This window comes from Tamandua tetradactyla, chromosome 4 (genome assembly GCF_023851605.1).
Source record: "Tamandua tetradactyla isolate mTamTet1 chromosome 4, mTamTet1.pri, whole genome shotgun sequence".
Lineage (NCBI taxonomy): Eukaryota > Metazoa > Chordata > Mammalia > Pilosa > Myrmecophagidae > Tamandua > Tamandua tetradactyla.
The window spans coordinates 188,683,330-188,755,418 of NC_135330.1; the positions used below are offsets into that span (position 1 = coordinate 188,683,330).

Sequence of the window (72,089 nt, forward strand, 5' to 3'; positions counted from 1 at the left end):
AATCACAGAAGACCTAAATAGATGGAAGAGCATTCCGTGTTCATGGATTGGAAGACTAAATATAGTTAAGATGTCAATCCTACCTAAATTGATTTACAGATTCAATGCAATACCAATCAAAATCCCAACAACTTATTTTTCAGAAATAGAAAAACCAATAAGCAAATTTATCTGGAAGGGCAGGGTGCCCCGAATTGCTAAAAACATCTTGAGGAAAAAAAAACGAAGCTGGAGGTCTCATGCTGCCGGACTTTAAGGCATATTATGAAGCCACAGTGGTCAAAACAGCATGGTATTGGCATAAAGATAGATATATCGACCAATGGAATCGAATAGAGTGCTCAGATATAGACCCTCTCTTCTATGGACATTTGATCTTTGATAAGGCAGTCAAGCCAATTCACCTGGGACAGAACAGTCTCTTCAATAAATGGTGCCTAGAGAACTGGATATCCATATGCAAAAGAATGAAAGAGGACCCGTATCTCACACCCTATACAAAAGTTAACTCAAAATGGATCAAGATCTAAACATTAGGTCTAAGACCATAAAACAGTTAGAGGAATAGTAGGGAGATATCTACGAAACTTACAATTGGAGGAGGTTTTATGGACCTTAAACCTAAAGCAAGAGCACTGAAGAAATAAATAAATAAATGGGAGCTCCTCAAAATTAAACACTTTTGTGCATCAAAGAACTTCATCAAGAAAGTAAAAAGACAGCCTACACAATGGGAGACAATATTTGGAAACGACATATCAGATAAAGGTCTAGTATCCAGAATTTATAAAGAGATTGTTCAACTCAACAACAAAAAGACAGCCAATCTAATTACAAAATGGGAAAAAGACTTGAACAGACACCTCTCAGAAGAGGAAATACAAATGGCCAAAAGGCACATGAAGAGATGCTCAATGTCCCTGGCCATTAGAGAAATGCAAATCAAAACCACAATGAGATATCATCTCACACCCACCAGAATGGCCATTATCAACAAAACAGAAAATGACAAGTGCTGAAGAGGATGCGGAGAAAGAGGCACACTTATCCACTGTTGGTGGGAATGTCAAAGGGTGCAACCACTGTGGAAGGCAGTTTGGCAGTTCCTCAAAAAGCTGAATATAGAATTGCCATACGACCCAGCAATACCATTGCTGTGCATCTACTCAAAGGACTTAAGGGCAAAGACACAAACGGACATTTGCACACCAATGTTTATAGCAGCATTATTTACAATTGCAAAGAGATGGAAACAGCCAAAATGTCCATCAACAGAAGAGTGGCTAAACAAACTGTGGTATATACATACGCTGGAATATTATGCAGCTTTAAGACAGGATAAACTTATGAAGCATGTAATAACATGGATGGACCTAGAGAACATTATGCTGAGTGAGTCTAGCCAAAAACTAAAGGACAAATACTGTATGGTCCCACTGATGTGAACCGACATTAGAGAATAAACTTGGAATATGTCATTGGTAACAGAGACCATCAGGAGTTAGAAACAGGGTAAGATAATGGGTAATTGGAGCTGAAGGGATACAGACTGTGCAACAGGACTAGATACAAAAACTCAAAAATGGACAGCACAATACTACCTAATTGTAATGTAATTATGTTAAAATACTGAATGAAGCTACATCTGAGCTATAATTTTGTTTGTTTGTTTGTTTGTTTATATATATTTTTTTTATTTTTTATTTTTATTTTTTTCTCTATATTATCATTTTATTTCTTTTTCTGTTATCTTGCTATTTCTTTTTCTAAATCAATCAAATGTACTAAGAAATGATGATCATACATCTATGTGATGATATTAAGAATTACTGATTGCATATGTAGAATGGAATGATTTCTAAATGTTGTGTTAGTTAATTTTCTTTTAATTAATAAAAAACCCGATATAATGGTTGTATTTTTTAATGTAAATAATTACAATAGAAATATGTATTAAACTTTTTGCAACAATTAAAACACAAGGAAAATTTTATAAGATAAATTTAAAAGATCTACTGAGGGGCTCACCATTCTCTAAAACTATTTTGGGACTAATCAAGATATGTAGAAACAGAAAGCTTATACTGTTTCACTCGTTCTCGTCACTTATCAAGAATCCACTTGCTTTATGGTTTTATTTTATCTAATAAACACAGCACAGAGTCCATAAGTCATAGCCATTTGTTGGGCATCTACAATATGCCAAGCTCCATGCTAAGATTTTAAGAATCTTTTCTCATTAAACCTCACTTCCACCACAAACAGTCTAATAGTAAAACCCTTATTTAAATAATTCTTTTATTTTTAATCTGCTCCACTCATCTTTCAGAGGCCTCTACTTCCATAGGCAAGTGTTCCTTTCCTCTGTTTCTTATAGCCCTTGCTCCTTTGTTGCATTACAAGGAAGACAGTAATCCCTGCAAAGGGTTAATTAAAAATGGTTTGAACTGCTTAACCTCCAAAGGCATTTTCACCTCAACAGAGAATCAAGAGAGCCCCCAAATCCTCCCCTACTCAGAGTGATAAGGACAGTGCAGGTGAAAAATAGTAGATGTGGCCTGTGATTTCATCTGGAAGGATCAATAATTTTAGATCTAAAATGAGTATCCATGAATATCTCTCACTTTATGATTGAAGTTATCCTGCCTGAGATAATTTGGGACCAGCGCCTCCTACACCCCTTAAATTTCTTTAAAAATTGTTTCTTTCTGTAAGGGTAACTCTGCCAGCATCCATCTATCTTGTGTGTTTTAAAATCTTGGGCAGACAATAGCATCACTGGTTGTGACAATAAGGGTACACCCTTGTAGACATGCAGCTTTCTATCAGGGTCTTACAATTTATAGCATTTATAAAGTGTAGGTTAATATAATTGGCACCAAGAAATGAGGGAGAAGCATGAGGGATTACCTAACAAACTGGAGTTACTGTCTGACCAAAAGACTAGCAGAGTCACTGACTAGAGGCAGAAAGGAGAATTCAAACGGCAAAATTATTTTCAAAACTAGTATTGGCAAGAAATTATTTTAGCTAAATATAGATTTTAAATGGGGCTAGAATCAGGGCATCATTTATTCCTAAACCCTTTCTCACTTGAGAGTCTGCTCTACTTCTTTACTCTATGACTGAACATTTTTTTCCTGAAATGTATGCTTTTGTCATGGTTTGAGGCTGTGTGCACCCACCAAAAGTATGTTATCAAACTAATCCATTCCTGTGGTGTAAACCTATTCTAAACAGGACTTTTTTTAGGTTACTTCCTTTAAGGCATGGCCAAAGCTGGGTCTTTATCCTCTTCCTGGAGTCCTTTACAAGAAAATGAAATTCAGACCGAAAGAGAGAAAGAGCAAGAAGCTGAAAGCAACAAAACCCAGAAAAGAAGGTTGAGAGACCAGCAGACACCAGCATGTACCTTGCCATGTGACAGAAGGGTCCAGAATCATTGGCAGCCAGTCTTTGGGGAGAAAGCATTGCCTGATGATGCCTTGATTTGGACATTTTTCTAAGCCTCAAAACTGTAAGCTAATAATTTCTCATTGCTAAAACCCATTTTATGGTATCTGCCTTCAGCTGCAGCCTAGCAAATTAAACAGTCTTCTTCTCATATTTCAAGGATCTGTGAAAATATAAACTCTTGTTAAAGCCTGCCTTAATCGTCCATTCTATTAAAGTAGCCTCATCCCATGCATAGTTTTCATATCACTTCATTTTCTTCAGAGATGAAAACTTGTTTATTGTCTGTACCGAAGAGTGGGGTCTATGAAGGATGGGTTTTGGTCGGTCTTGTTGAATTGTTTGTCCACAGAGTGTAGCAGTGCCTGGCATAGATGGAATGTGGGTTCAATTAATAATTTAAAAAAAAAAAAAACTCTGAGGCTTCTGCTTCTAGCTACAAGAAAGTAAATGGTACTGGATTTGCACTCATGGAAATCAACCAAAAAAACGGGCAAAATATGAGTTAACATTTTCATGCTTTGTACAACAAGTAACACATGAATGTGATTCTAGAGAAAATGGAACCATATGAGTAAGCCCCAAGATCACCTCGTGGTCACCCAGCTTTCTGTCCGGGGCTATTTCCTTGCTTCTGGAAATAGCATCTAGAGCCAAGCAGAGCAAGAGTCTTTCTGAGCTCATGAGATGTTGATCCAATTCTAGGCTCCAGAAGCAGCTGAAATTTTTTAGGCGGGGTATCTAGGAAGACAGTACTATGCAGAGAGGAGTGTGGGAATTCTGTAGGGGTACACCAGAAGTCCTTCACTGAGGTCTGGGGTGCAAATGCACAGGTTGGTTCCCAGGGGGATCAGCAGAAATTCATGCCAGAATAAGGTGAGTTAAATGATATCAGACCTTGTTCATTATCAAAAGAAAGAGGAGTTTCACCTCAGCAGAGTAAAGAAATCTCACTGACCAACACCCGCATTCAGCTGAGACCCCAGAAAGTCTTTACCTTGAAAGTCAGGACCACGCCACAGAGCAAAGGAGATGCCATAGCATTAATGTTAAAACCAAAAAAGACTTAAACTTACAAAGAATAAAACTAAGCTTGAGAAGACCCAAAGGATGCACCGATGATTTAACTGCTTGGCAGATACAAAATTTAACAACCTCTACTGAGAACTGGTATAATCCAGAGTCCCTGCAACATATAATCCACAATGCCCAACATAAAATAAAACTTGCTAAGTATGCAAAGAAAGACAGGAAATGTGACCCATGGTCACATTATCCCAAATTAGTATTGAGATAACTCATTATGTTGTGATTAACGGAAAAGACTTCACAGCAGCTATTATAAATATGTTAAACTGTTCCAAACAAATGGATAAGAAATCTGAGAATGAAAAGTACGAAAAAAACAAACAACCAAAAAGGGTATCCTAGAGCTGAAAACTACAATATTTGAAATTAAAAATTGACTTGATGGGCTCAGCACAAAACTGAAAAATCCTCAAAATGAAGAGTATGTGAACAGAAATATAGGCTAATAGAAAATATCCAATTGAAGAAAAGAATACAAAATTTTTTTAAATGAACTGAATCTCTGTGACCTGTGTCAAGTAGGCAGTTGAACATATGTTCTTGGTATGCTGAAAGAAAAGTAGAGAGTGAGCATTTTTTAATGGAAGAAATAATGGCTGAAAAATTCCAAAATTTGTTGAAAAATATAAATTTACAGACCCAAGAAGATCAATAGACCCAAAACCAAAGTAATTTAAAGAAAGCACATCTAAAAATATTATCAAATTGCTGAAAAGCAAAGATAAAGTGAAAATATGGAAAGCAGTCAAAGGGGGAGAAATGATACAATACATACATGAGAAAAAAATAATAGATGATTGCTAACTTTCTATATGCATTAAAAAATGACAAAATACTGCCAACCCATAACTCTATATCAAGTAATAACTCTTTCAAAACTGTGGATGAAATAAAGACATTCTCAGATAAATAAATCTAAGAGAAATAAAAGGTGTGCAACTATTTAAAGCAAATAACTCCACTGTGCATAAACAAAAGTAGAATAAAATATACTACTTAAAATTTAAAAGTCTTAAATTCTCCATGATGTAGTAGAAAACTAAATTAAAGTAGTCATAATTAGGTTTAAGATTACATTAAGATTGTACATTGTAATCCCTAGAGAAATCATTAAGATAATTATTCAAAAAGCTATTTTATTAAGATGAATATTGAACAAATTGCCAATCAATTCCAAAGAAGGCAGGAAAAGAACAGAGAAAAAAATGGGTGGGAAACCTAGAAAAAAATCTTGGTAGACCATAATCCAAACATTTCAATCAAACAATTACATAAATGTACACATTTGAACTAAAAGACAGAGATTTCAAGAAAGGGTAAACAGATCCGATTATGTAAGGTCTGCAGGAGAAACATTTAAAAATAAATGCACAGTTATGTCGAAAATAGAGAGGTAGAAAAATGTTCCATGCCATCAGTAAAATGATTACAAAAGATTTTTTTTAATAACATGGCATACAAAACTGTAAGCACAAGAAAGCCAAAGGGATAAAATTAATATCAGAGAAAAACATATAAAATAAGGAGAAGTGCCAGACAAAAGACAGATATCTTAAGACGTAAGAAAAATAAATTCATCAGGAGGATATAACATTCCTACATGTGTATGCCCATAGTAACAGAGCTCTAAATACATCAAGAAAATCTTTCGTAAATAAAGGGAGATAATAGAAAGATCCACAGTGATAGTTTGGGATTGTAGAGTATCTGAATAACATTATCAACCAGTGTGACTGAATAATAGAGTTAGAGAGTACTATATCCAACAACTGCAGAATAAATATTATTTGCAAATGCCCAAATATATATACTGTGTGGTAGACTGAATGAGGCCCCAGCCCATCCATCAAGATGTCCATTCCCTAAACCCCAGAATCTGTGAATACTTTACCTTACATGGTAAAGGGGACTTTGTAGATAGGATTAAGTTAAGAACTTTGAATGGGGACATTTCTTCTGAATCATCCAGACGGGTTGAGTGTAAGAGGGAGGCTGACTGCAGAGGATAAAAGTCTGATGTGGTGAAAGACATTTGCACAGTAGTCTCAAAGTATCTTCCCATAAATGCCATATTAATAACAAAAAGAAAAATTGTAACTCCACACTGGGGAGACCTGACTGAAAATGCCTTCACTAAAGCATCAAAATTAACATCAACCATATTTGTACAAACTGATATTACACGGTTCCTGGTATGATGTACTGAGAACACAGCAATTTTTCTGCAGTATTCTTACCAAAAATTGCTAACTTGAGTAAAAATAATTTTTTTATTTTTAAATAAATAAACCCTAACTCTTCAATAACGTCAAGGTCAAGAAAGAAAAACTGCCTGAAGAATTGTTCCCAGTTAAAGGAAACTAAAATGATGTGCTCCTCAACACAATGCCTGGTCCTGGAGAGGATTCTGGAAGCGGAATAAAATGTTGTTATGAAGGACATTATTTGGACAATTGATGGAATTTGTATATGGACTATTAATCATATAACAGTATTATAACAGTAGTAAATGTCTTGATTTTGATCATTGAAATTTGTTGAAGGTAAAGTTTATGTTCCATTAGAACATGCACCGAAGTACTTAGTCACAAAAGGAGCACAGTGTCTTCAGTGTAATCTGAAATGGTTCAGGGAAAGGACATGTGTATGCTTAGATTACAACTCTTTATGTTGTATCTAGGGAAATAGTAATAGAACAAATAGGGCACTATATATTGTATGTATCTCTTGTACTATTCTTGAATTTTTTCTGTAGTTATGAAATTACATAAAAATAAAATTACCAAAAAAAGAATGCACATTAACAGATGAAAAACGGAAAATGCATGAAAAGTTATATGACAAAAAAAAGTTATATTTCCCTAATATGACAAATTCCCAAATTTGCATAGATGAGAAAGATGTGAATTACTTAACATCATGAGTGGGCAGCACTGGTTACAGACAGCAGAAAACAGAGTTTAGTCTTAACAAATGGGTGGACATTCATTAATAGGGAACAATATCTTAAAGATTCTGATTTACGAGAGGCGTTGAATGTGAAAGAACAAAGCTTTCTCATTTAAAAATGATGGCCATTATAACAAACTTTCTGCATAGTAAAATGGATTTTAAATGTGCAACCATTACACATTTTCATCAGGATCACTCTGGCCCACGGAACCGCTAGATAGCTGCTAGAGCTATGAAAGAATTTACTTCTTATTGTACTTGATAAAATGACTGGAAATAGCAACTTGAAAACAAAATTGCTGTTTTGTTTCAATTTTCAACCCAAGAAAGCCTTTCATTTTCACCCCATGGCTAGAAATGTCTTACAGGCTTGCAAGAAAATGAGTCAAGAATTCACAGTAATACAGTTACAATGTAACCTTTTGACTTACATCTTTTCCCCTATTATATAAAATTCCTGTCATAGGCCATTCACTTGAGCTCTGCTCTGAGTGATAGGATGCCTTTGGCAGCCTGAAGAGGGTAAGATGATGGGCCATAAAATACCAACTCTGGGAAGGACAAGGTTGGGCAAATACTGCTGCTGGGAGATCAAGCCTTAGCTGAACCAGCTGGAGAGGGAGCCAGCCCAGAGCTCAGTCAATACTAGCTACATTCAACAAGACAGGAACGGAAATATGAGGTGAGCATCAAATAGGGAGCAAGCATAAGGTAAGAGAAGGCCTATTCTATTTTTTAACTCATGAGATATATCATTATTCCATAAACAGTGCACAATGTTGGAGATTTAAAACCTCATGGGTCCTCTGTCACAGATGCTTCACTTATTTCTCATAAGCATCTGGAGAAATATGAAGTATTTTACTAGCTCTACCTCTATAAATGTGACAGCAGATTCAGGGAGGTTAAGTACATCACGGAGGCTACATGGTCGATCACTGTGCCGTGGAGTTGGGGTTCAAAACCAGTCACCATTCCGGTACAAAGACCATTTCCAATACCTCTGTCCCACTGCATCCTCCAAGACACAAAGCGATGGTGTTTCCTCTGGGGAAAAGTTTTTAAAAAGAAAAAGATGGTGACACAGCTGCCCACTTTGTTCCCTCCGCAGTCTTGTATTACTCTGAGTTGAAGACAACCATGCACGGTTATGCTGCCCAGGACTCAGAGGAAACCACAAGGCAGTGAGGGTGGTTATGGTCACTGATGAGGTGTCCCCAGCCGCAGGGTACAATGCAGAGCTCCCTAATCTGTGCACATTCCAGCCTGAAATGTTTCCAGTTAGAAAGCCCTAGCCTAACCCAGGAGAGCTAGAATGAAGTACTGATTTTTAGCTTTATATGCAAAGTGATCTTTCCATCTCGGAATAAACACATAGAGCATTTGGGATCGGAGGGTCAAGGGGGAAAACAGAGTTTCCCACTGAGACTTAGAAGTCAGGAAAAGAAAGTTGGTCAATGAGAACGAAACTAGTAAAATCTACACAGAATAGAAGGGAAAATCCATTTTAGGCATAAATTGAGATAGTAATAGTAATCCTAGCTACCATTTCCTGACCACCTACTATGCACCAGTCATAGAACGCAGCATTATATGCATTATCTTATTCAATTCTCATGACAGTTGTATTAGTTTAATTTTATTAATTGTTTCACAGATGAAAATGAGAGTTAGAAAAAGTTAAAATTTAGCCAAATCCCACAGCTAACTGATCAACCGATAAAATTCCAACCTAAGTCAGAACACCAAAATCTTTGCTCTCTGTACTAGGCTATGAATGTGTTACCAAGTAGGCTGGGAGTCCCTCAAATCCTAAATACAGGGGGCAGCCCTGGCATGTGACTGTAATGTATACAGTGGAAACCTAATCAACACTATTGTACCCACAGAAAAAGCTGTGTGAATAGAGAGAGGCTTATCACCCTTTGGCACAGAAAAAACATCCAAAAAGTGAGAAATAAACAGTGCTCACTCAGAACTATTAAAGAAAGAAATTCAGTGACTCATAGAGTGATAAAGATTTCCAGCACCTGAAGAGGTGTTACAGGACCAGATGACATCTTTGGCATTACCACAACCTGTTGAAACAGCTCTTCACTGGATTGACTCATTTGCTCCTCTAATTACATAATCATCAAGCAATATTTGAAATGGCCAAGAAAACATTCTTGAATATGTGTCATTGCATTTTGATGCAAACAAATTATGCAATTCAAAATTGTGCAATCTTTAGAAAGCACACTTCGATTTTAGGCACAAAAGTCAAATATATTGAATCACGTTAAGAGATCAATTATGAAAGAAAAAGAGGCAACTTTTAAGCCATGCTTATGCCATTGCTGTAGCTGCACCACCTTCAGCAGAGGGAAACAACTGCTTCCTGTTCCTTGTTTCTATTGTCAACTTCTTGGTGGTTTTTACATTCTTCAGCACTTCTGGGAGTGATTCAGGGACTTGTGTAGCAGCATTCTCTACGAATGTAATTTAAAATTATTTTATATACTCTAATAATCCAAATTTCCATTAAGTTGTGGTGCCCACATGAATGTGGAAAAACAGATCCCAAAACAATTATTTATATTGAGATAATACAAAAAGGACCCCATATTTGTCATGATAAGCTAGCTGTTAATTTAAAGAATGTCTATTTTTGTTAGAATTCAAATTAAGCTAATGCTCTGAAAATTTATAAAAAGCACTAACCTTCATGTTAGCAAAAATCACTATGTATCAGGCAAGAATAATGAAAAAGTATCAAATTACATGGCTGCAAAATAAACACCAAAGCAATATACACTTACGCTTCATTTCAGTAGATTTTTAATCTGATAGTACATTACACCTACTTTATATTTATTTCTGCATGACAGCTACCCTTGGATTATCCAAGTTTTGAATTGTTCAAGGTCTTCAGGAACGATTCTTTTCATGAAAATTGAACCATCATAATTTGATATGGAGGAAAGTACTGCAAATAGGTGGAAAGTCACTTCAATCATAACAAGAGACTAATCTCCTTTAGAAATTAATTTATATGTGCCCAATTTATAAACCTTTGTGTTGATACCTGATCAACTCAAGGAAACTGAAAAGGCAAATGACCTTGGACAAGGCCACTCTGTTGGGCTCTTGGGTGAAGGTTACCTGAACTGCGCATGCCCTTTGAGATGAGAGTCTATGCCCAAACATGCTAGCGCCACTCCCCCTTAACAGAAAAGGACAAATGACATTTCCTCTCTACTTTAAATTTATACTGGCCAATAAGACTATTGAATCACGGAGAAAGAATAAATTAAAAATAAATAGCCCACATAGGTCTCAATGCACAAACTAAAATCACCTTTCTAGCTGGAATGCAGCATTGCCTTCTCTTGACAAGGTTACCATTCAAATGCACAGTCATGGAGTCATTTCTTCTCTCTGTGTTCTGTCTGCCTGTCTAATTTAGAGTTCAGCTACCAGGAAAGAGCTGCTTCCATCCATTGCAGACTGCACTTACAGCCCTTCAGGAAATTGTCACTTACTATAAAATACCTGAATCAATCATAGAAAAGTCTGCTATCCCTATGACTTAGTTATTACTTTTACCTGAATAGAGTTTCAGTTAATTTAATTTCAGAAATGAAGTTGACAGTGGCTTCATCTAAAAATTGGGGAAGTTAATCGTGAAAGAAACATCTAAAAAGCTCCAAGCTAGAATCATTGGCTCAGCTTCCAGTTAAACATATGGCAGACTCTGTTCTGATCATTTTTCAAACTTTTTTATTGTATAGTGAAACATATACACAAAGCAAAGAAGTAAGAAAGCAATAGTTTTCAAAGCACTCTTCAACAAGCAGTTACAGGACAGATCCCAGAGTTTGTCATGGGCTACCATATGATCCTCTCAGATTTTTCCTTCTAGTTGCTCCAGAACATTGGAGAAATTTCTTTCATTTCTTCAGGGTCTGTGGTAATGCAGCCCTTCTCATTTCTGATCTAGTTATTTGCATCCTCTCTCCTTTTTTCTTTGTCAGTCTTGCTAGTGACCCATCAATTTTATTGATTTTCCTCAAAGAGCCAAATTTTGGGTTTATTAACTCTTTCTATGGTCCTTTTGTTCTCCCATTTATTTAACTCTGCTTTAATCTTTGTTATATCTCTTCTTCTATTTGCTTTTGGGTTAGTTTGCCATCGTTTCTCAATTGCTCCAGGTGAGAAGTTAAGTCCTCAATTTTTGCTTTTTCTTGTTTTTTAATAGAGGTGTTTAGGGCAATAACTTTCCATCTCAGCACAGTCTTTGTCACATCCCATAAGTTCTGATTAGTTTATACTCATTTTCGTTCATCACCAGATAGCTACTGATTTTTCTAGCAATTTCTTCATTGTCCCACTTGTTTAAGAATGTGTTATTTAATCTCCATATATCTGTGAATGTTCTAGTTCTTTGGTGGTTATTGAGATCTGGCTCCATTCCATTCTGTTAACAGAAAGTGGTATATTGAGGTCTCCTATTATTGCTGTTGAAACATCTCTTGCTTCCTTCAATTTTGCCAATGTCTGTCTCATGTACTTTAGAGCTCCTTGATTGAGAGTGTATACCTTTATGTATGATATATATTAATATATGTGTCCTTTTTTGTCTCTTATGATGTCCTTACCCTTAAAGTCTATTTTGTCCAATATTAGTATAACTATTCCCACTTTCTTTCAGTTACAACTTGCGTGGAAAATCTTTTCCTATCCGTTCACTTTCAATCTATTTGTATCCTTTGTCTATGATGAGTCCCTTGTAAAAGCATATAGCTTTTTATTTCTTAATCCATTCTACCCACGTGCATTTTTAATTGGTAAATCTAGTCCGTCAACATTCAAGGTTATTACTGAAAAGGTGTTTCTTGAATCCACGATCATCTTTTTTATTTTATTTGTCAGATCTACATATTATTTTCCCTTTTTCTCTTTTTATCCTTTAAATTAAAGGTATTCTTCAATTCTGTGTCCTCCTCTAGATGTCCCTCTCCTGTCTTTCTTTTGAAATTGGTAGAACTCCCTTTAATATTTCTTGTAGGACCGGTATTTTGTTGATGAATTCTTTCAGGATTTGTTTGTCCGTGAAAATTTTAACCTTTCCCTCAGTTTTGAAGGATAAATTGGCTGGGTACAAAATTCTTTCTCTTTTATGATCTTACATATATCATAACACTGCCTTCTCACCTCCATGGTGCCAGCTGAATAGTGGTGAACTCAGTCTTATTTGGTTTTCCTTGTATGTAGTAGATTGTTTTTCTCTTGCTGCTTACAAAATTTTCTGCTTCTCTTCAAAATTTGACAGACTGATTAATATGTGTCTTGGGGAAGGCCTATTTGGATTTATTTTGTTTGGAGTTCGTTGGGTTTCTTTAACTTATATATTTATGTCCTTTGTAAGGATTGGGAAGTTTTTCCCCATTATGTCCTCAACTACTCTTTCTAGCCCTTTACTCCTCTCTTCTCCTTCTGGGAACCCAGTGATTCTTATACTTGTGCTTATCATTTCCCTGAGATCCAATTCAAATTTTTTCATCTTTTTGCCATTTGCTCTTTTGAGTATTTGAATCAGTTATCCTGTCCTCTATATCACTTATTCTTTCTTCTGTCTCTTCAAATCTGCTGTTGTGTGCCTCTAGTATGTTTTTTATTTGGTCAACAGAGTCTAATCTCTGTGATATCTGCTATTTTTCTTTTTATTCTTTCAAATTCCTCTTTATGCTCTTCAACTGTTTTCTTGATCTCCTTTATGGCATTTGCTATTCCAATTATTTTGTTAGGTAGAGTTATATGAGCATCCTTGATTAGTTGTTGTAATGTCTGTGTCTCCTCTGGTGTTTTGATTTGACCATTAGCCTGGGCTATATCTGTCTGTATTGTGATATGCTTAGTGATATTCTGTTGTTTTCATCGCATGTAAATGTTTTTGATTTGCTTTGGGAGTTGATTTTCTTCAGCAGTCTAAAGCCTTGTGTTTGCGGGGTGGATGTATAGCAGGATGCAAGGTTCAGGGTGGGGAACAACAGTGCAGTAATGCGCTGCAGCACAGGTGTAGGCTCAGGTTGGGGATGTTATGCTGGTGCTTGTGAATGTGGGTGCCTAGCAGCCAGGGAGGATGTAACTGTGCAGGTGCACAGGTCTGGGGGCTTAACCCTGGTGTGTGCTGGTCTAGGGCATGAGGCCCTTTGTGCACATGTGCAGAACTGTGGCAGCAGGTCAGCATTATGCCTTCTGGGCTGGGGGCAGATGTGACCTGTTCTGTGCAGGTCAGAGCTTTCTCAGAGCTAGGAAGCGTGACTGATGCACATGCGCGCATCTAGGAGTGCCATAAACTGATGTTCCCAGAGCTGAGGGCATCACTGGGGGCCGAGTACATGCTTGGGTCTAGGAATGCTGTAAACTGATGCAAAGAGCTTAGGCAGGGGGAGCGGGAGGCTGTGCGACACTATGGGCGATGGGGGGGCGGGCGTACCCTGGGTATGGAGGTTTGTGCCCTCAGCCTTTATGTGCTAGCGACAGCTTGCGGGGAGCAGAAGTAGTGCTCGGGAGGGGAGCAGGACAGGTGGGATGGGCTGCACCTGGGGTGGGGTTGGTGGGGCAGTGATGCTTAGAGGACGGGGAGTGGGGGCAGGTTACAGGGTTCAGGTGCGTGGGGTGTGGGTGAGTCGCGGGTCATGGGGCTATGCTGGCGAGGGTAGTGTGTTATTGTCTCAAGGTTTCCATGGATCAGGAGATCAGGGAAGGTTTAGCTGGATTCTCTGCTCTGGGTATCAGCAGGCCAACATCAGAGAATCAGCTGGAACTGCATTCAGTTCCTCATGGCAGTGGCTGAAGTCACCACCTTCCTGCAAGCTCTCAGCAACCAGACACTGCACTCAGACCCACGCCACACCCTGTCACTGCATAGACGCTCACTTCTCAAGGCCAGCAGGAAAGCATCTACTGCTACTTCTGGTCTCTTTTAAGGCTCACCTGATTAGGTCAGGCTCACCTAGCATAATGGCCCCTTTGATGAACTGAAAGTCAACTATTAGAGACCTTAACTACATCTGGAAAATCCTTTTTGCCATGTAACATAGCACAATCATGAGAGTGGTAGTTTATCCTATTCATCGGCCCCGCCCACCCTCAAAGGGAAGGGATTATACAGATCATATACACCAGGAAGCAGAATAGTGGGGGCCACCTTAGAATTCCACTTCCCACAATGGTGAATAAGATCAATCTCAATGGGTCAGGTTAAGAGCCTGAGATGTTGAATATAAGGTGCTTGAAGTAGTATTGAAGCGCAGTTGATCTCAGCAAATGCTATTTACACCTCTATCATCCAGGCTTCTGGCCTGATTCCCTGTTTTGTATTCCCCATGTCTTAAAGAACCAGAGAGAAGTCTTCTAAAGATGAGACTGCTACACACGTATCAGAGTACTCTTATATGTTGCCAGACATCCCTGATGGCAGAAACATCTAACTCTTCCCCTCCCCCACTCACTTAAACCCATTTTAGAGAATTTCTGTTATGGATTGATCTATATTGCCAAGGCCATGGGTCACATTTCCAATGAGACTCTTTCCCTTATAAAGCTCATCCTTCCTTTTAGCAGCCTGGAAATGTAGACGACTGGGGCTGCTCTCCCACTTGGGAGAGGTCTCAGTTATACATATTTCTGTGGTAATCTCTGCATGTAAATTTATCATATTTTTGGACCCTACATATCTCTACCAGATGCAACATAATATAAGGATTAAGACCTTGGGCTCTGGAACCAGCCAGACTCCTGTTCAAATCTTCTCAGCTGTATACCTCTGGGAAGGTTACACAAAGTCTCTGAGCTTCACTTTTCCTGATTTTAAAAATAATATTGGTGTTCTAGTTTGCTAGCTGCCAGAATGCAATATACCAGAAACGGAATGGCTTTTTAAAAGGGGAGTTTAATAAGTTGCTAGTTTACAGTTCTAAGGCCGAGAAAATGTCCCAATTAAAAGAAGTCTATAGAAATGTCCAATCAAAAGCATCCAGTGAAAGATACCTTGGTTCAAGAAGTCCAGTGAAGTTCAGAGTTTCTCTCTCATCTGGAAAGGCACATGGTGAACATGGTCAGGGTTCTTCTCTAGGCTAGAAGGGCACATGGCAAACACGGTATCATCTGCTGGCTTTCTCTCCTGGCTTCCGGTTTCATGAAGCTCCCCGGGAGGCGTTTTCCTTCTTCATCTCCAAAGGTCACTGGCTTGTGGACTCTCTGCTTTGTGGTGCTGCTCTCTTTGAATCTCCCTCTGAATCTCCTATTCTCCCAAATGGACTTCAATAAGCCAATCAAAACCCAAATGGGTGGAGACATGTCATCACCTATCCAGTTTAACAACCACTCTTGACTAAATCACATCTTCCAGGGAGATGATCTGATCACAGTTTCAAACATACAATATTGAATAGAGATTATTCTACCTTTATGAAAGGGGGTTTTGATTAAAACATGGCTTTTCTAGGGGGCATACTTCCTTTCAAACCAGCACAATTGGTATTTACCTCCAAGCTCATTTTGAGGATTTAAAGCAATAATGCAAATAAAGAGATCAGCAGAGAACTGGATAAGTAGAAAGCATTTAATAAACGTCTGCTGTCCTCATTACCTTTCTCTCCTGCAAGGCCATGAAGGTAAGAGAAGTCTAGAGACCTACCATGGTTTGCTGGTGCAAATCCTGTGCAGTCAACCCAGCTCTGCTCTGGTCATTACAACAAAGGTCTTCTGGCTACTGCATTTGCTTCTCCTTGCTGAACAGCCTTCCTTGACTAATATCGTTTTGCCATAAGAGCAGTAAGAGAACACCATGCCATATTCTTTTCACTGACTGGGACTTATTCTTTTTCTCTGTCTCTGTCTTTTTTGTGTCTCTCTCATCTATCTTTCCTTTCTTTCTTTCCTTCTTTCTCCTTCCTTTCTTTCCTTCCTACTTTCCTTCCTTCCTTTCTCCTTATCTTCCTCCTTCCCTCCCTCCCTTCTTTCCTTCCTTCCTTCCTTCCTTCTTATCTGTCTATCTGTATTTCTATGTTTCTCTATCTCTACTACTCCATAAGATTGTATGCTGGGATAAAAGGTTGATATTAAGGTTTTAGGACACACTTTTTTACCATGAACTTCCTCATATTATATTCCTTAGGTTCTCAGGGATTTGGATAGACCTGATTTAGTTTCTTCCATTGACAACTGGACCTTGTGTATAGGATATACCCAGAAGCCTTAGAGAGATATTGACTTCTCCAGAGCCCAACTCATTTCAGGCACAACATTCTCCTAAAACCTTAATCTAGTTCTCAGAGAGTTAGACTTCTGCCATATTATGGTTCTGGCATTTCAACATGGGCAGTTCCCAAGGTTTCCAGGTTAGAGGAAGAGAGAGTGGGTGGAGTCACACAATCCTTAACTGCTTCAAGTCAGTAGAAAGATGTCCCACTTCTGCTCATAGTTCATTTGCTAGAACTACTCAAACAGGCCTAAGCAAAAACCTGGGAATGGAGACACACGTGGACCATTTGGTAAGCACTGTCTTTCCAAAGTCTTCCTTGCCTGGCAAAATTGTGATTAAAGGTGAATTCAATTGATTGCTTTGTGCATGTGATATCTCACTGGTTCTGTAGCTGTGCTATCTGACTCCATCAAAATGGGAATGGACCAAAGGTAAGTCACTTGTAAGGCTCATATTGCTATCAGCAACCTGGACCAGCCCCGTAGCTGAATTGATGAAACTTCCAAAGGTGGCAAAGCTTGGTTAAATACCAATAATAACTGGAAAGGAAGGATAAAAATAGCTGAGGATAAAGGGAAGAATCTATGAGTATGTGTGGGGGGAAAGTTCAACTTTATATTGGAGTGTTGGGAATAATAAAATTCTCTCTTAGCTTAAATTCCAGATGCTTGGAAGAGTGAAGCAGTATGTTTCCCAAAGTAGCCTCTGCTACTGGAAACTTACATGGTAGAAAGACAACAAGAAAAGTTGAGGGCATCTCTCCAGTGAACGCATTTGTCCTGTGTTATTATGCAGAGCAGGAATAATTGCTGATGACTAACTGAAACTCTCTTTAAGGTGCCTATGTCTTTTGATTCTTCTTTTAAGGGATATATCTATTATAAAGGATGGCTATTATAAGAGTGTATCCCTTTTGCACAGGCAAAAACACAAATATTAAGTACCAGGAAGACTGATCATTGTGTCAATATTAATTTTGAGGACCACATGTTTAGGCAGATCCTGGATACAGTGGGAAACATAGTGTTTGCAGGCTCACCATAGCCTAATGAATAAAAACACTTTCAGCACTTGTTCTGTGGGAGGAAATCTATTAAGCACAATAAAAAAGGACAGATTTCAGATCTGGTAAAGCATTAGCATCACCTGGTATGCTCACATCTCTGCTGAACATGACTCCACTGGAGACAAGGAAGGTTATGGGAAGCACACTCAAATGAAAATATACTTGGGAGGGACCACTACTCGTTCAGTTTTAGTATAGAGGGCACAACATTTGGGGGCAAAATGTGCATTATTATTGTTCCCAGGCAGTTAGCCCTCAATGGCAACACCAAGTGTGGTGGACTGAATGACACTGTCCAGCAAGACAAAGGAAGGTTCTTGGTAAAACAGACGATGTTTTAGGCAGCATGGGACAGATTAAATTTACTTTTAATGTCAAGTAGCATTCGGATCTGTTGGCTCAAACAGACAAATTGGAAGGGATTCTCTTCAAAGAGCAAAGGGAAGGTGAGCCTGCTTGGACAGATACTGATGCCCCCGGTACATGAGTCACATAAACCTATCGTATGATGTTAGAAAATGCTAGCACCTGGTGGTGGGAAAGAGCACGCACCCAAATCCAACAAGGTCTTGTAATCCTGCAAATTCAAATGGACACCCAAGTAGTCATAGTGCAATGACTTTTCATTTTAGCTCCAGAAATTCAAGGAGTACATCTTTGAAAAACGTATGTTCTCTCTGAATTTATGGAAATTTCTTTAGGGCAAAAATATAGCTTACATCATTGGTCCCTAAATACTCTTACCCCAAGAAATAAAGTAAGTATGTCATTTCAGAACTACAATAGAGATATCCATACACTTCTTGTGGAAGAAAAATGGGCTTTGTTAACATAGCACCAGATGGGATGCCATATCTGTGCAAATGTGGATTGAGGCAAGGAGATTGGCTTTGTTCACAGGGAGAATGTCACCCTTTAAGAAAACTATATTTCTCTCTCATTTGTTTTAGAACACAAAAACAGAATACCATAATAATGTAACATAGTACAATACAGGTATCACTGGTAAAATTTGGCTGCTTTATATATGATAAGACTGGTACTGGTTAAATGTACAGAAAAACTGAGTTAAAACCTCTTCATACTGTAATGCCAATGGAGACTGATTGGCTTGAGGAAGAAATGGATTCATTTCTCACCAATTAATAATTTATGCTCTGTAATAAAATGCTCTGCACAACTTTATCATAAAGTACAGATAGCTGTGATTATAGAGAAAATATATAATTAAGTTGGTATCACAGTAAAAAGAAATATGGAGTGGGTGGTGCAACAGTGGCTCAGTGCCAGAATTCTTGCCTGCCATGCTAGAGAACTGGGTTCGATCCTCAGAGTCTGCTCCTGCCAAAAAAAAGAAATAGGGAGTGGATTTGGGGGGTTGCGTGGGTTGTTTCTTTAAATCCTTCTCCTCTCCTCACTGGCTTCTACAAATGATGGGTATATTTGCATTATTAGTTTTGTTCTGCCTTACAAATAAACGTTATACTAAGTGTAGATGTAGGTACTACAGATGGCTTCATTGTAAAGAGATCCTGACCAGGTGCCAGGGCATAAGCTGAGGGATGTGCCAATGCAGCAGATCTGTTTTACTCAGTCCTCGCTTATCTCTATAGTCAAGAAGAACTAAACTCCTGGCATGTTCACATGGTTGCTGGTTAATAATGTTTCTTACATGCCCAAGGGAGTGTGTTGGGATGCACCAGGCTGTCAGCATTGTCTAAAGTAAACACGAAGCAGTGTGCCCCTGAGGTGCTCACCTAACTCTGTGATCAGCCTCCTTCAAGAATTCCCAACCCCCAAATTCACGTGGGCATCCCTGGGTGGAGATATCTTGCATGCAGCTGGACAGAAAACTCATCCATGTGAAGTGAGCCTTACATAGGCGTAGGGCTTGGAAGCTATACTTGACTCTCTTGCCTGTACATTATTGCATCTTTGTCCTGCTGTTCCTATACTGGATTCTTTGCTGTCATAAATCTAAGCCTTGAGTTTAACTGTGTTGACTCATGTACATCTTTATAGAAAAACACCAAAATAATGAGTGGTCATGGGATTCCCCAGAACTACAATAAAAAGATTTTCATTCATCTGCTGAATCTTTTTGTATATTCCCTGCATTGAACCTGGATCCCATCATTGTGGGTGTCTCGTGGTGTTTATATATGGACTAAGTGCATTTCTGAAAGAGAGTGGCAATTCAGAGCTCCTTCAGTATGGTTTGGTTCAGAGAATCCATCTTGTTCACCATGACAAAGGCAGGTATATTATCATTTAAAGAAATATTTGTTCTCTCTTTTTTTTTGTTTTTGCATGGGCAGACACCAGGAGTCAAACTTGGGTCTCCCGCATGGCAGGCCAGAGCTCTGCCTGCTGAGCCGCCATGGCCCGCCCGAAATATTTGTTTCTTTAGCCCAAAATAAAATTAGATTAGGAAGTTTCAACAGTGTTTCAAATAGTTATTAGAAAATTTTGTTCAAACTTAGGTAATTTTTATTAATAACCTTTGTCTGTTTATCTTAGCAATTTTGAGTTTTATACTGACAGAAGTAACATATTTTCAGTGTCATCTTTTTTGCAAATAATGTCTCATTTCCCTAGAATGGGAATTTTCTTAATTCAATGGTGTTCTATCTGGTTATTACTAGCATATGAGTATTGTTTTCATGCATTTATTCAGAAGTTGATAAACTTTCCTATGGATTCTAGTGGATTTTCAATGGATTCCAATACATGTTTTTTCTAGACAGTCCTCAAATCACGTTTAAAAAGTTATCATTTTCCCTTATTTATGCCCATACTGAGTAACTATTATGCTTGATTTTAAAATAGTCCTCCAGTGTTTCATATTTAAGAATATTAATTAAAATTTGAGATATTCTTTGTCATCTTATAATGTATCTTCCAGATCAAGGGTTCTTTTCCCCCCATAACTTATCAAGAATATATGACAAATTAAATTTAATGACTTTCAGCAGCTACTTAGGGGATGATGCAATATTTTTTACTTGACCTATCAATGTGAAATACAGGCGGTTCTTACTTTGCATGGCAGTGCAGGACTGCAAAAAAATGACTGCATGTTGAAGACATGCAAAGCAATCTTATGCAAAGGGAAAAATTGTGATTGTTTCACAACCTTCAAAATTGTTGTCAATACATAGAAAACTCTCACTGTCCATTACAAATGTAAAGAGAAGTGAAAAATAATAAAACCTATAGTTATTTAGTACAATGTGACTTTCAGGTGAGAAACATTGAGAATTAAAGTGTTTATTTCTTCGAAAAAAAACTTATGAAGAAAATTGGAAAGTATATCCCTTTGAAAAATTATGTACTCCCTTGTACATTTTTAAATTGACATCTAAAACCTTCATATTAAAATTTAAAGGGCTGTAAACAATGTGATTTCCAGAGCACTGTAAATTGTGACATTTTGAAATGTGTTCCATCACTCTTCTAAATATATCTAGTGGGATCTAAATAACAAAGTGATTTAAATCTACCATCTCCCATTTAAAAAGTAAACAAGCTTTTCTTTAACATGCAAAAGAAAAAAAAACTTCCAAGGAGAAGTTCCAACAGCCCTTGATTTTCCTCATCATATAACTTATGGAGAGAGAAACCTTTCTATGAGTCGCCCAATTGTCATACTTCTTTCTGGGTTTGGATGAGCTTTCTGGTTTTATCCATTGCATTTTTTACATTGTGAAATTTTTCTGAGTCCCTCTGATTGAAGTTTCTTGCCAGAGTCACTTCTTCTTGGAGATCTTTATCCTTTTTGTCACAACCAGTTTCCCAATTGGTGTCCGTAAGTTCACCATCATAAGTTCTGTGGCTGCCATCTAAATTCCTCCCATGCTGGCAGTGACAATGTCTTCACAGTCCCTGGTTTCTTCTCTCACTTGATTTGAATTGCACTTCAAGCGCTATTTGTTTCTTTGCTTCATTTTCATCCTTGTTGGCCGATTCCCCTTTCAATCTTCCATTTTTGTAGCATGTCACAGGGGTTTATTCCTGAGCGACAAAGAGGCGATAGCACTACATGCTTTACAGAATCTGTACTGAAACTAAGTAACAGATGCCCAGTGACCAATCCCTGTTGAAGACTTGATTGATGATTCATTGTGATGCGAACATTCATTGTGTATGCATAGAGATGTGGATTGAAGAGCTAACAGTCAGGTTTGGCCATTACCACAGTCATATCATGGGACCTGAATCCAAATTGGGTTGTTGAGATACTGAGGTTATTTAACTAACTGAGGTTATTTAACTTGGTAACTGAAGCTCATACACATCAGAACTGAGCAAAATGGGGACTTCTTGTTTTATGTTTAAAGCTTTCTAAATATTGTTATTTTTACATTCTTAGTGCAGACTCTTTGGGGGTTCTTGTTAATTGTAAATTTTATATGTCATTGTTTAATAAAATTCTATATTCACATTTTAAGTAACATTGGGCCCTAATTTCTTTCAGTAGCTTTTTTTCAAACTTTATGAAGTATTAGAATTAGAGCAAGTAACTTTTTAGCAAATGCACTGTTTAATGTCATAATTCTGATGTTCCTGGACGAATTATACATATAATAAATATTTTTTCTTTAAATATTTCAAATAACTCATATGACTACTTTTATCAATAAATGATAGATTCTATGAATTCCTTTTCAACTGTCATTAGTATTCTATCGCCTTGATTTCTTTAAGTTAATATTTGCCTGGCCATTGTTCTTAATTACATTCAGTATTATTATGTTTTATGTTTGTTGTAAAGAACATATACTTGAATTCTGGGTGCATGTGTGCATATTGGCATGTGTTTTCATGTGCCTTTATAACCTAAACTGAGATTTTTCATAAGCACTCTCTTTCAATATGACCATACTCCTGTCACTTTCTTTTATAGTTTCTTTATTTGTAGTTCCTTTCTAGTGTATTTTATTTTCTTCCCATACTACTTTGCTTGCTATTATTTCCTTTAATGATGTGGATGATAGATCTTGCTATAAATCTAGTAATGGCTATCTCACAGTTTATAAAGACATTTGTAAATTATTTTTCTTTAATTGTGTTAGTTTAATTTTTTCATCATTCATTCTGGTATTAAAAATCAACAAAGCATTAAATAAAATTTGAACAGATATGTAAGGACAAATAATCTCAAAATAAAGGAACTACAGTCTGGAAGCCACATAAAAATGGCTGTCAAATTTAGATGAGATCATGTAATTATTTTCCACCTGAATGCTTTCTGTAGCTGGGTGTCTCATTTTCCTGCATTACAAAAAGCAAAAGGGAAATAAAGCAACAAAAGTGTTGATCATAAAGACGCATGGCCTTTTCAAACATACAGACTCACTGTGAAACAGAAAGGGAAAAAAAAGAGTCTAAATAGGCCATCTTTGCAAGCAACCATCTTCATGGAGACATTCCCATGCTTAGACGTGCTTCTTTTCATCAGTAGTTTCAACTCTACTAAAAGGAAGTTGTTATTCCAGAACATATCTTCCTTTTTTTCATGTCTTTCGTGCTTTCTGTCTTTCTTACTTCTTCCTTTCTTCTTTTTTTCTCCATTATTTTCTTTCTCTTTCTTTCCTTCCTTCTTTTCTTTTCTTTCTCCTTCCCTCCCTTCCTATTTTCTTTTTTGTCTTCTTTTCTTTTCTCTTTGGTATAGAATATTAGAGCTGGAATGTATCTCTGAGAACATATAGTTTAGCCCCATGAGAGTCTATATGACCTGTCAAAGTCCCTGACATTAACACTTGATCTTAGCCAAAAGGCCGAGAAGCGATACTCCCTGACGTTTGATAACAGAGGAAGTAGCATTAGAATCCAGGTTTCCTGCAGCTCAGTGTACTGCCCTTCCCATCACGAGTCTCTAGCTCCCTTATCTCTGCTGTTTTGTTTCATTTGTTTCTTCCTAGAATAAATTACACAGCGCATGCCACTTAAGTTTTCTGTAACTCACATCACAAGTTCAATGACTCCTGACTGTAATTGCTTCATTTCAGAGATTCTGAAATTAAACCAAACACACACACAGGCACATAAACACATGCATGCACACGTGGACATACAAAGTGACTTTCCCAAATTCAAAGACTTGATGTGTAATATACTAAAGTAGCACTGAAAGTGTTTCCCTTTCTGATCCCTCCATCCATAGATTGGAAATCATCAGTAATCATAATCATATAATTAAAACCAATGCAACTAAAACACCAAGCAGTACCCTAGAATCTAAAAACATGAACTAAAGAAGAGAAAAGAAAAACATTAATTCTCCAGTTGCTAGAAAAGGTAACAGGCTCATTCATAAGCCTTCCTTAGAAACTCCATCATTATCTCATGTAAATCACCACTGATGTGCAATCAAAGAAAATAAACCATTGTCCAGTCCATGGTTTCATTGCTCTCAATTTGCTTCTGTGCTTCACCAGTCTGATAATTTGCTAGATGGCCCTGCCCATCCACAAAGTGGTTTCTTTGGTTTGCAATATGACCCACTGATGTAAAAATGACCAAGATGGTCCAGGGACGGCCCAACATGGCCATTGCACTCCAGCCTGTCCTGATCTCCAGCTGCTTGTCGGGAACCGGCCTGGAGTTTGCAGGGCAGTGACCCCCCGCCCCACTGCCCTCGGCAGTGCCCCCAGGGCTATAATTCCACCAAGGCAGAGTCTTCCCTATCTTATTTCATGCCACAGTCTCAACACCCAGACTAGGGCAGAGTAGGTGGTAGACACCCAATAAATATTTGTTGAATAAGAAAAAATGCCCAAGATGCAGTCTAAGTGAAGATACAGAATGAATACATGAGGTGGATTATAAAGCAAAGTCGCATGAAGTCCTTGAAGAGTTCTTTGTGTCAATTCTCTCACTTGTTATTTCTTTTTAATTTTGAAGAAATTCTAAGTTAACAAGTCATGTTTATCCATGAAATGAATTAATCTGAACCCTGTTGACTTTCGACTGATATTATTGTCCTTTAATTCTTGTTTTAATTAAACTCCTGATGAAGAACACGTATCAGCTCAAACCTATTTCCCAAATGTGGAGGCTGACATGTTTTTTTATTCTTCGAGATGACACATAGTGTTGATTAACAGAATAAAGAAGCAGACTCAGATCAATCCTGTATGCCAGGAACACTTTCATTATATGTATCTGCGTATGCAGCAGAGATGCCGCTCTCTCACGGACAGGAGGGCAGGCAAACAGGTATAACAAAGCACGGATGGTCCCTGCACAGCACACAAGCATCTTTGTCCTTGGGTGTAGCCATGTCCCAACCGCATTCTCCCATCACCTTCTTCAAGAAAGATCAACTACTCACATCAGCTCTGCTCCCTCTCAGTGACACACATTCACAAAACCCAGGTGGCATTTGGGTGCGCACATCCCTGCACAGGAGGATGTAAAGAGTTAAACCTACTCAAACTTTGGTTTTGAATGAGCTATACTTTAAATTTGAAAATAAAATTATGTACTTATAAAAATTTTGAGAAATACAGAAAAGAATAGTGGCAGAAAGGTATCCACTTATAATCCCATCAGTGAGGAGTCTTTTTTTACATATTTCCTTTTAAGCTTCTCTCTTTGCCAAAGAGAAGCTTGAAAGGAAATATATCTTGGGCATTTTTTCTCATTCAGCAAATATTTATAAATGTATATATTTCCATTTATATATGTATATATAAAAAATATATTTCCATTTATGTTCGATATCTTGATTAATTTACCATATCCTTACAAGTCTTTCTAACATATCATCTTTAATTGCTTATGTTATCCCATGATATAGACCTAATGAAATGCACAGTCACTCCTTCCTGTTATTTTTTCATTTATAACCTTTAAAAGTAACATTGTGAATGAAAACTTTGTGCATGAATATTTCTTCACATTTATGACTGTCATGATGAAAGATTCCTCAATAATTAAATCATTAAATGCTGTTATTATTATTGCTAAAAATATTATAAGAACCTCCTTTTTGGCCAAATTCTTGCCAGCAATAAATAACTTTATAAGTTAAATTTGTTTGACATTTCATTCAATGTTAAGAGATTGGCCTTTTTTATATTTATTAGCCCTTTATTTTCCTTTACTTGTAAACATAGTTGTTTTAATAGTTTTGTATTTATTTGTGCTACTGCAGTATACATTATATGGTATACAGCATGCCATATACTATACTCTACACTATATGTTATATACACAGGATATATTCCATGCATATTATATGTAGAGAGGCTTATTGCATTTTAAACTTAGAAATAACTTCTTTTTTCTATAAAGGGATAGTTATTTACCTTCTCATGTGTTTTTTTTTTCCTGTAAAAACTTAACGAATATTTCCTAAGACAGTTGCCTAGAGCCATACTGGCAAGTAGTAAACATTCACTAAAGTTTTGCTGAAGGATTATCAGTTATGTGGGTCCTAAGAGGAGTGTAGTTCACCAAGAAGTTCTCCACGTTAGGGATTCTAAACAACAAAAATAACACCCTTGAAGGAGTTTTATTTTTAAATGCAGATATATTTTACATTTGTCTGCTTCTGAGATCAGTCTCTGAAAAAACCCACAATCATCACAGCAATCTATAACTATGTAGCAGAAATTCCAATGCAAAAACAAATTGGTATGCTCTGTAGTTAGTATACTGGTCCACAGTTGGGATAGTTCCAACTTTCCAAAGGGCAAGGAATGGCGTTAAATAATAACTAATCCTCAAAAGAAGTATCAGAAAACAAAGCCTCATTAGCTTAAGAATTTTTAAACATCATGCCTTCTTATATAATTACAATGTCTCTAGAAAAACTGTAGAACTTTAATTATTTAAAGGTTATATATAAAAGGCTGGATTAAGGGAAGCTGTTTTATAACATGTTCTTTTCATTTCTAGGAAGAGAGAGGAAGCCAAAAAAGTAATTAAAACAATGGGGGTGTAAAGGATTATCATATCTCTAGGATCTGCAAAAACAAAATAAGACAAAGACTGAATCAAAATGATACTAAAAAGTAATTAAAACTTTGTAGAATCTTTTAGGTTCTTTGGCTTCCAGTGAAAAATCCTACTAAAGACTGGCTAATGAAGCCAGTACTTTCACTCTAGATAATGCTACTTATCTGAAGAGGCAGGCCAAAAAAAAAAGGGGGAGTCTCTTATAGGTCACGGGTAAGTCATGGAAAAGCATAACAGGGTCTGTGAAATGCAAGGAAACAGGTAGGGAGAAGATTAAATGCCAGAAACAATACTTCTTTCAGAAACTTTGATAGGATTTTGCCAATCTGAAAGTTTCCATATTCTCCAAATCCACAATATCACTAAATGGCTAAATTATATAGCCATTAAGATATATATATATATATATATATATATATCATATATATAAACCGTTAAGGGTTTTATATATATATATAAAACCCTTAATGGCCCATAAAAGAAAATGCTTTTGTTATAACGTGGAACTCGTTTGCAAACTGATGGCTTTTTCAGTGTAAGCTCCTTGTCAATAATTCATCTTGTTCATTGTCAATTTTGACAAAGTTGACCCATATCTGTAAGTTCAAAGCTCAAATTCATCAATATACAAAATGAACTTCAGAGTAACACCTGAAGGATGTTTACTCCCTAGAATACCAAGAATCAATCCTGTATCCAGAGACAGTAATCAATATACAACATTCCAAGTTGTAGCATTTTTCCCCATAGAACACCCCGTTCTTCTGACTCAGTTTTGATGTGCTTGCATGAATTTCAGTCCACATCTGATATGGATTATGCAACCGGTGCCAGACCCTTCCAACTCTTGGGATTTGAAAGAAATTTCAGGGCCTTAATATAATTACTTCTCTTTCCTCCTTCCAGGAGCATCATTACCATGAGATTCTATATAAGGAAGGGGACCAAAAGACAAATTCTAATTGTCCAGGGGCCTTTCTAGTCTAAGATTCCTACCACCACCACAAACTCCATCACTGTGCTTTGACAATCCCAAATTATCTAAATGTTAAATGTTACAGAAATATAAGGACAATAGTTATTCTAAATATTTTATTTAGAATAGGAGAAAGAATATAAACAACAAAAGAAAATCTGCTATGCACATTTCTTCCCAGTTAGAGACAATCCTGGCTTTCCTACTATATTGATCACCTATTGGTACAAGAGTGCCATGTAACAAACAACATATGTTCCATGGCAGCCACACAGGAGCAAGAGGGGAAGTGGAAATGCACAAGGCGTTCTTTCTCAAGGCTCTAGCTTTTGCCACCTCTGCTAGCATCCCAAGGTCATCACATGGCTAACTTAGAGTGAGACTGAAAGGAAATACCCAATTACATGGCCAAGCACCTGGGCACAGGCATGAGTGAAGAATACAGGCACTTAATTTATTATATATTTCACATCTTGAATGGGCATTTGATTATTTTTTATAGATTTTATAGATTCAATCTCATATGGTATTTTCCATCTTGACATCTATCTTCTTGAATATATTAATCACTGTTATTATAAAGTCTGCTTCTGTCAACTCCAAGTTCTAAATCAACTCTGCCTCTGTTTCTATTTCCTGTTTTTTTTCTCTTGGTCTTGTGTCTAGGACGCCTAATCATTTCTAATTTAATGCCTGATATTGTGTATGAAGAGATGTAAAGAGAATAGAAAATGTTATCTTCTTTCAGAAATGATTGCTTAAGTGTCTGGCAGACAGATCTATTAAGAGAAGACCGGCCTAACCCAATCAGGCATTGAGCTGATTTAGACTGGGTTTCAGTGCCGGTATTAATCTTGTTTCCTCTTACTCCTAGGGTATTGTCCTTCTGGCAATACAACTGAGCATCTGGGGTGATTACCAGGCTTTCTATAAAGTTAGAAACAACTGAAATATGAAGCTAAATTTTGGGAAAAACATATAAAAGCAACAAAACTAGATTTAAATAACGGAATCATTGGCATAGGGGTTGAGATGATAGTTACTTCTGATGAGAGGAAGGAGGCTTTGGATTGTGGAAGTCCATGAGGCTAGATGTGGGTCCCCAACCAAGTCATAGCTTTGTTTAGATGACACACATAAGCATCTTACTTAATAAGTAATCAATAAATTGAATTTGAAAATTGAGTAAACCTACACATTCAGTTGAGTGTGTAAAGACCCAAGGGCCATTGAAAAATAAAAGAAAAAGTAGGAAATAGCAGACATAATATGGCATTAATGTGACTAGTTCATTATGAGTTAGATGGATGTTTGGATGGATGGACAGATGGACGGATAGATGGATGATGCATGCATGAATGGATGCATGGATGCATGGATGGCTGGATGGAAGGAAAGATAATAGTATATCAATCACTGTTTATTGTCTAGCCAGCATCCATCACTACTTCCTCCTTTCTAAGATAACTCTGATTTTTTTTAATATAGCCACTTTTCTGTATATAATTTATAATTCTTATCAGAGTCCTGAAGGCAGGTTAGGATGGGTATCCTGTGTTCATAAGGGTCCCATCCCCTTTGAAGTAGACTGATGCAGACATGGTCTGGCCAATGAAATTTGAGCGTAAGTCTACGAGGAGTCTTCTGGAAATGTATCTTTATTCTTAAGAAGTTTTGTCTCCTTCTTTTATGGCTCCGGATGGCTTCAGGTCAGATATTATGCCTAGAAATCTACTGAGAAAAGCAGTCCGGAGACCAAAGCCCCAGGATGGCCTGCTAGATTTAAAAAATCTTAAAACTATCTTGTCTTTTCCCTTCTTCTTATATGAGATTATACATTTTCTTTCTTTTAAGTCCAGTTTATTTGAGGTTCTCTTTCACTTACAGACAAACCACCCTAAGTGATTAGAGATAGATGGATAAGTAAAGAGATGGTGGAGATAGGTACATAGATGACAGATAAGAGAGAAAGAGAGATGATAGATTATTTAAAACATTTATCTCAGGTAATGACATTACAGAGTGATTATTTTTTCTTAAAATGTTCTATAATTACAAATTTTTCTATCAAATCATATTGCATCTGCTATATATTTTTAGGATTAAAAAAACAGAACTTTTAAGCTTGACATAATATTTCCTTTAGAATAGATTTTAAATTCTTTACCTGACAGTCAAAGCTCCACAAGTTCAAGCCCCTTTAGCCTCATCTCACAACTTCCTTTTCCTTCTACCTCCTAGCCACTGAAATATTAAGCTTGCACCTACCTCAGGACCTTTACACTTGATGTTTCTTTGGCTTAGAACACTCTTCCCCCTCCTTGCAAGGCTGGTTTGCTCTGATCACTGAGCTCTCCATTCAAATGCCGTGTCTTCATTTAACAGACTTCACATTTCTATCTAAAATAACAACTCTGGTCTACCTCTTCAACATATTTTATTTCCTTTTTGCACACATCAATACCAAAAATTTGGTATATATGTGTCTTCTTGTTGTTGTATCTTCTCCCTTTAGAATATAATTTTATGAGGCTGGGCCCTTCAATATATATATATATTCATTATTGTACTCCCAGTGCATAGTATAGTGTATTGAAAATATATATGTCCAATAAATTTTAGTTAATTTAATGAGTCATAAGATTATTCTTTTTGGAAATCTGAGACTCTAATAAATATGCATTGCATAGGACAAAAAGTGTCTTAGTGGATCCATGATCTGATTCAATGCAAAAATTTTTTCTTAAACATTTTAAGTTTCTGTGTATTTAAATTAAGAGTGTTTTGATATCTTTCAACATCTTTTGGAGATGGCTTCGAATAATTGGAGGTAGCCTTGAGTATTAAAAAAAAAAAAACCGCGTAAAGAGTTCCTGATTTAAAGATTGAGTTTTAACACAAATGAATTCTAGTTTTCAATGGAGAAAGTTCCCTCTCCCTTAACTAGCAAAGATGTGTCCTCATCGCAAGAACATTGTTTTTCAGTTTAATGCCCATTTTATATTCTACACATTCCTTACGAAGAAAATGTTTGAAATAATGGAATATAACCTGAACGAAATGAACTTATATTTTACTGAAAATTAATGATGCAATTTAATAAAATTCTTCCTTAATATGTATCTGTTATGTGCACTATACAGAGCCAACTTAATGCTATTCAATCTACTCCTATGTATGAAGATCCAAATAGCTGATATCACTTTCAAATTTTGCTATGTATACCTGAAGGATAATATTTATTGTGCTTTTTTTTTCCTGGGTCCTTTAACCTTATTTTCTATTTAGAAACATTCATGTCTTATCAAATTTGCTAATAATTATCAAAACTGGATACATTCTAGTACATCCTCAACTGAATAAATCAAGGGAACAATCACAGATGAAGGATCTCATGTAATAAATCAATACAGTGATTTAAAATTTATTATCCCAGTAACTCTCCACTATAATCTTCTGAAATGAATATTTTAACCTCTAGTTTACAGGTGAAGAAACCAGAGCCCGTAAACATTACCTGACATGCATGCTCAAGACAATTGCACAATCAGGGATCTGAAAAGAAATAGACAGTACTTTCAAATGGAGTCCATAAGAGCAAGATATAAGGAATCCACAAGAAAGAGCCTGGTACCTCAGGGCTAGCTACAGTAGAGGGCTGTAGGAATGATGAGTGATGACAGTCACTGGAACCTCGAAACACAGATAGTGGTGTCATAAGTCCAATAGTCAGGAGCCACATGTAATAGTTATCTACTGCTGCATAACAAATGACACCCAATACATATCCACTTAAAATAACATTTGTCATTTTAAATTTTCTATGGACTGGAAGTCAGAGAGTAGCTCAGCTGGAGACCTCGACTCAGGATTACTCACAAAATTACAGTCAATGCACAGGCCAGGACTACACTCATTGCAATTCCGTCAAAGGAAAAGTTGCACTGAACAATGTTAAATAGACAAGGATGACTATTCAGGGTTGCTGTAGTAGGGGAAAGAGGAGAGAACTTAGCTCTGCCTAAACAAAGGACAGCAAGCTTTCTAAAGGCTGAGAATGGGTTGGAAGGAAAGCCCTAGATGATAGTCAGGGGGTTTATCACTGGGGTGGGTGAAGGATTTACAGAGATTGCAATGAGGATCCCTTGGTTTGGAATGTTTTCCTTTCACTTATTAGGACACCTGGAATCTACAAGGGCAAGGAGAGAGGAGGGGATAAGGAACTGTCCACTTAGGAGCCTCCCAGGCACCTGCACAGAGTGGGTGAGAGTTACAGAGGCCGGGGAAGTTGGGGGTGAGTTTGAGATTTAGAATAGTTAGGGTCTGAAGTTATCTTTTGTTTCCTTTTTTTTCCCTGCAGTCATCTCTGCAGTACCACCGCTGCAAGATTAGTTTCAAGGTAGCTGGGATGGGAAAGGTCAGGGGTGGGGCATGTGAGGAGTAAGGCTGGCAGCTTGGTCAAGAGAAAGTAAAAGTCTGGCCACTGTACCTGGGAATATCCTCCTGTGGTTGGGAAACCTTGTCCTCATGGGACAAGGTTTGGAGAGACCAGTTCCCTGCTATGCAGGCCTTGCCAAAGGGCTACTCACAGCATACCAGCTCGTCATGAGCGACGGCTGAGAGAGGGGCCAGAGGGGTTTTGTAATCTAATCTCAGGAATAACTTCACTCCTTTTTGTCACATCTGCTTGATGAATCATGAGAACCAGGCCAAAGTCAGGGGTGTGTGCCTTGGGAAGCCAGTTTAGAGGCTGCCCGCCACAAGCTGGGTGACCTCCTCTCAACACACGATTTCAGCCTGTGGCCATTCTGTAAGGAAGGAGCCAGGAAACATGCTGGCCTAATTATCCCAAAATCAAATCCAGAGAGCTCAGTGCATGATGGTGACAAGCGAAGGGTGAATCTTAGGAGAAAAATGGAAAATATCAAGAGCAATTTGTACCTTGACCACATATTCCCAATTAAAAGAAAGAGAGAGAGAGAGAGAAAATGTAGGACAATAATTGAATGGAAAATGAGAACTCCATGAGTATGTCCATGTAAGTCTCCTGCTAATAGTCTTAAAATTAAAGTTTTCTTAGTATTAGAATTTAGAAATTGTGAAAAAATGAACAATTCAAGGAAAAATGGGTCAAAGACATGAATAAACTTCACAAATATAAATAATTGACAGACATAAAAATGTATAACATTATTAGAAAACCAAGCAATGCAGATTTTAAAAAAAGTTTGGTCTCATTTTCACCTTCCAGGCTGACAAAGTTTAAATGTTTTCTAAAATCTAATTTTGTAACAGTATGGAAAACCCTCATAAACTGAGAGGGAATAGTGAGCTCCAAAACATTTTAGAAAGCAATTTGACAATGTATACTATAGTGAAAATGTAAATACCCATTGGCTTAGCATGCTGACTGGCCTAGAAATTTGCCTTCAGAAAATCAGTGGATATGTGTACAAAGTTAGTTTTATATGAAGATTCAAAACTTTCTATAAAGTTTTGAAGTTTTAGATGTCTAGTCCCTCCCCCACCCCTCAGCACCTTGAAGCTTCCAGGCACAGATCCCTGGTCCTGAATTGGGAAGGAACAGAGTAACACTCCTGCACATGCTAGTAGTATGTGTGTCTGGCCCCATCTGTCTGGGGATGACCTGAGGGACTCACCTTCCCAGAACTTGCCGTGCATATAGAAGGGGTTCACTCCAGAGCTCCCCTACAGAAGGCAGAGGAGAGCAGTCAAGTTGTGTTGCTAGGACAAGGGTTTGTTGGCTGTCAGACATGGTACACTGCCCGGGACCAAGAGAAAACTGTTTCCTAGGGAGGAGGGGACATGTGTATATTGGAAACGGGAATTTCCAAGGCTACCTGTGCATGCACAGAACAAGAGGACGGCACAGAAGGGGTCAGGGAGATCCCTGTGGTCTCACCTGGAGTTACTCTCTATATTTATTGTCTGGATAAGCCCTGAAGGAGAGCACTCACCCAGTTTAATTAGCAAAGACTGGGGAAGTGTTTTATTTTCTTCTCCTCCTCCTCCTTTTTGTGTTAGCTCCTGGCATTCGAGGGAAATGCTGCCATAATGCTAACTGGATACAAGCTTAAGGAACAAATGCCTCAGAGTCTAAATTCTAGCGATAGTACATTAAAATAGCAAGATATCCAGGTTTCATCAAGAGGTCGTGTAGACCCTGACCCATTTTTCATACCCACCCCTCTCTGCTGACCACTTTGTGAAGCAGCTTTCTCCTTGACTAGGTTGCCAAAGTTTCCATTTCTCTTTGCTCTGAACTCCTAAACCCCATTTACACACCCCATAGATAAGTTCTTGTGTTTAACAGCTGTAGTCAGACCAGGCTTAATTGGCTTTAGCTGCCACAATATGCAAAGCCTTAAGCAAAATTGCTCCTCAATCTGAGAACATCCCGAATCCATTAGCAAGCCACAGGGCCACATGAAATCAATACCCCGAGCTCCAAGAATCTATGAAAAGCCATTTCCCCAGTATAGCATGGTTATATTCACTTGTAAGGTCCCTAATCATAATCCTACTTCTTTTATTTGAACTCAAAATTTTCAACTGACACATTAAGTTATTTTTCAGATCTTAAAGCCTCCTGATTATTCCTAAACTGGTTAAGCACAGAAACTCAGGAAAACCAGTACCTCCAAGAACAACCAGGAACTCATGAATACCTTCAGCTTCAAGTAAAACAATTCCAGTCCTGTGCCCTAATATCAGCACGAAGAAGTTAAAGCAACCATTGCCCAGATATCTCTCAATATAGTTACTGAATCTATCTCAATGCTTTCTAACTTTCTGATATATTGGAATATAGCCAGAAGCAAATATCTGTAACTGTTATAACTCCTTGAACTGTAACCCGGATGCCTTGTTTCTTTAATGCTTCTATGTTTTGAAACTATATTATCATTACCCTGTAGCTGGACAATAACAAGACAACTTACAACTGGCCCCACTTGTACCTCCTTATCTTGTTTCATAACCTTGAAGTCTGGTGCCTTGCACATAGGCCCCCTGAAGTCCAGCACTCCTGCACGTAGCCCTCTTAATGATTATTAATGAAGTAACATGAGTCAGCGTAGAACTGGCCACCTTCTTCATCACCCTAAGCCTGCCTGTCTTTACTTGAACTATAAAACACTGAACATTTCTCCAGTTCAGATTTATGGCCCATAGGCCTTCTGATACCCTTGCTTTGCACTTAGCAATAAACATTTAGGAAAGTTTCTCAACTCCCGGTGTCTGCTGATTGACTCTGCACATTGAGTGAGGACTCACGTTTGAGCCGTAACATTTACAAAACACTCAGAAAACCAGAAAGCAGTGGCACAGGCATAGGAGGAGATTTGGAGAGGAAAAAGTAAGAGTAGCAACATGGGTAAATATAAACACCAGCACTATTGTATTTCTGGCTTGTAATATCACTTTTTACTTCCTACTTGATCTTGAAGTTAAATTCTAAAACAGAATGAGGGCAGTGCAAGGGTGACTCAGTGGCAGAATTCTTGCCTGCCACACTGGAGATGTGGGTTCAATTCCCGGAGCCTGCCCATGCAAAAAATATATATATATACATACATATATATATATATATATATATATATATATATACAATGAGAAAGCAGTGGTTTTAGATTCATAATGTGTAAGCATGTCGTTTGTGACAAGAACTATGTAAAGGTGGGGTGTGTAAAGGGTACAGGAACATAGTTTGTATATCCTAATGAAGTTAGATTTGTATCAAAGCAAATGGCATTGTTTCAGACTTATGATGTTAAATGTAAGCACCATAGTAACTACTGAGACAATATCAGAGAGTATGCACACTCATAGAGACAGAAATTAAGAATACCATTGTCAGGGATTGGGGTCATGAAAAATGAGGAGTTAATGCAAACTGGGTATAGAGTTTCTGTTTGGGAAAGTGGGAAAGCTTTAATACAAGAGTGGTAAGGATACTGCAAAATTGTGAATGTGATTAATCCTATGGATTGGGGGTAGTTGAGATGGGGACAGTTATACTGAATATATGTTCCAATAAAAAAAAGAAGAAAAAAAACAAGCGGCTAAAGGGACAATGATGATTAAAGGCAGTAATACATGATCCTGATTAGGATCTAACAAGGGCAGAGAGATGGCTTTAAAGGATATTATTGGGACACATGGAAAAATTGGAATATAAATATGAGCTTTATGTCAATGCTAAGTTTCTTGAACTTGTTAACTGCACTTAAGGTGGACACATAAGTGAATATCCTTGTTCCTAGAAAATGTGCATGGCAATACCAGGAGTGTTCAAGGAGCACTTTCAAAGGTGAAAGTGAATATTCACAAGACGTATAATTTGTTAACGCAAATTTGGTTTCAGGAAAAGTGCTGCTCACTCAGTAAATTTATATTAGGACAGAGGACTTAAAAACAGCCATTCCTTGGTGAGAGATTTTGTTCTACTCCTTACTCTGATTTTAGTTTTCTCTCATTAAGTGTTTTATAACTATGGTTTGGCTTTTCTTAAATTCAGCTGACTTTGTTATCCCTTTTACCATTAATTTCAAACTTCTCTTCCCTTTCTAAGGTTTCTATTGGACGCCATTCACTTATCTCTTCTCCCTTCTGTCAACTGGGAAATAACAAACTAAGCTGCAGGGCAACCAAGCCATTTATTTGGGGTATTAGAATTGTGATTCGGGGAATGCAATTTCATGTAGCAACCCAAATCATGAACCATCTTGGTATCTCCAGGCACGCTTTTTAAAAGAAAAGAAGTTTAAATAAGTTGTTTGTCGTTGTTGCATATATGGGGTATGACAACTGTCCTTCGGGTTAATAGTGTACTGAGTTCTTTATCTTGTGGTTTGTGTATGGTGTCCGGAGATCCCTGGGGATTTCAGGAACAGTGTTGTTTGAGGTATTGCGTATGCTGGCAGTTTGTGAGAGCTGACTGAGCTCTGCCTAAGAGTAACCTCCAGCGTGAACTACCCATCCATGTTAAATCTCGTAACTGTGGTTATGCAATTTTGCTTTATTTATTTTGACCTTCCCCCCTTCCCATCCTTTATTCTGGCCCTCCTTCCCTCATTGTTTTCACCTGATTGTCTTCCCCTGGCAACTTTCCTTGGCTCTCTTCATTCGGAATCATTCTTCTCAGTGGAGATGGGAGGGGGGCATTTAAAATCTCCAAACGGATATGAACTTTTATATTTATCATGAGAGGTTCTGGGTGTTTGATTTGAACATGTGTTTAAACAAAGTGGAGGAGACCGATGGAGAAGTCTCTGGGCCTCTGTTACATCTGACACTTTCCCTGAAGGAGCTCCGGCTTTGCTGCCACCAGACACCGCACCACGTGGGCATGAGAGAATCTGATTCTTATTTCTTTTATGAAAATGAAATGGAGATTCCAGAAAATCAAGAGATGGGGACCAAAAGAATTTTCCTCCTGTGCTTTTTTGCCTATCAAATGCAACACCAAACAGTAGTCTAACGTTACATCTAAAGTCCTGAAAATGGACATCCAAACTCTCCTCACCCCAGATACTGTTCTCAGCAGCTGGCAAAAGCTGACCAGAATGGGGAGGCCTGGCCTCACTGCTGAAGGTCCCCAGGCTTCACCAGCCAACTGCTATAGAAATGGAGAGAGGGCTATTCTGACTCGTTTAATTATGTTTCCCTGGGCATAAATTGTGGGCACATGGCGAAATTCAATTATGTTCTCTGCCCAAGACAAAATCCAATTATAGCCTGTGCCCAATGGTGAAACCCATTGCAGATTCCCTTTGCTTCATTTAGGACACAAAGAGACAAGTCTCCCCATAATCGATTTATAGGAGCGCACAAACTGTTTTAGAAAGAAAAGAGAGCCTCAAGTAGGAAATTTGCATTTGTTAGTCACTTTTTTTCTGGGCAGATGTTCAGTCAGCTTTTTGAACCTAGAAGTGCTTAGCAACTTTGCCTGGCCTTATTAGAGGTTAATGGTCATAATTAGAACCCTGTATTGTTCTAAGAAGGCGAAATCAGGACCAAGTCATGCCAGGTGTATCTCAGGTAGCATTTGAGAATTCTTTCAAGGATCCATCATGACAGAGTGACTCTTTTCTTACTGTTTAGTTATAGGAAAGGCATAAAGAACATGTTAGTCTCACCAAAACAACTTTGTGGCACAAAGTATAACCAACGTACTACCAGATGATATTTATCTATCTGTGTCCTCTCTAAGCCCTATGCTACTTATGACTTTTGATCATTTTGTTCCTTACTAACCCTTTAACAAATGTTTGCATTGTGGGCAATAAAAATCTCTGCTGAGAAATTTGCTATAGAAAAAAAATACAAAATTCATGATAAAAATATGGGTCAGCCCACATATAATTACCACCAAGAAGGTACTACTCATTTCAAAATAAATTTCCAGTCTTTGATTCTTGGAATTATACAAGTGGTAATACAGGTTTCTTTCAAATTATTTTACATTACAAATGTTTCTGTGAGTCCCAGTGCATGCTAAGATGAATTTTTCAATGTGTTTTCTTTTAGATAAGAAGAGTCTGGGGAAATATGAATTCCCTACAGGTGAAATATGACAATAAAAATGAGAAATAAAATACAAAGGGCAAGAGAAATTGGGACAAAACTCAACTTTGGCAGCATCACAAATTTGACTTCTATTGGCCATAGTTGTAGAAAAAGATTCTAATTATATATACCACTTCTGCCTTTTATCATCATGCTTAAAGAAGTAATAATAATTTGACATAAATATTAGCAATATTTAATTTAGGCAAACCATCTGTTTAGCAAAATTCACACAATCTAAAGTGAATTTGGTTGATTCTAGATACTATAATAACAATTTGCAGATTTTCCTTCTCATTTTAAAATACATAAAATTAAGATTTGATTTTGAAGGAAAGTATTTCTAAATTTCTAATACATTCTAAGATAGCATTTAAGCTAGACATGAAAGTAGTGTTATGTGAGTCCATTTTTCTTTTTCTTGTTTTGTCTGGTGCTGACTGTTGACTTTCAAGAAGATCACCAGAAGAACTTGTCAGCTGACCAATCCTAGTTTTCTTAAACGTATTTCAATAAGGAAAAATATCGCCTAAACTAAACAGTAATATCTCAGAAGGGCTGGAGCAGAAGCGGGGAGAAGGCTTGGGAATCAGGGGAAGGATATTTTTAGGATTCACAGTCTTTCAAAAGTGTTTTTCTGGGAAACTATTTCAAGTGAGAGATCTGATTAAAATTGGGCACATTTTGTGACAATAATTCTCAACGGATGAACCCAGGGAAGCAGATGTCTTGAAGTAAGCCTGGGTAAGGTAACCATTGTATATTAAGCAGGTTGTCTCTCAGTTGAGTAATCTAGTTTGCTGATAAAAGACCACAGAAAGCTTCCAAATACATACCACCTGTTCCTTAGTTCTTTACCAAGATCTTTTTCTGCAAAAGCTCACTTCCAACGCGAGATCCTACAAAAGGTTCCCAGGAGTCATCTCAGTAGATAGGCACGTCCCTTGCTAGGTTTGACATGAGAGAAAGTTTTAGACTTTTGGCTCTGTGGCCTGTGGTGGTGTTTACCACCTAAAACGTGGCTTAGTGAAGGAGTAGAGTTATCCCATAAAATTGCATAAGTTACTAAAGAAAACCAGGTAAAACCCAGAGGAAATTGTGTAAAACACAGTCAATTTGATACTATATTTAGTGAATTGTAGCTATATTTTGGACTCAAAGTCCAAAGAGTGAGGATGCAAAAACAATAAATATAAACAGGGTTTTTAGAGATATCAAAGCTAGAGGTAACAAAGTGCTTGTTGATAATCCAGAATCTTTACATAGCAGATGGAAGCAAAAACTCCTAAACAATCAGTACATCAAAGAGGAAATCCCAAAGGAAGTTAGAAAATACTTTGAAATGAATTGACATGAAGACATAGCATTCCAAGGTGTTCTGGATGGTGAAAAGAGTGCTTACTGGGAAATTTATAGCTTTAAGTACCTATGTTTAAAAAAGAAGAAAGATCTCAAATCACTAATCTAACCTTCCATCTATAACAAAGGAAAAAGGAGAAAAAAACCCCACAAAACCTAAAGCAAGCACAAAGGATAGAGTGTAAGTAAATAAAATGGAGAGTAAGAAAACAAAAGAGAATTCAAAAATCAAAACTGTTTCTTTGAAAATATCAACAGAATTGACAAGCTTTTTTTTGTTAAGCTAGACTGATAAAACAGAGAGAAGACTGAAATTACTAAACTCAGGAATGAAAGAGGGGAAATATCCCAGAACTTCAGAAATAAAAAGGATTATAATGGAATACTATGAATGACTATATGACAATGAACTAGATAAATTAGACAAAATCGCAAATTCTAGAAATATATAAACTACTTAAGCTGGCTCAAGAAAAAAATTTTAAATGTGGATAGACCTATAACAAAGATTAAATTTGTAACTTTTAACTTCCCACAAAGAAAAGACCAGTCCCAGTTGGCTTCACTACTTAATTCTACCAAATATATAAAGAAGTACTGTCAATTCCTCACAAGAAATAGAGAGGACGAACACTTGCCATTTCATTTTATAAGATCAGTATTATTCCAATATCTAAATCAGGCAAAGATACCTCAAAAGAAAAGAACATTACAGAACAATATCTCTTATTAATATAGGCACAAAAATCCTCAAAACTAATACTTGCAAACAAAATCCAGCAAAGTATAAATATGATTATATTCCAAGGCCAAGTGGGATATCTCCGGTAATACAAGGTTGCTATAATAGCTATAAATAAGTTAATTCTATTTCAATAGAATAAAGAACAAAATCATGTTGCCATCTGAATAGATGAAAAAAAAGCATTAGACAAAATCCAACACCCCTTAATGATAAAAGCACTCAACAAACTAAGAATAGAATGGAACTTTCTCAGACTAATAAAGCACATTTCCAAAAACCCAAAACTACCGTCATACTTAATGATGAAAGACTGGAAGCTTTCCCTCTAAGATCAGGAACAAGACAAGACAAGTCTGCACTCACATCTAATCAACACTGAACTGGAGGTTCTAGCCAGGACAGCTGGACAAAAAAGTGAAATAAAAAGCATTAGATTGGAGAGGAAGAAGTAAAACTGTCTCTATCTACAGGCGATGTGATCTTGTATGTACAAAATTTTATGGAATCCACAAAAATGCTATTAAACATAAACAAGTTTAGCAAGTGTCATGGTCAGGGACATGTGTCAACTTGGCCAAGTTGTGGTACCTGTTTGTCTGGTTGGGCATGTGCTGGCCTGTGTGTTGCAAGGAGGACATTTTATAGAATTAGATCATGATCACATCAGCTGCATCCACAGCTGATTCCATTTGTAATCAGCCAAAGGGGAGTGTCTTCTGCAATGAATGATGCTTAATCTAATCACGGGAAGCCTTTTAAGGAGGATTCGGAAGAGACAGGCTTCATTCCTGCTTGGGCTGGTGAGCCTTTCCTGTGGAGTTCATCTAGACCCTCCATCGGAGTCGTCGGCTTCACAGCCTACCCTGCGGATTTTGGATTCTGCATTCCCGTGGTCATGTGAGACACTTTTATAAATTTTATATCTGCAAGTGTTGCCTGTGAATTCTGTTTCTCTAGAGAACCCTAACTAATACAGCAAGGTTCTAGGGTTCAACAGGATGAATGTCCACTACGTCCCAGTCTTCAGAACCTGTGAATAAGTCACCTTATGCAGATTTACAGATGCTCAATGTCATGAGATGGGAGGTTAGCCTGGATTATCTAGGTAGGCCCAATGTAATCACAAAGGTTCTTATAAGAGGGTTACAAGAGGATCACAGTCAGAGACGATTTATGGGGTGATAGAAGCAGAAGCGAGAGAAAAGAAGATACTATGCTGCTGGCTTTGAAGTTGGAGGAAAGGACAATGAGTCAAGGATTGTAGTCAGTTTCTAGAAGCTGGACAAACGCAAGGCAAGAGATTCTCCCTAGAGACTCCAGAAGGAACACAGCCCTAAAGATCTATTTTAAATTCCTAACCTTCAAAGCTATAAGATAATAAATACATGTTCTTTTAAGACACTAAGTATGTGGTAATTTATTACAGTTGCAATAAGAAACTAATTAACGGTATAAAATCAATACACAAAAATCAATTGCATTTCTATAGACCAATAATAAACGATCTAAGGATGAATTTAAAAAGACAATTCCATTTACAATAGCATAAAACAAAATACTTGGGAAATATTTAACAAAAGAAGTGCAAAATACAGAAAACTACAAGATATTGTTGAAATAATTTAAAGTCCTAAAATAAGTGAAAAGAAATCCTATGCTCCTGGAACAGAGGGCTTATATTGTTTTCATGGTCATAGTTCCCCATTCATCTATATAGTCAATTCAATTATTAAAAACCCAGTTGGCCAGTTTGCAGAAATTGACAAGCTGATCTTAAATTCACACGGAAGTGGGGGGGGTGCAAGGGTAGTTCAGCGGTAGAATTCTTGTCTGCATGGGGGAGACCCGGGTTCGATTCCTGGTCCATACACTTCCCCCAGGACACACAAAAAAAGATCCATCAAATGGTACTACAGTATCAGGATACTCACATAGAAAAATAATGACATGTGACCCTGCCATACAGCATACAAAAAAAAAAAAAAAAAAATCACACGGAAGTTCAAGGGACCCAGATTAGGCCAGATAATCTTGGAAAGGGAAAAACAAAGCTGGAAGACCTATACTTTGCAATTTCAAAACTCACAACAAAGCTACAGTGATCAAGATGGTGTGGTACAGACATAAGGATAAACATATAGATCAATAAAATACACTTGAGCTTCTAGAAATAAACCCTAGCATATAGGGCCAATTGATTTTGGTTTTTTTTTTTAACATGGGCAGGCACTGGGAATCGAACCCGGGTCCTCTGGCATGGCAGGCAAGCGTTATTGCTGCTGAGCCACTGTGGCCCACCCAATTGATTTTGACAAGACTAGCAAGACAGTTCAATGGGGAAAGATTATTCTTTTCAACAAACGGTGGTAGAATACTAGATATCCACACGCAAAATTATTAGACACCTTCCTTAAACTATACATACATTTTAAACCAAAATGGATCATAGACCTAAATAAAAAGATCTAAATGTATAAAACAATTAAATGGATACAGAGGATTAAATCTCTGTAAACCTCTGTCAGACAAAACTTCCTTAGACACAGCACCAAAAGTGCAAATGAGAAAAGACAAAAAAGATAAATTCAACTTTATAAAAATTAAAAACTTTTGTCCTTCAAAGGATACCATGAAGGAAGTAAAAAGACAACCCACAAAATGCGAACACATTTTTGCATATTATTTATCTTCTAAGAGAGGCTAATATAGAATACATAAAGAACACTTACAACTCAACAATATAAAAGAAATAGCTCAATTTAAATTGAGCCACTTATGGGTAGATATTTCTTTAAAGAAGGTGTACAAAAATGGCCAATAAAAACAAGAAAAGACGTGAAACATTATTAGCCACCAGGGAAATGCAAATCAAAATCAAAATGAAGTGGCATTCCTCATCCACTAAGATGGCTGTAATCAAAAAGACACAGTAACAAGTATTGGTGAGAATGTGGGAAAATCAGAACCTCGTACATTGCTGGTGGAAATGTAAAATGGTAAAGTCTCTTTGTAAAGGTTTGGCTGTTTCTCAAAAAGTTAAACAGGATTTCCATATGACCCAGCAATTCCTCTGTGAGGTATTTACTCAAAAGAAATGAAAAACAGTCACGCAAAACTTATACATGGATTATTAATGTACACTATTTTTCATAATAGCCAGGAAATGGAAAAACCCAAAATGCCCATCAACTGATGAATGGATAAATACAATGTGATGTATCCAAATAATGGAATATTATTCAGTTATAAAAAGAAGTACTGATTTAGGCTATAGCATGGGCATCCTTGGAAAACATCCTCTTAAGTGAAAGAAGCCAATCATATGTTCACATATTTATGATTCCATTTTTTATGAAGTGTCTATAACAGGTAATCTATAGGGAGAAAAAACTGATTCCTCATTAATTTGGGGGCTAGGCAGGGTGATGGGAAAACTGGGGAGTGACTGCAAATGGTACCACCTTTCTTTAAATGTGATGAAAATGTTCCAAAGTCTTTGGTAATGGTTGCACAACTCCATGAATATACTAAAAAAACACTGTATACTATATAAATTGGTGAATTGTACAGTATGTGATTTATATCTCAATAAGGCTGAGGGTAAAGAAAATCCCTAAGAAAATAAAGGGAAAAAAAAATTCAGTTTTAGCAAAACAATCTGAGGCTCTAGTCTACGAGATCTTGTTCACACGTTCGTCCAGGTCCAAGTATCTTGGTTCCCAGCTGTCTTCTCTTAAAGACTGTCCACTTTTAAAAGAATCCTGAAACTCGTCATCTTGAAGTCTCCGGTTAGGGCAGCTTTCCAGGAATTCAAAGATCATTTATTGTCTCTTTGACTGAGAGACAGCAAGCTGAGGCGCAACCCATGGGAGGTTCACTGCTGTGCTGTTAACTCTGTGTGATTAGTTCCTTTCCATTGGAGGATTAAAGAGCTTCTTCTCATGTCTCTTTCAGGCCACCAGCACTTCAGGCTTAACCTCATACAAGGGGTTTTAGGAAGATGATAAAGAAAGACTGTCCATACTGCTGGATGGCAAGATTGGGTATACGGTATGTTTCCTTTCTGTATGTAGGTGTTTTTACTTGCAATAGGATAGAGTCTAGAATTAGAGGTGATTTCTTATCTGTGACTGTAGGCTGGTCTGTCATGAACACATAAGGGAAGAATCAGTGAGCCACAAGAGACCCTGATATCATTGCCATTAAAGCAAAGGCAATCCCTCAGGTGATGGAATTTTGAAGGTTTCTGAGAGCTTTCTTCATTTCAATTTATAAATTCCATTTTTTTTCTATATTTCCTGAATATTGAAGATGGTATGGACAGGGATATTTCAGGGTAAGTGCTAAGATTTTTATGACGCTCTTTAATGACAACCCCAGTAAAAAGAGTTGAGACACAAAATCAAGTGATATTTTTTTATGCTGTCAGAATCATAAATCTCCAGCAAGGAAAAACTTCAGCTCATCCCTGAGAATCAGTGAACAATGACTAGAACATATTTAAATCTATTGCAGTGGATAGTTTTCATTTTGGGTGAGGTTTTTGTCCATGTACCACCTTCACAGGGTTGCTGGCATTATCTCGGTGATGCAGAAGACTGCAATTTTAGTAAATCTTCACTGACAGAGCTGATTAAATACATCAAGCAATTTGTCCATTCAGTGGTGGTTAATTTCACATAAACATTTCTTTTAAGGTTCCACTTGAGGTTCTCTGTTACTACTGAGCTGTTGTCCTGAAAAGTACCTAAATTTAACCTTCTGTTATTTGCAACCAGATTTTTCTCCCAGCACTCTCTGGTTCTGGAGTCAATGGCTGACATTCAATAGTAACATTTTTGGATCTCCACCAGGTATTTGGCCTTTGGGGTGTTGGGGGGCCAGGAGCTTGTTGAAAGCTACTATCAGGCATCATGATACACCAATTTCTTTAACCTTCATGCTATCTCTTTTTTGCATAGGTTTCTATCTTTAAAATTGCCACCTCTCAGAAACATTCCTAAATTGTTAATTAGAAACAGTTCCTTAACTACATTAAAGGGAAAGCTGAATTTCCCATTCCCTTATAGAAATCAGTATAGAACTGTGATAGCAAGTACCAGATTCCTGAATTCCTGCCTGAACCAAATGGAATGTTACAGCTACACGTTCCCAAATGAACTCTGGCATAGGTTAATAGTGTAAGAGGATATCTGAACCTAGTTCAGAGATACGACTAGAATAGAAAATGGGTCTGGCACCCTTTTCTCCTGGAAGTCCTCTGAGACCCAGGAAGAGACTTCTGGGTGATGAGAACCAGTCCTGCGGGAATTGTAACTATCATAGAATTTTCTGAGTTTGTGATTATGGAACCCATCCATATTCTAGATTTGCAGATCTCTCAGGGAGAAAACTTGAATGAGGCCCAATACTGGAACCTATACATACGCCAAAGCTTCTGATGGACTCAAGAATGCTGTGAAGGAAGCCAAACTGCAGAGCACAAGAGGATACCACACCTGAGTCAGTCCAGCAGGGTGGGTCCAACAGGAACGCATTGTGGCTCTTGAAAGCAAAGGACCTGTGTATATGTCCTGGTTTGAAAGGATTGTGTACCCTAGAAAAGTCACAATTTTTTTGTTTTTCGTTTCTACATGGGCAGGCTCCAGGAATCGAACCCAGGTCTCCGGCATGGCAGGTGAGAATTCTGCCACTGAGCCACCATCACACTGCCCAAAACCCATGTTTTAATCCTGATGCACCTGGTGGAGGCAGCAGTTGCTTTTAATCCCTATTCAGTACTGTAGGTTGGAAACTTGATCAGAGTATCTCCACAGAGGTGTGACACACCCAGTTGTGGGTATTAACCTTTGATTAGATGGAGATGTGACTCCACCCATTCCAGGTGGGTCTTGATTAGTTTACGGGAATCCTTTAAAAGAGGAAACATTTTGGAGATTTCTGAGAGCCACAAGAGCCATGAGAGCCCACACAGCCAGAAGCCTTTGGAGATGAAGAAGGAAGACACCCCTGGGGGGCAGCTTCATGAAACAAGAAGTCTGGAGAGAAATCTAGCAGATATTGCTATGTTTGCCATGTGCCTTTCCAGTTGAAAGGGAAACCCTGAATATCATTGGCCTTCTTGAACCAAGATATCTTTCTCTGGGTGCCTTAGATTGGACATTTCTATATTCTTGCTTTAATTTGGACATTTTCATGGTCTTAGAACATATAAATTTGCAACTTAATAAGTTCCCCTTTTTAAAAGCTGTTCTATTCTGGTATATCACATTCCAGAGCTAGCAAACAAAAATAGCATGGTAGGAGACTGAGCCTGGCCATGTTGAGGTCAGGACCTCCCCACCCTGTTTGCCCACCCCTCAAAATGCTTAAGAACTCTGCAAAACAGAATGGCATGGTAAAATGATAGGAGTGTGTCAATGGGACCCCAAAATTCTGTTCCATGAAGCCCCTTTCAAGAACAGACATTGTGAACCAGTTGGCAGGAGAGAAAGAGGAGCAACAGAAGGAAGTGATGGCAAAGAGGGCTGTAGAAGACAGATGGTGATCCAGTGACAGCTTGAGATTCACTGTCCAAACAAGGAAAGAATATATTAACCCCATGGGCAGTAGAGGATCAGAGTTGATGGAAGGAATAGAAAAGCTACAGATTCTCTGGAGCTGCTCCAGTTGCATGAGAACATCTACTCTCCAGCTTCTTCTGAAGGGAATAGTAGAGTTGGGATGCTGGAAAAGACTGGATTGCCAGAAAATCCATCAAACATGGTGCTCAGATATTGAGATTTGGGGTATCTGTAACGTATTGGTACTCAAAAGTGAATGGGGATCTGTGAATTCATAAGCTTGTGGATGTGCTTATTCCTGAGAGTTGTCTTCAGACAGCCCACAGGGTTGGGTCTTCATGACAATAAACAAGCTGAGGGTCAACAACTCAGAATGGTCTCTGCCTCCTTTATGATGTTCATATTTTTTTCTAATAATATCCTGTAACAAATTACCTGATATATGTGGGTCTGGCTGTCAGTTTGATGTGTCTACTTGGCGAGGCTATGTCCCCGTTATTTAGTCATCTACTCATCTAGGCATTGCTGTGAGGAAAATCTGTGATATGATTAAAACTCATCATCAATCGACTTTAGGAAAGATAGATATAGTTGTAGCGGGCCCAATTCAATCAGTTAAAAGGGCTTTCGTTATAGAGAACTGAGTTTCCCTGACGAAATTCCACCTTTAGACCATAGCGTCGGCTCCTGCCTGAGTTCCGGGCAACCCCTCCTGAACTTGTCCTACCGGTGTTGGACCTGCCTAGCTGACTCCCACAATCTCATAAGCCAATTCCTTTCAATAAATCGCTTACTGTATATGTCCAACAAGTTTTGTTTTGTGACCGAACCCTGACTAACACAGTGGGGTAAATATAAATACATTCTTTACGTTGGACTTACAGCACTTAGTCAAAGAACTTTATATTCATGGGTCACAGAGAGCTTGAATAGGAAGCCTGGTCTGGGCTGTGTATTTCTCTCCCAGAATGATAAGTTACCATTCAGCTCCCACAGTCTCCAGGGGAAAAACATCACTTTAACTGGAAAAGGGAGCAATTCCATCAGGGGCATAGTGTATTTTCTCAAAAGGATTTGATTATTAGTCTCAAGACATTGATTTTATTAGACCTTTAAATAATTGAAAACAACTATTTTTTTAAAAATCAGTATATTACCCTGAAATACATGGGTCATATTTTCAATCTTGGTAAAGCCCTTGGATGTCCCCAGCACTATTTGTTGTTAGTTATGTCAATTTAACACTGAATTCCCCCAACATTATCCCCCACTGAGGGCATGCTCTCTGCCCAGAGACAATCTTGGTGAGTCAGAACAATGTAATGGAAAAGGACCATGGCTCTGGCCTCAAAATGCCTGTGTTTAAATCCCAGTTCCTTCACGGACTCCTTCTCTGTTTTGCTTAGCCTCACAGGATTGTCAGGAAGAGTAAACAAAATAATATCTTAAGTGCCTCATATACAGTAAACACTGAATAAATGTTAGCATAGTGGTGTCAGAGAAGAAGGAGGAGGAGGAGAAAATCACATCTCAGTGAGACTCTCTTCAAATGGTTGTTACAGCCTGATGGAGGGTAGGAGGTCAGGGTAATGTTTTGGCAGAAAGATTCTAGGTCATTACTGACAGGCCTTCTCAGAGGTGGCATTAGGTATGAGAGTGTTTGACACTCACTAGTAGATGCTGTCCTACTCTCTAGTCTACATTCCCATCACCAAGCAAAGATTCAGATGCCCTCGGGGATAATCCATCCATGGTACACAGCATCCTTGCGCTGTCTGCAACAGCAAATATTCCATATATTTCATTTCAATTCATTTTTGTGTGTAGCATTTGGGGCTACAGACAAGGGGAAGAATAGCTCAGAAATATGCAGATGAATTTAATTGTGTCTGCAACAGCCTTTGAATTTCTGAAACAGTGTTCTATCCTCCACATTCAATCAGAACAACTATAATTAAAACATGGACTTAGTGCTGTATCCGCAAATGGTGGTGTATTAGGTGTACTTCATCCCCCCATCCTAACCAAGGCACCCTTAGGAATTCCGACTCTCGTAGGGCCAGGGCACACATTTCTCGACCTCTGTTTTCTCTTCTGAAAAATAAGAGATCGTTTCAACAGTTCCCTTGAGCCTTAAAACCTGTGATTTAATGGAATACCTTGTGAGGCTGATGGCACAAATTGGACACAATCTGTGACAGTAAAACTGATACAAGATAAACAACTCCCACAGAAACTGAAACTGCCTCTGAGGCCCCATTACTGATGTAGCCAAGGAAAGGAAGCAGACACAATCACAAACTGCTTTTTTTTGTGACTTTACGCCTGTTCCCTGTATAGACAGATGTGTCTGCATAGATTGTGGCTGTAAACTAATTTCTAACAGCATTATTTTTAAAATGTAATGAGGTGATATCCAGGAGTGCTCTTTAAGCTATAGTTCTTATGAAGAAAAAGGTGTATATGGCTGCCGTCTGTATTCAAAGATGGCATCGCTCATTCCTGACAATTCTATAAAACAATAAAGATGAAACCCAAGGACAGTAATGCCTCTCTTTTGTGTGCCATTGAGCGTCTGCAAAATCTGTATTGACAATATGCACCAGGAGCAAAGGAAGTCACTGAAGCTGAAAAGAACTTAATTAGCATCATTCTATTATCTCAAAACCTCTGAATAAGTAAGCTCCTATGTGATCTCGACTGATTTGCAAATCATGTTGCTGTTCTTGGGCTTTTAATTATGGCATCACTTAAAGTAAAAAAGAAAAGAAAAAACATATTATATTACTACCAACAGCAAATCTCTAACAAGGAGCCAGCGCTGAATGGCCACGGTGTTTGCGTGAGCCACGGGCAGGCAGCAGGACTGGCCGGCCATGGGGCCCCAGGCAGTGCTTTCCAGCACTTAACACCACCTTCGTGCCCAGAGAGGAAATGACCCAGCAGCTGGCCAGACCATGCTTTCTCAACGCCTTCCCATTCAATTCTACCACCTTAGTTTCTTACCACCAGTGGAGGGTCCTGAATTCTCTCTTCCAAAAAGTCCTTTCCTTAATTTATTTTTCAATAAAAGTGTCTTCCAAATCTTATCAAACTAAGCTGTCACGTGTACTGTTGGGTATTATTTTGGGTACAACCAATGCAAATATTTTCTGGAATATAAGCATATCACTGATTATTAAAACATCAGCAGTTCTATAGAGCATTGTGCCATTTTTCCTATCCTACTGCTACATTATTGATAAAATTTATTAAATGATGCCCAAGCCCAGATGTACTACCAAAATAAAACTCATTTCAGCTGATAGGAGAAATTATGGATTTATAAACAGGTTAAGGAAATGGCTAATCACCTTTAAAGAAATCTTTTCACTTCAGAGTAGGATTTGCAAGACTGAAGAACAAATCCATAGAACAAAGAAAGACAGGTGTTCCCAAACTCACACAGTTTATTCAAGTGTATACGCATGGCCTCTAGGAAATAACTGCCCCAGAAAAACTAAGAGACCAATTTCTTATTCCTCCCTGTGCCAGTCTGAAGTTATGTACCCAGCAAAGCCATGTCCTTTAATCCTCATACAGTATTGCTGGGTGGGAGCCTTTTAATTGTTTCCATGGAGATGTGACCCACCCAATTGTGGATGGTAACTTTTGATTAGATGGTTTCCATGGAGATGTGTCTCCACCCATTCAAGGTGGGGTTGCTTACTGGAGCTCTTTAGGAGGGAACCATTTTGGAAAAAGCTTTGGAGCCACCAGAACCAACAGAGCCCAGCCAGACACCTTTGGAGCAAAAGGAAAACGCCCCCAGGAAAGCCTGGTGCAGTGAGGAGAGAAAGCTAGCAGACGTCACCATGAGCCTTTCTAGCTGAGAGAGAAACCCTGAACACCAACAGCCTTCTTGAACCAAGGTGTCTTTTCCTGGATGCCTTAATTTGGGCATTTTATAGCCTTGCCTTAATTTGGACATTTTCATGGCCTTGGAACTGTAAATTTGCCACGTAATAAATTCCCCTTTTTAAAAGCCGTTCCAGTTCTGGTATATCGCATGTCAGCAACTTACTAGCTCAAACACTCCCCACCCCATGCATTCGTGTAGGATTTCTCTCTATTCTCTGCTTCTCAGCTTCAACTTTCGCTCTTTCCTGGGACCTGCATCTCCTTTCCTCACACTGTCTTCCTACTTTCTTTTTCCCTAAGCCGATTTAGAAAGTTTCAACGACCGCAACAATGGCAGAACAGTAAGACAGAGTGGAGAAGGGAAGGTGACGCCTCCTTCCCGCCACTCTCTAGCCCCACCGCCACCCTCCCAAGCCATGCCTGATCATATAAGCAGCACAGTCGCCCACTCCCATTCAGCCCGCAACTCCGTTCTGGACTCCCATTAAGAATATATCTCATTGACTCACTAAATCAGGTTTTTCCTCTGAAATCAAGATGGCTATTATTTCAGATATTGCGTATAGGCAAGTTTCAACTTGTACAAATGAGGTATCATCCAAATGCAGCATTTTAAGACTTTTCTTGCATTGAAATCACATAATATGGAATGATTTTATTTCAAGCCAGCATCGAAATGTAGGGCAATTTTAATTTCAATTATTCTACTCCACATTCTCCTTATACTTTGAAACATCAAAACATTTTGGCAGGACAATGAGTTATATTTTAATTTATGTTCTAACAGATCTGCCAACGTCCATATGTGTGTGTTCACTTTTCACACAAGGTCCAAAGGGAAAAAAAAAAGGAAAGGAAAGAAAGAAAAAAAGAAAAGACTCACTTTCCTATTATAGCTAACATAAAAATCTTTGCCAAAGAGGAAAAATCAAAAGACCCTTGCATTTGCTCCCAGGTCGAGCAGAAAGAAATGCTAAACTCTGGCTCTCTTAAAAAGTATTAAGTGGGCGGGCCACAGTGGCTCAGCAGGTAAGAGTGCTTGCCTGCCATGCCCGAGGACCCAGGTTCGTTTCCTGGTGCCTGCCCATGTAAAAAAAAAAAAAAGTATTAAGTGAGGGTGCATGGGTGGTTCAGTGGCAGAATCCTCATCTTCCATGTGGGAGACCTGGGTTCAATTCCTGGACTATGCACCCCCTCCGCCCCCAAAAAAAGTGTTAAGTGAGACCTGGCTCTGCTAAGGCTGTGAAGGCTTTTGTCCATAACAAGTCCACACCCCACCAAAATGTGTTGCTGTCTCAGGCTCTAAGGAAAACATGGAGTAGAATATTTGAAGTTGAAGTTGGCCTGCATTGGGGTGCTAGGTTGAAAATAAAATGACTCCACATATATGCCTGATCTTCCTTCAAGACAGTGTGCTCACTGTCGTTATTTGGTCTGGAATGATGGTTTTGACCCCAATCCACAGGGCAAAAGCCCTCTGATGAGGGAGACAGCAATGCACGTGGCCCCAGAAAATTTCACTTAGAAGAAGACAGTGGACACATCTTGCTGATTTTCTATCTTGAGCTGTGTAAAAGAAAAGTCCCACTGAATAAAATAAATATTGCCAATATGTATATGTCCTATGAAAATATTTCCACAAATGTCTATCACTGTAAAAAATGCCTTGCTTAGAGTGATGTTCAATGCAATTCCAATGCATCTGTCGAGATTTCTACTCTTCACACACAGAAAATATACAAATGTAACTTCTTTGTTCTAGCATCCTTTTAATTACCCACTTTTTTAAAAAAAAAAGGAAAAGCACCACACACGCTTTTCAGTCTTATGGATTTAGATTTTTTTTATTTTTCCCATTTCAGGTTGGGTATGGTGGCATCTTTAAATAATACTGGGCATTTTCAAAATTGCCAGCTTCACTTTTCACAGATTTGTTTTTGAAATGTATAAAAAGATGTCAATGACATCATTTTTCTTAATAGAATGTTAACCCACTCAGAAGAATGAGTGTTTGTGGCTCATTTTTCTCTAAAATTCTCATGCCTCCCACTATTTAAGTTAGCAGTCCTCTCAAAGTTTTAGTTTTCCTTACTTTTCTCCTCATCTTTATCTTCCTCTACTCACCCCCCAAAAGAAAACTGCAAAAAACTCATGAAGCAATCCTTATCAGAGTGATTTATGATGATTAAATATTGCTTCCAACTTATTTTTGTTTTGTATTCTTTCAACTATTAAAACCAATGTAGATGCACATAGCATCGGAGCTGTGTGTGTACGCGCAAGCACGCGCATGCCCACGTTTGTGTATATGTGTGTTTGGTCTGAAAATTCTAATTATGTCTGCATTGAGCAAAATTTATTATTCCCCAAGGGATTTTTAAACACACTTCAGACCACTGATTAACTTCTCCGCATTGAAACCCTAAACCTTAATCTGGTTAATTCCATAGACTCGATTCTCAAGTTATTATTTCACTGGTTCCTAAGTATTTGAGCCATTGCTACACTGCTGGAGGGACCTTTTATCAATTTCAAACTAAATCTGGTCACACCTTCCATCAAATCTCAGATGCACTAAACTCACAGCCACGCTGAACTAGTCATTGGAAAAGCCCAGGCTCAATGGCTGGCTGGAGCCCCGCATGCATGTGCTTTGGTGAGTGACAGCTTCTTTCTTCCTTAAGTTTCCAGTTTCTTCACAATGCCATGCCTGCCTCGCAATTCACTAAAAGAAACGCAATAAAATAATGTCATAAAAATGCTCTATGGCTCATTAATCAACTCTCTTCTGACATTTTTTTCCTTTCCCCTACCAATGACAGTATTGTTCTCTTCAGTTAAATTTTTTTTTCCTATAAGCATAGGGTAAATTTAAATAGCAGAAACTTCTGGGAGACAGTGTGGAAAATATCTGGAAGTCATGCTACCTAGGTCAGATTTCAAATCTCACCTTTACTCATTAGCTAAATAATCCAGCTTCAATTCCTTTATTTTTCTAAACCTCCATTGTCATAGAAATGAAACGAAGATAAGGATTGAATTGGATTGAGACTACAGGCTTAAAAATTGTTAATTCTTCCCTTCAGGTGGCCTCCTATCATTTTTTTTCTCTCTCTTTTTTTTTTTTTTTTGTCCTTTTCCTTCTTCTAGTGATCTTCTCTCTACCCATTAAAAAAAAAAAAGTACACTGGTCTCTTAAATTCTGCTGCTTTAGCGTTTTTCATAGTGTTTTGGAAATTTTGTTTTTTGAATTTCTAAGAGTAAAGGTTATCTTTAGATGGGAGCAACAATTCCCACAGACTTCGATATCTGAGTATACTTATTAAAAGGTATGGACACATAATGCTTGTGAGCGAATGTGATGTTATCCCATACATAAAAGTAAAACATGCCAAAGAATAAAAGGTATAGATTTCTGAAATGTAGTTCCTTTTATCCTATTTTCATGTTCTGGAAATTTCACAAGAAGGAATTTAAGAATTTAGCCAGAAGCCTAGAAACTTACTGTGTCTGCTCTTGCAACTTCTGCTGACTTCTATCTTTCCCTTGTGACTCCTCTGACTTCTGGCATCCAGTTTCTTCTCTTTCTAAGGCCTCCAGTGATACGGATTAAAACCCACCAAGTTAGCTTACAGAAAAAGTCCCCAAAGAAGCTGAGAGGCATGGAGACACACAGAAACTAAGAGAGGAATCCACTGAAGCCAGAAGCTGGAAGCAACAACCTGGGAGAGAAAGGTCGACAGACATCACCATGTGCCTTGTTTCTAACAGAAGAGTCTTCAGAGAAACTTATCGCCCTGTCGATACCTAAATTAGGACATTTTCACTGCTTCAGAATTGTAAACCCATAAGCTAATAAATCCCCATTGGTAAAAGCCAGTCCATTTTGGGTATATTGTATTTCATCACTTTTAGCAAATCAAAACAGTCAGTTTGGCTCGGGTTTGAAGGAGAAAGGAACTAAAATTTATTAAACAGATCTCTCACAGACATTATGACATCTTTCCGAAACAATATACTTATAAAGTAGATATTGCACTAGCCACTGAACTAATGAAGAGAATAATATTTAGAGAACTTACATTTTACCCAAATCACACAATTAGTAATTGGCCTTTGAAACCAGACTTTGTGACTTAAAAGTCAATGCTTTCTCCACAGGAAAAGATAGACGACACTAAAGAGTAGTTTTTTGTGTTCCAGCTGTGGCCTGAAAGTTTTCAGGCCCCTCTTGTAGATACCTATTGAATTAGTAGGAAATTTGTCTTATTAATCTCTTCTTTTCCACCCAAACCCATTTGACTTAGCCTAATTTTCATATCAAGAGAAAACTAGAGCATGCTTGATTTCTTACTGAAACTGCTCTGGTGGGTTCCGTGGTGGTGGGCCACTTCTCCTTCATCATTTCACCCTTTCTCTGCTACCTTTGCTAGAAGGCTCTTCTAACACTCTGTCCCTCATTTCTCCACCAGCTGCTCTAATTTGTATCGGCTTCTCCTGACTTCCTTCTTTATTGGCTAGGGCCCTCTTAGTCTCTTTTCTATTCTCTTTTCTACTAGCCTAAAGGCAACATCAGCCTACTAGCTGTACAGACGCTTCTTACTCAGGCCAAATTTACCTCTGTCCTCCTTCTCAGAAAATCACTATAAATACATGGAAGAATATTTATCATGTTAAGTATAAATGTATGAGATAGATATGCACACACTATATAATAACAATTACCATATGGTATATAGAAAAAGTGGCAAGATTCTCCCCACCAGATTTTTAGCATACTTCAACTATAAATAAATATCTATTTGATTATATAAAACTCTGTCCTCAGTTTAGAGATATTCCTTAGTCCACAATCACTTTTGGGAGCAGGGGGCATTATTGTCACAGAGGATATTTTTAGTATGTCTTTTTTGAGGACTCCTGTGCTTCTGGCCAAAGAACAGAAGAATTTTGGATTGAGGAAGATTTCATCCACAGTCTCATAGAAATACAGTGATCCTGAGTATGAAACTCTATAAATAATACCAACAACTTGTATTTATTTTCTGAAATACTTCTCTTGAAGTAGTACTAAAAAAGGTACAATCTCATTAACTTTCCTGTTTCATCAAGGGGCTTGTCAGTAGAGTTAAAGCCATAAGCATCCTGCTGCAAATCTCTTTTTGAAGCCTCCCTAGGCAGATTCCAAACACCAAATTATCAGGTGCCCACACTCATAGGAGGTGCCAGGTGGTCAACTCAAGCTCAGAAACCCTTCACCTAGGGTATCTGAAAGCTCTGGCTGCCCAATTCCCCCATTCCTATAAAGTGCCCTATTTTTGGCTAAGGGGTGTTTTTCCTGGTGTGGTTTCCCCTCTGCATGGTCTCGAGAGCTGACAGGATAAGGAAAAAAGCCATTGGTTTCAGATAATTAGAGGTCTCTTTGATATTGACTCAGTAATCGCCGCCTTAAACCTTGACCATGGGCTTGAATTCAGGGAAAGCATAAGCTGACTATAAGGAATGAGGTAGCACAAGCAACTAGTCTGTGAAAAGAACAGCCTGGAACCAGCTGTGCAAAAGATGTTAAGAATGAGAAGCTGTCAAGTGTCAGAAAAGATTGCAATCTAGGCAGGCCCAAGGAACTTTGGAACATTGCCATTTCCTGGCTAGTCAGAGTTCCCCACTGATGATTAAGTCTCAATCTCTGCTTTTAATCCCCACTCCATAATGTCTCCTAGTTTATCACTGCCACTCTACAAAATGATTTGCCATCACTGGCCAGGCCAGTGTGATCAGCTGCTCACTGTTTTCAGACTTCAGAGCCAGGACTCATGGGTCCTCTCTACCCAACCCCTACTACCTCCTCCCCACCTCTGCCCACCCTGTCTGTCCGACACAACCTTTCAGAATTAAGCATACAAAGGTTCAATTCTGATGAGGACACTCCCTGAGTCAAACATTCTCCAAGGCTGCTTTCCACTTGCAAAACAAATCAGAAGCTATATAACCAACTCTAAGTTACCTTCAAAAGCCTCCCATGACCCAGCTGAAACCTAACTCTCTAACAAGGCATGTATCATCTTCTCTACTTCTTTTCAATTGGATCCAACCTCTCCTGATTCCTGACACTTGCCTGGACACAGATTCATACTGTTCTACTTTTCTGCCTAAGACAGTCTTCTCTAACTTCCCTTATCATCAACATTCTACTCTCACTAAATCAGCATGATTGACAGCCCAACCCCATTAACTGGCCAGTGAGCTGACTTTGGATATGTGACTTAACTTCACTCAGATTGAGTTGCATCACCTATAAAAGAAAATTAGTAATTCAGATCCTTAGATGGTCTGTTGTAGAGAAGATAAGATATCCTGTTCTTTAAGCCAAGTATAGGACCTTGTACATAACAGGTGATGAATACATTTACTGACCCTCTTTGGGAGTCTTCTAATTCTCTTCAGTCAGCATAAGTGACCTACTTCTCTCTACACTCAGTTTATAATTCAGTACAGAAACACCGATCATCATTTGTCTTTATTTTAGTTATTTCTCTAGCTGTCCTAATCCTCACCTTCAACTCTGACCCTTGAGCATAATTCTTTGAAGGAGGTATTATGTCTTTAAGTCTTAATCATCTCTGTATCTGTGGTGAACTCAGGAAGTCAAAATAGGATGCACAACCAAGGACTTGGTGGAACCCAGTGTCATCTCTTTAATAATGTACTGCTTTGCTCAATACTAAGCCTAGCCCCACCTTCCAGGGAGATCTGAGAGTAACTCCAGCCTTGCCTTCCCATAAACAGCTCCATTCTCAGCCCTATACAATGCTGGCCTCTTCTATACTTTTGTGGAACTGTTAAGAATTGTGTCTTTAGCAGATGAATACTTTTGTCTTCTGGAAGGGAAATGGAACCCTCATTTCCATGGAGGTGTCTGTGAGCAGACTGGCCAAATGGTATTGACAACCCCAGGTGTTGCTTAGCCAGGTGTGAAGAGAGAGACCCCAGAGAAGTCAGAGTTCACAGGTGAGAAATCAGGCTGGTTTAGAAACCAGGGTAGCTCAGCCCAGGTAGGGACCCCAATTTGCCTATGAATAGAAGGTACTACAAAGAACCAGAAAAAGCCTCAGATGGAATGAACAACAGTAAAAGAGATGGGGATTAAATGTGAGCACCAAGTCACTCAGTCCTAAGGACCACGGTTTATCTCAATACAATGCTCTGGACACAGACCGTGATGGTTAAGTTCATGTGTCGACTAGGTTATGGTATCCAGTTGCTTGATCAAGCAAGCTCTGGTCTGGTCCTTATAGTGAGGGTATTTTGTAGATGAATTTAAATCATTAGTCAGTTAATTGCATCTACAATCAAAAAAGGAGATTGCCCTTCAGCAATGAGGGGAGTTTCCTCATCCAGTCAATTGAATGTCTTCAAGTGAGAATGCTGCGTCACAAAAGGCAGAAAGAAAGAATTAGTGTGTCTACTTCCCCTGGGGAATTCAACTTGCAGTCCCTCCTAGAAGTAGTCAACCTTCATTGGTTTCCATTTTGCAGCCTGCCCCGTGGAATTGGGACTTGCCAAGTACCAAGGTCACATGAGCCAACTCCTATAATAAATCTTTTAATATTTTCATATATACAATATTTATTTGACTGTATATCTCCTATTGCTTCTATTTCTCTGAAGAATGCTGACTACTATACAGACTGTTAGTTGATATTTGCCTCCAAAAGTCAGAGTGCTCAGTTCAGTGAACTGCCCTCGTAGAAAACAAAATAGACAAAGCCCTGGAGAAGACAAAAACAAACACTCTTTTCATATCCCTGTGCCCCTAACCTGAAGGTATCAATGTGTTCATGTAAAAAAAAAGTCTACTTAAAACTGATTTTCAGGAGAGAACCCTTAGCATCTCCGGATGCTCTTCAGGCCTCTTGAACACCACGGGGATTTTAGCCCATTAGTCTAAAAGTTAAGGATTAAAAGACAAAAAAACAGGGGAACCACTCACTATAAAAGGTATCTACATCCATTCAAATCCAAGTATTTAGCAAATATTTCATTGGTAACATTTGCAGCTCATCGTTGCACACAGAAAAGCAAAGAGTTCCCTCCTAATCAAAATAGGCTAAAGTGGCTTGTGGTTCCACTTTTCCAACAGATGATTTTGTTGAACTTAATTTTTGATATCTTTGGTGAATCTCCATGTCTACAATTATGCTCTATAGAAAAGGGAAGTTTAATTACAGTTACTGAAATGGGAACAGTCTTCGTATAAAAATAATAATAATAATATTAAATGATAATTTACTTCCTTTGCAGTCTCTTAGATTCCTAAACATAACTTACATAGCACTGGGTCCATGGCACTACTCTCAGAAAAATACTGTTTGCAAAAGAGAAATGACATGACTTAAAGTATAAAATGTTAAAAGAAAGAAGGGAAGGAAGGGCTGAATGAAAGGAGGAAGGGAGGAGGGAAAGAGGGAAGGAAAAGTAGGGAGGGAGAGAAGAAGGACGATCATAATTACTTTAACACCTTCATTTTATACACGCTAAGGCTAACACAGAAAGGTGAAGTGACTTATGGTTTGAACTACACGTCTGGACATGGTTTTCAGTTTTCACGTGTGAAAATTTTCCTTTTGTAACACTGTAATCATCTTTGCTAAGTGTGTAGAAATTGGTATCAGCTGACCTATCTCACTAGTAGAAAGCTTTTTGTACATATTTAAACTAATAAAATTGTGATGTGTGCAAGAAAAAACAAAGAGAAGTGATCATATCAAACTTTAAGCAGGAGAATATGAAACGCCACCGCACACATGAAAGCTGATCCCAAATCCATGAATGAATTCTAATCCCCAAAAAATGGATTTTAGACTGGATCACCACTCATGAGAAACATTTGAGAAAATTGCTTGAGAGTCAAGCTATGCTACTTATTAACCACTAACTAGAGAGAATAATTAGACAGCCCTAGGGCAGGTTTCGGGAGACGCAGCTACAACTTATTTTTACTGTGTGACCTCATGTAACATACGTGTCCCCTCTAAGCACAGTTTACTCATGTGTAAAATGAGGTTAAGGAGAGCAACTACTCAGAATGCTGCTGGGAAGAATGAATGAGATAATACCCAGGAAAGCTCGACCCACTGAGGGCAGATAGTAAACACTCATTAATCTTAGCTCTTGTTATTGCAAGTAAATCTCTGGAAGGTTTTTCTCTGAGGCAAGTGAGGGCCAGCTATTTTCCATTACTAATAATGATAGACTCTTGTCTAGTGGATTTACAACTGAGAAGGAAGGAAGGGCACAATGAAAATGTTGTCAAAGCCACAGGCTTCTGGTACCTTCCCTCATCCATATGATAACAGACCATACTGTCACTGGATCCCCAAGCACCCAGTTTTTGCGCCCCAGTTTAAGAATTGTTGGCTACAGAAAAGTACTAGGATTAAGTGAGAAACTCTGTAGAAGCATCCAAAGGAATGTCTACATATTTGGAGACATCAGAAAACAGAAGTCCTGCCCCTTCCTAGGAAGGGGCAGTGATCCAGTGAAAGATCAGTAAGATAAAATGCTGAGTGGAGTTGCATAGTAGGAGCTCAAATTCTGCACTTTGGATCAGGGCATCCAAATGACAGGAATTGGAAACCAAGTCAGACTTCTCTGCCATAGGTGTTAGGAAAGGAGACTTAGAAAAATAAATTATAAATAAACCCTTCATTTTAATTTATCTCTTTAAAATTCTAAAAAGGGATTTAATGGGTCAATGTACACATCCAACATGCCCTTTTCATTGTCACAGGAAAAATTGTAATCACCATTAGATGTTTGACGCAATGATGAATATTTAGGTATAAAAGCAATTTGGGACCGGAGAACAGAATGTCATTTTCTTATGTATATTTTATGTACATCTCTTTGATGCACTATTAGTGGAAAGAGAATGTTATTTTTCAGCATAATTTTGTACTTGTTTTTCCTTAGACAGAAATACCACAGCTTTTAGTCTTCTGCATTTTCCTTCACCTCTCTAACCAACCTGGTTCTCACTTGCATTCACTGCAAATCCAGATGATGTCAGCACTTCCTCCAGTTGGCTTCCAGGAAAGCCACAACCCACCCACCCTATACATTAATAATTTGATGATCCGTTGCCCAAGAACCTATACCAACTCCACACAGCATGTGATTATCATATCCAAATTCCTACACAGGTGAAAGACCGGTCATCATCTCAACCCGCCATTTCTCCCCAAGCAAAAACTCGTTGACTTAATAGAGTCACTCTCAACCTTGCCTCTCAATATAAGTCAGGTTAGTTCCAGGCACCAAACATTTGTTCGCTGTTTTCTCCACCTGGATTACATTCTTCCTCTTCGATTCAACCATTTGAATTATGTGGGGACAAGATACCTCAGCAACTGTGATAAAAGCACTGCTCTATAAACCTGAGCTCTCCTTCCAACATTTACATCCCTCCATATCTTCTTTATCTCACTTTCCTTTATCAGTGCCATACCAGATACTTATTTTGGGCAGCAAACAGGTTGAATACTGTCCACCTCCCATTTGAGTATTTACTAATTATTTCATGTATGCCAGCTGAGGCCCTTTTGTAACCTAATACTAAGGGAACAACAGTGTCTAAACGTCTATGAATCCATCACAGCACACTGCCTGGGGTGGGACATGGGCTAGGTACTTACCAGACACTTGTTTATTTACAAAATAATCAATGGGTTGGTTGATTTTAATAGACAAGCTGAAGAAGTTGGATGACCAGGCTCCAGATATAAAGACCATGTCCAGTCACTGATACCCTGCTTGGCCATCTTTTCTTTTTGAGAGAATTAGGTCTTTCTAATGTACTAATTAAAACACTCTAATTAAACATTCTTTTCATATCGAACCACAATTTCTAAGAGAATATGTTATACTTAATTCTCATACATATACTATGGAAGAAAAGCTATAGGCTCCATAAATATGACCCAAATCCTTTTAATATGTGCCTTAGTTAATTTTTTATCTTTTCTTCTCTCTCTCTTCATGGAGAGTTTTGCTTCTGGAGAAGATACACCTCCAAGAAGATTACTAGCCTCAGCTTTTGGTGGACATATTACAAATTCAGTGTCCAGATTCAGCCTTCAATGACATTGCATTCCTTCGGAAATCATTAGTTTTGAGCAATCAATTCTCATACAAATGCTTCTCAGAATGAAATATAATAGATAATTTAAATGCAAAATGCTTAAACAGGACACAGTACTCATTTTCAAGTGAACTCAGCATAGTGACACCATGGGCAACAGAATTATAACTGTTAACTAAAGCCTTAAAGTCAACTGTCCCTTGGAAATGATTGAAGACATTAGTTGTTCAAGACTGACAGAATAAACTTTAATATTTTAAAATGCCTCATTAAGATTTAAATTAAAAAATCAATTATACCATCTTTAAAAACAGTAAGTAGACAAATGGCAATTCAGATTTACTCTAAGAAAATCATTAAATTCATGAGTCACTTAGGTAATTTCTCAATTTCTAGAATGCAAGAATTTCTTTGCTTACTCTTTTTTTTTAAATTATTATTAGCAAATGGGATTCTGGATTTATTGTAACCTTCCTGGTTTTGTACCCATTAGTTTTTCCCTTTTACAATAAAAGCCTTGAGTTTGCAGCTCTCCATGCACAGGGCCAAATTTTAAAAATAAATAAAACAATAAAAGACAGGCAAAAAGACATCTTAAATGAATCAAGGTGCAGAGGATACAGAAATTTTTAAAATTCTGCTTAATCTCTAAACAAGAGTTGAAATCGGTTGCAGCACTAGAAAGTGGGACCGTTTTTTCCAGGACCAGTTTGAGAACATGCCTGGAAGGAGGCTGCTCATTGCCAGGGATTCCCAAGCTGGGAGCAACACTGGTGATCATATGATTCAAGCAACTCACTGTACAGAGGAGGGAACAGGCCAGGAGAAGTTGGCAACCACTTGGCACACAGCACCCCGCAGGGTCTCCATCCAGTTTCCCGATCCCAGTGAATGCTGGCCACTCCTTCTCCCAGGGGGTTTGTACGGAGGGCCCTGCTGCAGCTTACCCAAGGGGCTTGGTGTGTTTCTTACATTCTATTATAGAACATGTTCCTGAGGGGGCTAAAGGGGTCACAAAATAGATCATTTCATTAAGTTGGATAGCTCAATTAATTTTGTTTTAAGTCTGACACCTTGTAAATGGCATGAAAAGAATAAGCAGGAAAGAAAAACCTAGAAAGCTGCAGCCAGAAGAAGCATTTTAATGTAATTATATTTTTTGAATAGACAATGCATTTACATGATTCGTAAACCAGGTAAATTCAGGTAGATGGATGTCTCATCTTTTCTTTCATAACTTTTGGATTTTAAATCATCGCTGTTAGAAAGGCCTTCCCCATGCCAAAGCTATAAGCAATTCACTGATGTTTTCTTCTGGTATTTCTATCATTTCATATTTTGACATATCTGATGTTTAATGACACTCTCACCACATTCTAAGTCCCCATATGTCACAGTTCTCTGTCTACTGTTTCTCTTGCGTTCCACTGACATGGCTACCTATCCAACATTCCGATACCGTTCTTGTTTTAATCTTGAGTTTTTGAAAATCTGTTAATGCGTGATAAGTATTGTTCCTCCCAGTCGCTCTCCATTTCAGATTTTTTTCTGATTTTCCTGATTCTTTATTTTTCATTTGAGACTTAGAATTAGATTGTCTAATTCCAAATAAAAAATAGTATTTTATTGGCTTCATTTTAAATTTATAAATAGTTGTGTAGAGAACTGACTTTCTTATGATTTGGAGTTCTCTTGTCCGAGAATATGATGTGTATTTCCATTTGTTCAAATCTATTTGGATTCCATTAAAGAAAGTTTCAAGTTTATCAATGGTTAATGCACATCTCTTGTTAATCTTTTGGTCACTGTTTTAAATAAAGTTGCCTCTTTGAGTTTAAATTCTAATGAGTAATTATTTGTATGTTTGAAGCCTATTAATTTCTGTATATAAATAATCAATGTACTACTACTTTAAAGAATTAGCTTCTTGCCTGTAATAGCTTTTCAGCTGATCAGGAATTTAGACAGTCATATGATCTGCAAATACAGGTAATTTTACCTCTTCCTTTCTGATGGAAGTGTATTTCTACATGTCTAAACTTCTGTACTTCTAAAAATTTCAACGACAAATACCTCCAATACAATGTGAAATAGTGGTAATGAAAGTGGCATCCTTGTCTTGTTCTTGATGGGTGTTTCTACTACTAATAAGATGCTGATTTGGGGACTGAAATATCATGTTCAAAGAATATCCATTAATTCATAATTTTTTTAAAATGCTAATTTAATTTAGACATAATATGTAATTGATTATGCAGTGGGGTTCTGTTTCCTATTTTTTATTTTTTAGGGCTTTTGCAGTGAGATTCCCAAATAAAATTTATATGTAATTTTCTTTGTACAATCTTTATCAGATTTTGGTGTATATGTTATGCCCACTCCTTAAAAACAATTAGAAAGTTATGATGTGAGAGAGGTCCTATATAGAAGTAGAACTAATACAAGGCAAATCACAAATATAAACAGCTTAGCTGAGACTAGTTAAGAGTTTACAGTGGTTATTTTCAGCACCCATAAGATGTTATTTCAAATCACCTATTAAAATTGCTTTAGTTACATAAATTAGCTTTTTTATGAAGCTTAAATGCCTTCAAGCCATTATACAAACTGCAATAAAATGTATCTATTAAAAGTAAAATATGCTTTTCTATATTTAAAATTGGCCAAGCAATTATAACTAGATTTAAAAAAAACTTTCCACAGATCCTCAAAAATTTCAAATTTTGATTATCTATTATTTGATAATTCATATTGATAATTTTTGCCAATCATTCTCAATAATTAACTCAGATTTCTCACTATAATTGAATGCTAGCTAGGAAATGTTCATTTGAATTCAGCATTATTATTAAACACCTACTATTTTTTTCAATCCTGTACTTATTACTGAAGTAGAGACTGGGATATATAAAGCAGACTTTATCACTCTTTGCTGTAAAGCAATTCATTTTTGGTTCATATTTGCTAATCCATTAGGATCTATTAACCTTTTCCACTGTCAGTTTCCTAGTAATAAACGACGCTCACATTGTATAGGATTTTTTAATTCACTGACAATAATTCAAACACTAGGGAAAAGGTGCATGTTAACAAATCCCATTATTGTTAGGGTGTATGATATATTATGATAATTTATCATCTTATTTTGGTTAATTAACAACCTACAGAGTCAAGTATAACCTTAAAGCTATGGAAAAATAAGAAAATGTGATCTGGTGAGTTTTACAGTCCCAATAGCTGGGCTTTGTAAGAAATAAATGCAGTGGTACACTAAATTTTCCAGTTCAGTTGGGATGTTGTTCTGTAAAAGAAAGCAATACTTAATTTAAGCCATTAAAATAATGCATTACTACAATAGTCGGCCTACATCTTGGTTGCATACCAAAGTAAGTATATATAAATCATCTGAAGAGTGGAAGATCTGGGGTTATTGGAAAAATAAAAATGCTGGGGTTAAGATTAATTGCCAGGAAAAGGACTAGCGTGGGACAAGCTGAATAGGGAAAGAGTAGACATTTTCCAGGTGGAATTCAGAATTTGGGGCTTTTGCTGAGTCTATGATCTCTAGTCTCCCAAGCCATCCAGTTATCAGAGCAGGACTAAGTCACAATGAGTGTGCACTGGAGAGTTCAAGGAGAATTGGTCGACTGGGACAGTCTATTCTAACTCATCTTCCCCTAAGAAAAATGGCCCTTGAGCAATCTATACATTTCAGAACTTTCCCCTATCATGGAGTTGCCTGCCTCCAGTTAGAAATGTTCCAAGTCATCTCCTCTCATCACAGTATCACAAAGGAAGTTTTTACTGCCTCTGATGATTTACAAAAGGCAAGCCGGCATGTGTCAACACCAAAATGAGAAAGAAGCCTAATACTTTTAGATTGGAAAATAACCGAAATATTGTAAATGCTGCAGTCTGATATTCAGTGGCCCAGGTATCAGTGCACATTAAACTTCAGGTGCAGCCAATTAAGGATCATCTGAAATGTACCCATTGTCTAATGGTCACCATGCTTTGATCTGAAGACCTGTCGATTGTGAGCAGGACAGAAATATAGTCTTCATTTTTCCAGAAAAATGACCTGGTCACTAAAGTACTGCAAATAGCAGTGATCTCCATGGATTGACTGGCATCATGGAAGTCATGAAATGTTAAATTTTGGATGGTTCTAGATGTCTTTATTCACTGTTCATTCATAAATTAAAATAGGTTACAAAGAATAGCACTTTCAGTGCTGACACTGGGATGAGAAGATAATAAAGAACACACTCTCATTTAGAACTTGGTAATTGAGAATATTTAAAATATTTTTAAAAATCAAAACTACCCTGGAGTGGCAGAATTCTCCCCTGCCATGCCAGAGACCCAGGTTCATTTCCTGGAGCCTATCCATACAAAAAACAAAAACAAAAACAAAAACAAAACTACCCTGTAAAGGTAAAGCTCCACTAAAAGGGAAAGTTTTTTCTATTTATATGTGACGTGCTTTAAACAGTGCCTGGCTGTTAGTAAATATTTGTCATTCACAAAGCCTATCTATCTCTGTACTCAGATTTTCTGGCTTTCCATCTGTCTGCAGGACCACAGGTAAGAGTTTGATTAAGTTATCAGATGAGCCAATTGTGTTATTAAAATAACTATCCAAAAGTGACCCATTGATAGAGACCCATTGATCTGTACAGTCTCTAAGCTTCCAAGCCTTATTTAACTGATTTGGGGGAAAAAATAAGTAAAGGAATAAGGCTAATTTACCAATATATTTATTATTAATTCATATATATATAATTTCTATGTTTTAAATAAATTATTTCAGTACCATGGTTTTTAGAAGTCACCTTATCTTCAGATTGGTTAAAGTGAGGAAATACAAGTAGGAATAACCCCAGACTAAACCTTTAAGTCAAGGATGAATTATCTGAATCCCAATTTGGACTCAACTTGAGGTAAGAGTAATCAGTGGGCAATGACTTTTCCCCTATGAGGATCAAGTTAACTTGTAATCTTCTTTCCTTAGCCTTAGGCCAGGCTTCCCTGCTCTATTATCCACATTTCCAAGTACCTGAATTGTGGTATGATTGCCTTCTGGTGCAAGGGGAGAGGCAGAGTTTGCTAGCCAAAGGATGACAATTCTCTTAGGTAAGTAAAGGTAGCAGATTATACCACACCATGCTATGGATATTTAAAATCTAATCACATCTCCTCATTAAAAGTAAAAATGCTAACATGCTTTATCAGCCCTCTCTTCCTCACCATTGCTTTTGGAAAGATTCCTTCACTTTTCAGTTGTTTTCTCATCTACTGGAATAGTACCATTTTCAGAAATGTCAATGGTCTAATACTGGCTAAAATCTAACTTACTGTCGCACCAAATTCATAGTCTCTCTCCGTCTTCCAGCTCATCAGCCAATCATGGTTGAAGAAGGATACCTACACTTTCACCTTGTTCCACTTTTCTCTCCCTCTCTCCTCACATACTGACTCATCCGGGGTCAAGGTAGAAGAGATGAGAAAAAAGAAAAATGAGAGGATGATAAAGGTCCCCTTTGTGGTCCTTCCTTGCTGACTTGCCTGGCCATCATGCCCTCTATTACCAAATGCTGGTTCTTGGGTGGAGCATATTTGTGCATTCTTCAGAAGCCCCGGAGGCAAGGATCTCTGTGCTGTGCTGTTTTCTTATATGGGTAATCCCCTCTCTGGCTGTTGTCTTGAACCCAACCCTAGAGTTTCTTACTCCTGGAGTAGGCATCCTTCGCAGGTAGGGTTCTCTCAGTATGTCTTTGGCCCCAATGCCTTCTAATCTATGGCATCTAATTGACTCATAGAAAATATATGTACTCTTGCTTGGCGAAACAGGGGGAATGTAACTTGTCCAACTGCTAACCCCTTTTCCTTGTCCTGCTATTTTGAAATGTTCATATCAGACTACAGCCTTAAAAATTCTCCATCTGGGAAGTGACACATCAGAGTCTATATTAACCTGTATCTCCAAATCTTGGAGACAGATGGCAGGGCTTCATGAGAATTTTTTTGCTTTACTCTATGCAAATGGCTGCATCCAAATGGACATATCCAAATGGACCTACAGATTGGCATGGATTCAAATTACATATCTTATCCACTTTTGGGAACTCTCAATCTGTAGAGGAGTTTTCTTGGAGCCCTTCCTCTTGGTTTAGAAGGAGAAGACCTACTCTTTACTCCTAAAGGGAAGGAAGGAGAAAAACTTTAGAATTGTCCACTTCTGCAAATTCCCTTAAACATTTTCTTTATAATTTAAGTTCTTAAAAATTTAAGTCTTTTACCATTTCTTTATTATAACTTGTAGGTTCTTGATGGTTGCTGGATCATTTCTTCTGGATCATGTCTGCTGCATTTGAGGAATTCCTTCCCGGACATATCTAGCAACTTTAAGGAACTTATTGGTCATTTATTGAGACAACAGGAAAAGTGCCATTAAATATTCTGTTACCTAGTCAGTATCATATTGAACCTTGATTGCAATCCTAAAATGCATTTATTACTATTTCTATCCTATAGGAGAGATCCCAATGTCATTTGAATTTCAGTTACTTCTCCAAAGTCACACAGCTAATAAGCATGCCCAGTAGTAGAAACTTCAGTGTATCTAACTATCTATCTCCTGATTGTTGTAAAACTATCTACATCATTGGTCGGTGTAGACTTTTCATATGCATCAACTTGTTAAAACATAGATTGTTGGGCCTTGCAACTGGTCTGGAGGTGTACCTGGAAATTTGTATTTCCAACATGTTACCAGGTGACGCTGATGCTGCTGGTCTGGGGACCACACTTTGAGGACCACTTCTAACTCACTCATGAAAAAGGGTAAGAAAAATAATGCAAGACTGAACCTCATCCAGAAACCTCTGCTTTCCAGATGCTCATTCTCCCATCACTTTTTATTCTTTGGAAATTAACATAAAATGTATCTCCTTAGTAATCTTCATAGATTCTTCAGATTTTATATATTGGGAGATATTGCAGATCAACTAATACAAGTAATTTTATTTTAACCATCCAAGCTACTTTTTTTTTTTAATCTCCCTGCCCCAGTATTTCAAACACTTGAAAACCAAGTAAAACAGATGTCTGCTTTAAACAGAGACAGACAGTGGGTTGAGTGACCATCCTGTTATTGGTCATTTACACTTTGGTGTGGATTGATTTCAAGACCTTTTTTGAATGTAGTTTGGATACATGAAGATTTGGGTAAAGTGGGGTTAAAAATTAAAAAGGTCTTGATGAGCAGGAAAGTAGAGAAACTAGATAATAGGATTGCGGGCTCCGATATTTCTTGAAGACTATGTGTTGGAAAGATCTTAGTACGAATGGTCACATGTGGTAGGGATCACTGACACCAGAGATGCAGAAAAGAAAATGTATTAGTTCTGACAGGCCTCAGAACAGACAGGAGCAGCCTGCTGGCAGGGCCATGTTGGGAAAACACATCAGGAGCACAGACTCAACCAAGCAGGAGGAGAGCAAAATGTCACGGTGGGCATGGGGACACTCATGCCTTACAGTGTTACATGAGGGGAGCTGTAGGTTGGTCAGGCAAGAGTGGGGATTGGGAGTTTGTATTTGGGAACCCGGGTAGGATGCAGGGAGGAGAGGGAGAAGCTGTTTATCTTATATAAGCAGCTGTCAGGGGTAGTCACTGAGGGACCCAAGGACAGTGTCTCAGATGACATCATGACAGTCCAAACGCTCCTATTTTAAATTAATTCACAACAGGCTGACCACGCGCCTCCATGCCTAGAGTTCTCCTTCACGAAAACTAGAGAGAGGAAGTATGGGCACAGGTCCTTGATGTTTAACAGTGAAGCTTCTGATTTCATCATCAATAATGATGATGGATTAGGATCAGACTCCAGGATGTAGGATAAACCTCTGACTTACCATTGTTTTTGTTTTTCCCATTTCACTCTTAATCTGTTTCGGAAGCAAATGAGGTTTGAGTTCTTGTTTCCTCTTGGAAGGAAAATATACAAATGAAGACCAATTAGCATATCTATAGAACTTCAAAATGAGGACTGAAAACTTAAGGGTTACCTTCTAGTTGTGGGGGATATTAAAAAAAAAAAGAAAATTGCATCACAGTTCCTGGTGCTACATTCCAACACTAAATATGGCACCGTCTACTCTAATTAGGAGTGATTTATGGCCATGGCCATTTAAACCACAGGTGGAAGTTGAATGGGGGGGCAATATTTGGTTTTCTAATAATTGGCAGGTCACCTCATCAGACTGCTTTTTTAATACAAAAGGTATAATTATGTTGTTTAGATATGAGTGTGAGTGAGAGGATGGGGGAAAAAACACAATTACAATGACAGTGAAATATCTTAGAAATATAGTGGATTTATAGACTCTTCTAGGCACATTTATAATTGTGGCCAAGGTGATGAAACTATGCATAAGCTTCTAAACACAAACACAAAAAGATGAAAAATCAGAAGTTAAAAAGCCTCAGGCAAAGACGCTGCTCTCTCAGATGGTGCTGATAGGGGCAAGCCAGGCAGCTCTGTGCCTCCCCGCCCGGCTGCAAATCAGTCTCTCTTATTTGGATGGCATTAATTGGAGAGAAATAACTTCGTAGAGGCTATTTGGCTTTGTACTGTCTCAGCTATTTTCTTCATGACTTAAACACTTTTGTTTTATGACATGCATCCAATTACAATTTTACAAAGAACGTCTAACTTTGGAGCAAAGCCTGTTTGTGGCACTCCCTCGCCATAGCCTCTTTACCTCTCATTTCGTCTCAAGCACAAAAGGCTCACGCAGGCTCTTGTGTTTTGTACTCCGTTGTGTTACAAATTCCCTTCTGTGCTCAGAGGGCTTGCTCAATATGATATTAAACCAGCATCTCGGCCAACTTTGAAAATGAGTTTCACTTAAAGGTTAGCACTTCCAGCAGCATAAAATCAAAGGAAAAACCACAGCACGGGGCAGCACAGTGAGAGATGATGAGAATGAGAAAAACTATCATATAAACGGTAGTAAGGAAACTGTCACGCATCTGAGTATAAATCATAGGAAATCCTTTACCACATTCTGAAATTAACCCTAAAATTTCCTCCAAAGTGAATTTGCACTCTTTTGATCATTTTCACTGTCTTCTGAAAATTTGGCTTCCAGAAAATAACAAAACTTTGACTGAGAAATAATAGCACTGATTTTGAGAAACAAATGCAGCAAAATTCTCAGAATGAAAAAAATGAATGTTTTTCTTCTTTAAGGAAATACGAGTATCAGTAAATATGTTTTAGTAGTTCTAAGAGCTGTCAGATTTTGAAGAGATGTCAATAAATCTGCTTGAAAATTTATTTTATATATTGGACAATTAAGGCCTGGAGAACTTGTGATTTAGTGTTTCCCAAGAAAAGGTAATGAAATGAGAACTGAAACCCAACATTTAAGTTTCCTTAGCAACATTTCTTTCTATACAATAAGAACTTTTTCATCAATGTGCTATATGTGGTTTAATTACTTTCTTCAGAAAACTATTAAGGCCTTGATTACGATATATTTCTGATTTCAGGATCCTCTTTATATTCTTCCTGTAGGGTAATTCTTTACATGTGCTCCTTGAGATTTCACCTTTCCTCCTCATTAATTTTAAACTCCGTAATTGCTTATAACAATTAAGGAGGAGTTCTTGAAGTAAAAGAACAAATAAGACATAACAAAACACAAGCATGTTTCAATGGTAGCACTTTTTTTGCATTTAAATTTTAATTTTGTATTTATCAATTAACTCAAGCATTTTGTAGCTAATGATGCCCCTAACCTAAAGTAATAAGTCACATTACAGCTCATTTTGTTTGACCAGTGTTATACTCAAAAAACCATCTAGTCCAAAACCCACTTATTCCATTCATTTAGCCAATATTTATTGATCACCTTCCATTTCAATTGGGATACTAATCTTATCTGCTTAACACAGCCCTCTAAAACCACTTCTACACATTCTTTGTCATAAAGAGGTTATGATTTGGTTGAGGATCCAAATATG

At 37.9% G+C, this 72,089-nt stretch overlaps 1 long non-coding RNA gene across 2 annotated transcripts; it reads left to right on the forward strand.

Annotated features, from left to right (window-relative positions):
• Positions 1-7,985: 7,985 nt before the first annotated feature.
• On the forward strand, positions 7,986-54,685 carry LOC143679595 (uncharacterized). Of its 2 annotated transcripts, none has more exons than XR_013173865.1 (3): positions 7,986-8,205; positions 44,405-44,500; positions 54,506-54,685. It is a non-coding gene; the product is annotated as an uncharacterized LOC143679595 (long non-coding RNA). The 2 variants fall into 2 exon arrangements; XR_013173864.1 differs by having other exon boundaries at positions 7,986-8,176.
• Positions 54,686-72,089: the final 17,404 nt, after the last annotated feature.